Source organism: Alnus glutinosa, chromosome 2, assembly GCF_958979055.1.
Source record: "Alnus glutinosa chromosome 2, dhAlnGlut1.1, whole genome shotgun sequence".
Classification (NCBI taxonomy): Eukaryota; Viridiplantae; Streptophyta; class Magnoliopsida; order Fagales; family Betulaceae; genus Alnus; species Alnus glutinosa.
In genome coordinates this window covers 11,060,424-11,132,512 of record NC_084887.1, presented here as the reverse complement: position 1 = coordinate 11,132,512, position 72,089 = coordinate 11,060,424, and the positions used below count along the sequence as shown (strand labels likewise).

At 36.9% G+C, this 72,089-nt stretch overlaps 2 protein-coding genes across 2 annotated transcripts; both read left to right on the top strand.

Annotated features, from left to right (window-relative positions):
* Positions 1–5,450: 5,450 nt before the first annotated feature.
* On the top strand, positions 5,451–7,244 carry LOC133861483 (cyanidin 3-O-galactoside 2''-O-xylosyltransferase FGGT1-like). Its single transcript, XM_062297275.1, has one exon. The coding sequence runs from the start codon at positions 5,611–5,613 to the stop codon at positions 6,988–6,990; it is 1,380 nt and encodes a 459-aa protein (XP_062153259.1). The 5' UTR covers positions 5,451–5,610; the 3' UTR covers positions 6,991–7,244.
* Positions 7,245–40,621: 33,377 nt separating this feature from the next.
* On the top strand, positions 40,622–44,682 carry LOC133860277 (uncharacterized). Its single transcript, XM_062295913.1, has 2 exons — positions 40,622–41,992; positions 43,261–44,682. Exons 1-2 carry the CDS (start codon positions 40,622–40,624, stop codon positions 44,680–44,682), a joined length of 2,793 nt encoding a protein of 930 aa, XP_062151897.1.
* The last annotated feature ends 27,407 nt before the right edge of the window (positions 44,683–72,089 follow it).

Here is a 72,089-nt window from a genome sequence, read left to right as displayed (position 1 = left end):
TTGAAAATTTCCCATCCCTACTGCCAAGCCAAATTAACCGATCCATTCCTGGTTTAGTTCCATCAACCTGAGAGAAAATATCATCAGCAACCTCTTGACCCACAAGCTGAACAACCATGTCCACATCCCAACTATGCTCAACCATGCAGTCTTTTATTTTTAATAAAGGCAAATCAGATATCTGAACCTTCTGACATATAGGACCCGACTCCATCCACTTATCCCACCAAAAAGAAAGGTTCCCATCTTTGACACGCCAAACGGACTTGTCAATAACCAGGGGAACGGAATTAATAAGCATTTTCCAAAATCTAGAGCCTTTAGAGGAGTCCACAAGGAAAATATGTTGATGCTTCACGTATTTAGCTTTAAAGAAACGCGACCACAAGGTATCCTCCGAGAGGAATTTCCAGGCAAATTTGGATTGAAGGGAGCTGTAGACATCCATAATATTTCTGATCCCCACATCGCCTTCATCCACGGTCCTACAAACCGATTCCCAACTCACCCATTTCCTCTTTGGCCTTCCTTCTGACGAACCCCAGAAAAACGTACTAAAAAGTCTGTTGACCTTCCCAAATATTTGCTTGGGCACAGGTAAGACTGATAATAAATGCACCGGCAAACTTGAAAGAACGTGCTTAATCAGAAGTAATCCGGCACCAGCAGAAAGAAATCTCATCTTCCAACCCTCAATCTTTTTAGAAATTTTAACCAACAAATCATCAAAATACCAAGATTTAACCCTTCCAGGGAAAATGGGAACCCCCAAATAACGCGTCGGGAAATTCCCCATCGAAAAACCAGAAACACGAATCAGCTCCTGACGCCTAGAATCTGGAATACGGTTAGAAAAAAAAATTGAAGATTTCGAGGCGTTGACCACTTGACCAGACCACTGGGCATAGATATCAAGAACTTCTAAAATGCTCCTCACATCTTTCTTTCTACCAGTCGAAAAAATAACCATATCATCCGCATAAAGCAAATGGGATATTAAAGGGCCTTTTCTAGGCTGTAAATAGTAACCAATAGTCCCATCCTGAACTTTCTTCCGCAACAATCTAGAAAACACCTCCTCCACCAAAATAAATAAATAAGGGGATAAAGGATCCCCTGGCGAAGACCCCTACCAGCCTTTAAAAAACCTTTGGAAGTGCCATTCATCACCACAGAGAACCAAGAAGAAGAAACACAGTTGGAGATCAGCTTGCAAAACCCCAAGGAAAACCCAAACGCATTCAGCACTTGCAGTAAAAAATCCCAGTCTACTGTATCATAAGCCTTGGCCATATCAATTTTCATCATAATGTTACCCCCCCGAATTGGTTTGTTTATGTCTTGAACCAATTCCTGTGTAAGACTTATGTTCTCAAAAATACTTCTGCCAAGCAGAAAGGCTCCTTGCTCTTCAGAACCAAACGACACAAAATAGCAGATAATCGATTCACAATCAGCTTAGAACATATTTTATACACAACCGAGCAAAGGCTAATAGGCCTAAACTTATCAAAGGAACTTGGGTCCGGCACTTTCGGAATTAAAACAATAAAGGAAGCAGTGTAATACCTCGGAAGTGCCGTACCTGCAAAAAAGTCCTTGACAGCCTCGACCAAGTCTGTCTGAATAAAATCCCAACAATGTTGGAAGAAACCAGAAGTAAAACCATCTGGTCCAGGGCTGCTATTAATCGGAATATCAAACAAGGCATCTTTAATTTCCTGCTTCGTTGGGCTCCGACATAAATTCAAATTTTCAGCTTCCCTCACCTCTTCTTGGATAATATCTGATAAACTAAGTACCGACTCCAAAGCCTTGCGACTCAAAAACTCAGCAAAATGAACTACCGCTTCATTATGAATCTCTTCCGGCGTAGACAGCATTCTACCATCTGGGAGTTTCATCGAGTTAATAATATTCCTCTTCCTAGTCTGCAAAGTTGCAAAAAATGAAGCATTAACCTCCCCATGCCCTATCCACGTATTTTTAACTTTTTGAGCAATTCTGGTTTCCTCACGTTTCATCCAAGAGTTTAAATCCGCTTGAGCCTCAAGCATCTCCGCTTCCACTTCTTGTGAATAAGCCTCTTGCAATTGAGTTTCCTATTGATCAAATTTTTCCTCCAGACGTTTTAAGTGCATCGTAGTCCAACCGAAAACCTCACGATTCCATCTTCTAAGAGCATTTTTAACTTTTTTCAACTTATAAGTAAGTTTCCACAATCCAGTTCCATCCACTTCCTCATTCCAAATATTATGAACAAACTCCCCAAAACCTTCATGCAACGTCCACATCTGTTGGAATCTAAAAATGCTAGGACCATACCTTTTATCCGAACTCTCCAACCGAAGAGACATAGGAGCATGATCAGACGTTATCCGAGGTAAATAATTCAAAGAAACCATCGACCATCTATCCAAAAGTCTTGTATTACACAAAGCCCTATCCAACCGAGCCCAACTACGAGTCAAACCTCCACGCCCATTGCACCAAGACAGTTTATTTCCAGAATAAGGCACGTCGATCAACCCACCATTTTGAATAAAAGAGGAAAAATCTTCCATTGCCTTTGGCAGACGCGGACATCCTCCTCTTCGCTGCCCATCATGACGAATAGTATTAAAATCGCCAATGAGCATCCAAGGCATCTGTAATACTCCAAAAGACAAAAGACAATCCCAGAGCTGCCTTCTCTCCATGTAATTACATTTAGCATAGACAGCAGAAATGAGCAGAGAAGAATTAATTATTAAAGTAACCTGCTGATTTGACTCATGAAGGATATTAACTTGAACCTCCTCTTTCCAGAATATCCACAATTTACCGCCTGAATCACCATTGGAATAAGACACATCAAAATTCAACATACCTTGCCAACGTGCAAGTTTACAATCTTGACGAAAAGGCTCCGCAATAATTAAAATCTTTGGTTTTAACACTTTTAGCATAGCACGTAATCTAGTCTTCGAGGAACCGAGACCTCGACAATTCCAAAACAGCAAGTTGTCTAACATTGATCAATCCGTTCAGGCCTGCTAGGAGACTGTGAAGAGCTGCGAAGTTTCATACTAGATCTCAGTTTTGGTTTCAAAATTTCAGTATCCGAAACACCATCTTTTTCTTTCTCAAAGTGCGGTAACACACCTACTCCCTCTGAATCCGAAACAGACCCAGAAATCCTCATCACAGGTTTGGGTACTTTTTCGACTCTCCTCCACCCAAGATTTTCCTTGGCCAATTCCTCAACATTATCATCTAGTTTCTCCAATATAACACCATCCAGAGAGCCATTAATAGATATAGGCTCACACTCCTTTTCACCATTCAGTAGGCCAGCCCCTCCAGATTTGCCAGAATCCCCACCGATCGTACCAACCATGTTAGTATTAACCTCCAAAGCAGCTTCCTCTATGATCAATTCAGCACACCTCATCTCATTTGAATTTTTTTTTCATTTTTTTCCATTGACTCCAATAGGTCCTTGGATAGCCCTTCTTCACTTCTAATCAGCCCTTCCTCCCCTCCATACGGTTCAGTTTTTTCACTTTCCATGACAACAACTTCCTTATTCATCCCAGAATTTTTTGCCTCCAAATTATTTTCCTTGACAGTCAAATCATCTCCCACAGTTTCCCCCGAACCAGAGGGTCTATTTCCCCCCAAGACGACCCCCTTCTCTGTTTCTTTGGTTTTCTGCGGTTTCCATACAAGACCCAATTCCTTCTTTTTCCCTGATTCCTTCACCAACAGCTTGCAAGTACCAATATTATGCCCTTGTGTATTACATTTGGTGCAAAAGGCCGAAAGTGTTTCATAGTTGATTTCCTGACGCACACTGGAAGGCTGGCGAGGCATCCCAATCCACACATGATGCACTGGTGGTTGGGAAATATCCATTAGAACACAGACCCTAGCCCCATCAGTGTGTGTCGCACATTTGGTAGCATTGTCTCTCCGAGGGAGCATTCCAACTGGAGCTATAATATTCCGCAGGTATGATTCTTGATAGAAATTCGGACCAAGTCCCGGCAAATTAATCCAAACCGGTGCCATCACAGGTTCCACCTCTTCTGAGAAATCCACCGTCCACTGAAAATTGCAGTAATTAACCCCATCAATCTCGCTGCTTTCACGGGACATAGCCTTGATAAAATCTTCCTCCAAAGCAAATCGAATGAACATGTTTCTGGGCTTCTGCATCGCTGAGACCACCGGCTGAGAGACTAGGCCCGAACGCCCATGAATGAAAGCACGGATCCAATCAAGAGAGGGCCGTTGTTTCAGAAACTTCATCACCATAGCAAACCGAAACGGGACCGCCGATTTCTCAATTTCTTCCCTGGAAAACTGTACGCAAGCCTCCCCATCCACAATCTGGGGAGCTCGAAACGGAATCACAACCTCAGGGATGGGTTGAGGCGGTACCGACACCAACTCCGCGAAAGACCAAGTCCTCCCCGCCACCGTCGGAGGGCCCTTAGAGCCCCCGGCGGCCGCCATCTCCCCCTTGAGAACCCTAGCGCAATATCGGTTCTATTTTAGGAAAGTTATTCTCAATACCTTTGAAATTGAAGACATGGCTTCTCTTCAAACAGAGATATCAAAGCCTTGGGCATGGAGACTCTGAGAGTAGTACTTTTCTGAGGGCATCTGATCAAATTCAACGAGGAAGAGAGAAGGGATTTATGGGAATCAGTCAATGGGTTTTCAAGGTAAAAAATAAAAGATAAAGGGAAGAGATCGGGAGAAATCAAGATGCTTCTAGAATAAAGTTAAAAAAAAAAAAAAAAGAAAAAAAAAAAAAAGAAAAAGAGAGTAAAAGATAAAAAAAAATATTATTTTAATATATAGGGAAAGATAAAGGGAAGCTGTTGTGGGATGTTTTTGTGTAGGGAAAAAAAAAGTGGTTTTGTTCCCTAAATTTTTCCTAAAATAAGAAAAATAGTTAGAAATCTACTGCTAGTACTCTAACAAGTGAAGACTCTATAATGGCAAGTGAAAACTCTATGTCTGTAGACTCTATGATGAGTCACTGTCGATGACACATGACTCTAGAAGACTCTTTTACTTTGCATTTCTGATAGACATCAACTAAACTCACCCGTCCTCACAGTTTGCACAGCCGCAGCATTACGCCTCCATCAACAAACATGAGACAAAGAAGAAGAGGGGAGCTGCGGAAGAGCCAACTTTGTTTGCTTCAGATCAGTGTTACCGCCAGTTGTAGTTAGGTCAAAAAGTTTGGTCGGATAACTCGTGTCTAATTTGTGAGAGATCAGCCTAAATTTGAAAGTAACTTAATTTTTTAAAAAATTAGACCGCTTGATTGGGGTTAAATTTATATGCGAGAACGACTTGAAATAAGCGTATATATTTTTTAAAAAAAATATAAGGCCTGCCCCTGTTCGCCCTCCCTTAAATCTGGCCCTGACGACAGAGTAATTTTGTTGGCTACCAAAACCAGCTACCAGAAAAACCTACAGACATGCGCATTTAGTCTATGAGATGCATTAAAAGTCCCAAGTTTCATCAACGTATTTCAGAGTTTTTCAGTTGCCAGCGGCTTCAGCTCCTGCCTGAATCGTTCAACAGTATCTTTCCTCAGCGAATATGGGTTCATCATCTCTACACCTCGCGATGTACCCTTGGTTTGCTTTTGGCCACCTTACCCCATGGCTCTACCTTTCCAACAAACTAGCCCAGAAAGGCCATAGAATCTCCTTTTTCATCCCCACCAACACACAACCAAAGCTTGAGCCTTTGAATCTCTACCCGGATCACATTACCTTTGTCCCCGTCGCTGTTCCTCATGTTGATGGCCTCCCTTCCGACGCTGAGACCACTTCAGATGTGCCATCCACTTTATACCCACACCTTATGACTGCCATGGACCGGACTGAGAGTCTTATTGAACTTCTCCTCCGTGACCTTAAACCAGACATTGTCTTCTTTGATTTTGCTTTTTGGGTTCCAAAATTGACACGCAACTTAGGAATCAAGTCAATTCATTACTGCGTTACCAGTACTGCAGCAGTAGGTTACATTAGGTCCCCTGCAAGGCAACGCAGTGGTTATCATTCAGAAGCTGATCTTATGCAGCCCCCGCCTGGTTTCCCAGTACCCTCCTCCATCCTGCTCCATGTCCACGAAGCTCGACACTTTGCTGCAGTGGTAAACATGAAATTTGGCAGCGATGTCCCTTTTCTTGATCGCCTGCTTAAAAGCTCAGGTCAGTCTGATGCGCTGGGATACTGGGCATGCAGAGAAATTGAGGGGTCTTATATTGATTATCTTGTGAGCCAGTTTGAGAAGCCCGTGCTTATTTCAGGACCGATTCTAGTAGAGCCACAAGCCTCTACTTTAAATTTAGAAGAAAAATGGGTTCAATGGCTAGGATCTTTCAAGGCCGGCTCAGTAATTTACTGTGCACTGGGAAGTGAATGCAAGTTAACGAAAGACCAATTCAGGGAATTGATATTGGGTCTTGAGTTTAGCGGTTGGCCATTTCTTGCAGCACTTAAACCACCCTTCGGGGCTGAGTCTGTTGAAGCGGCGCTGCCGGAAGGGTTGGAAGAGCGGATTAAAGGAAAAGGAATCGTGCATGGTGGATGGGTTCAACAACGATTGATTTTAGGCCACCCATCAATTGGATGCTTTGTTACACACTGTGGCTCAAGTTCTTTGTTGGAAGCACTGAGGAGTCAGTGTCAGTTGGTAATGTTACCGCAGATGGTTGATCAAATTATTACTGCAAGGATGATGGGCAACAATTTGAAGGTTGGGGTAGAAGTCGAGAAAGGCGAAGAAGACGGCTTGTTCACCAAAGGAAGCGTCTCCAAGGCTGTGAGAACTGTGATGGAGGTCGATAGCGAGGTTGGGAGGCTGGTCAGAGCCAATCACACTAAACTAAGAGCGCTCTTGCTTAACGAAGATTTACAATCATCATATATTGATAGTTTCTGTGAGAAGCTTAAAGATTTGGTTGGATAATTTCTTAGCACGTATATGTAGATGCAAATCTTTATCCAACCAAATCTTGAGACCGAGGGAGAGCTGGGTTCAGCGGGTCAAGCCGATCGCTGGTGGGTCGACTCCGATGGAGCCTGAGACGCGACTTCCGGTGACCTGAGACACAATTTTCGGTAGTTGGAACTTGATTTATAATGTATATACAATGGGGGATTTTTTTCGGTGAAAATTGAGGTGATTTCTTGTGTTTTTATTGTGGATTATTGTTAATCTATTTTGCGTATTTTGTTTTGTTGATTCTTTGAGCTATTGGTTACTATGTATTGGTGAAGGATCCGGTTGTGATTGTGTGTGTGCGGGCAGTGGACATGGTTGTGGTGATTCCCTATTTCCAGTGATAGCCGAAGCGGCCGTTGATGTGAACGAGAGGCTACCGTTGGTGTTGAAGTGGGAGGAGAGGGTGAGAGAAAATATAATAAAAAATTAAATAACTGATGAACAGTGAATAGTTAGTAGTGCCTATTTGTTCATGAAATTAAAAAAAAAAACAGTTAAGAGTAACTACTCTGCTGAAGGAAGAAAAAGAGAAAAAAATAGTCAAATTTAAACTTTTGGTTAAAATAGCACTCCTGCCAGAGATGCTTTTAAGTCGACTTTAGCATTAAGAGATTTGTGTGGATGTGGTAAGACATATCGACTCAAGAAAAGCGTTAACTATATTTGTGCTATCACTCAAAATGATTAATTAATTTTGTACTTTTTTAAAATCACTTATATAGTTCAATTTTATTTAGTAAGTAAATAATGTGGGATTTAGCACCTATGAGTTTATTTATAAATTAACCATACACTTTATGTGAACGACTCACATTTCTAATATGGGAGCGGGATACTATAATCTTCCCCCTTAAACTCCTGATGTCTTTGTCAAGACTACATCATACAATGATCCTGTAACGCCCCCAAACCGCTAAGGGTTAGGTTCGTCCATTTTCATACACCAAACTGCAAAGATTCGTAAGGTCTGCCAACAACCTAGCTAATATGCTGAATTTAATAACAAAATAATAAAGATTTTAAAACTCAGAGCTTTAATAAATGTGGAAACAGTTATTTCGAAATGAACAATTATGTTTGATTCAATAATTGAAAATCTAAAGAAAAACTAAATTTATTGTGCAAGTGCACTTATTAAGGTAACTGAGATGCACTGTCCTAATGCTAGCCTAGATCCCATCCCGGCCGCCTAGGTCTCTCTGCTCATAACCTGAAAACAAAAACAAAATAAGGGGTGAGCGAAAAATGCTCAGCAAGGTAACCCTCAACCATAAAACAGTTGAGTTAACTTCATTTTCTTTAAAACAATTATTAAAATATACTTGTAATCTAAATTTCTAGAACACAAATCAAAATTTGGCATTTTACTTAACACATAAAATACTGGTTGATAAATAAATTCCTCATATGTAGGGCCCATGTACACTATTACGCCCTGTGTACTAGGGTTGCGTGGTCTACTGCGACCTCAGGCAGGTAAACTGTGGCCACAGGCCCTGCCCCGTCAGCTAATTAATTGAAGTGCACTTAGCATGACATAGGGATGGATCCGCTTTCTCTAAGTCTTTGAGCGGTTGCGCTTCCATCCAAACAACGGTACCGAGCTTAATCTCTGCAAATCTCTGTGAATATCTGGGGCCAAAATAATAGTCTCCTCCACACACGTGCCTCATTTATAAAAATCTCATTCTCACCAATTATTCTTATTCCTTTGATAACTCTTGAGGCAACGTGGGGGAAGGGTTTTTAATCTCCTTTCTCATTAATTTCAAAAAGCTGTAACTTCCCGTCTCGGGAACCAACTAAACAATTTACTAATAATTAAAAAAATCCTTTATAACCAAAGCTTCTCTTAAAACTGTGATTTCAAGAATAACATTTATAACGACAACTTTCATCTCAAAACTATTTTTAAAATAGTCCTTCATTTATCAATAAAATTTGAAATACAGAACGAGAACAATTAATTGCAAATATGCTATTAAAAGGATCAAGATTTAAGACATAAAACAATTTGAGAAGGGGTAGAGGATCCCTTACCTCTCTGATTGCAATAAGTCGCTGGACTAACTCAACTGCTAACTAGTCACCTGGTACAGGTTTAAATAAATCAATACCTCGTGCTAGCCACTAAACTACACACTAACACCACTAGGATTTGTCTTGCTAACCTACTGGGAATGGATTCCTTAGGAACATTTAACAACATTACTCGAACCATATTTAAATCATTAAATGAGTACTAATTCATTTTCTTTTACTTATATATATAAAAAAAATGCAGCTCAATAAAAGGCAATTGTCATAAGAAATATTCTCTATTATAGTCATAAAATTTGATAAATTCATGTATCACCAAGCCTTACATCTATTCAAAATAATTTATTAAAAAGGCCCCATTACTTTTAAAGCAATTAACAAGGACTTTTTTTTAAAAAAAAAAAAAAAAAAAAAAAAAAACACTTGAATAAAAACAAAAAACGTATTTATTTTTCTGTGGGGCAGAATTAGAATAACTAAAATCAAATACAGTTGTGCCAAGGGGGTTTATTAGAAGGTCATTAGGGTAGAGGAATAGAGGGAAAAAAATAATTGGAGTAATTTAGGACCTATACCGACAATAAGAGGAAAGAAAGGAAAGCAACTAAATCAATAATAAATATATATATATATATATATATATATATATATATATATATATATATATATTTCTGGAATAGCGTTTTGTGTTTGAGTACCCGACTTGACAACAAAAGAACAAAGAAACTTGATAGGTCATGAACGTTTTACCCAGGGGCTGTCTTCTCAGTGAATTGAAGTAGAAAATATATATATATAATAAAGATTAAGTTGTTAGGTGTATAAAGTAATATTTCTTGTGAAAAAAAAAAAGTAAGAGACAAGGACAAAGGTGGTATGGTCCCACCATGTCTCCTAGCAAAGAAAGAGAAGAGAGGAGATAAAACAAATAATGGGAAAGGGAAGAGCTGTACGTTTTCATATTCAAGAAGAAAGATTAAAAGTTCTACTTTATTGTTCTTTTGACATGAAATAGAATAAAACACATAAAAAAAATATATATATAAAAAGCAATTGGATGAAAGGCAATAGCACAAAATAAAATAAATCCCTTAGCATGTCAGTACATGCTATGATTCTACAGACAATGGAAGAACTAAAGAAGAAGAGAGACGGAAGAGACAAAACAGATCGTCCCTACCTTGGAATGAGGTGGCTGCGAGGATTTCTGGGGTGGAAGGGGAGAGTGACGGCTAATGGGTATATATAAGGGTTAGAGTTTTATTATTTGACTGCTAGGGTTTTATATAATAAAACATGTATTTTAATAAGAATAAAATTGCATAAAAATATAAAATCTGGTCCTCATATTTTTTTATAAATATAAAATTTAAAAGTGGAACTTAAATTGATATAAATTTATTAAATTTAAAAGTAGGTGTTTTAATAAAATATAGGAGTGGCTATTTAATATCAAGAAATATGAATTAATATCAAGAAATAAAAATTCATATGTAAAATCATGTGTTTATTATTCCCGTCTAGTTATCCATTCTCATAGGTGGTAAAGACTATTCTACCCTTGAAAAGGGGTTGGGGTTATTACAGATCCAGTAGCACATGGTGTTAATTACTAGATAACTCTGACACAATTAATGACTTAAAGAAAGCGTTAGCAATATCTGCACTATTATCCCAAAATGTGCTAACCAATTTTATTTTTTTGAATCAATAGTGTTGATTTCATTTATAATTGCATGCAACTCCACTTCCTCGATTGTGCACCTCTCGAATGGATCATACTCAATTAAAAAGGTGCTAATCAATTTGGAGCTTCCTTATAATCACTTATAAAGTTTAGTTTGACGTAATAAGTAAGTAATGTGAGATTTCATACCTATTAGTATCTTTATAAACTACTCACTTTATGTAGGCGACTAATCTTCCTAATATGAGATCGGTGTGTTACATAAGGTACTTTGGGAATGAAAATGGGGTCGCCTAACTAGCCTTGAAAAGTAAGCCTCCATTTGTTTCGACGTAAAAGGTTTTTAGTCGGAAAATGTTTTTCACTAAATCCCTGAAAATATTTCTTTTGCATTTGGCTTGTATAGAAAAATCAGTAATGGCGAATTCTGGCGCTAGCGGTGAACTCCAGCAACAGTAGAGAATGAATTGTGAGAGAGAGTACACGTGTAAGAGCTTAAACTTAGAATATGGTTACGCTTTTAAAAAAGAAAAAACATTTTATGAAAATTAAAGAAGATTTTCTTAATCAACTGAAAATGTTTTCGGTTTTACCATAATTTTTAGTTGTACCGACTATTGAAAATCCTAAAATAAGAAATATTTTAGAACGGATCACTCAGCATCACTCACCTGCAACTCCAAAGTTGATTATATATATATATATATATATATATATATATATATATATATTAGAACCGGGCCCTCACATCTCTACGCAGAAATAATTTCAAAGATCAACTGCATGTGCAAGATAATGAATGAGAAATGATTCCTACACTCATTTCTCATAACAGCCCCACAACAAGCTGACGTGGCTGGTAATATTTTATTATTTTTTTTGTTTTGTTTTCTTTTCTTTTTGTAAAAAAATAATAAAATATTACCAGCCACATCAATTTGTTGTGAGACTATTATGAAAAATAAGTGTATGGATAATTTCTCATAATGAATTGATGAGTGAGTGAATCAGCGTCATTTAGAGAACAAATCCGACAAAAATAAAATCTGTCTTTGGGAGCCCATTAACACGGGATTCTCATGCAGTTTCAGTTTTTATTTTCAAACTTCTCTCGCTCCTACCACTCACTCATACATCAAACGAAATGATGTATCGACAATAATTGCTGGCGTAAAAAGTTAACAATTATTGTCGATAGTCAGCAAAACAGCCAAGAAAGCAGTAGCTGTTATTGTCGATAACAATCCAGCAGAGAATCTAAAGTTGAAATAATAAAACTAAACAATGTCATCGGTGGTAAATTAAGCCAAGAATCTGTCTTACAAGGGGTGAAATTAAAATAATAAAATATAATGATGAATAATTTTTTTTTGTTCTTTTTATATATATATATATTTTTTTTTTTGAATAAAGAGCATATGCTATCATATATTACTAATAAAGTCTCAGGGCAAGGACACAAACAAGAGGTTCAAGACCCCCAATACCCTAAGCCAGATAATTCTGACTTGAAACAGCAACCTGAACAATACAAAATCGTTACAGGGACAACAATGAGCCACTCTTTACATTTAAGCACATATCACAAATAGAAGATGGCAGATCTAGCACTTAGGTCAACAAATAGTCCAGTAACTTTTAAGCATCACAGAGGCAAATTGTGAAAAGAACACTAAAAAACGAAATAAAACACCCTAAAACAGAAACACAAATCGGGACCGGCGTCGGGTGGCGCCGTCGCCGGCGGTACACGCTCCGCCACCGGAGACCTTTTCAGCATCAGAAATCTACCAGAAGACCTCGGATCCACTGAAAAACCCCCAACCTTGCCTTGGAAGACAAGCCGTGACCCACACACGCCAGACCAGGGAGAGACCTCCCTATCGCATGTAGGCCATGCGCCGAGCGTGAAGGACCGACATGGCTGTGGCTGGAGGCTGCTGGACTGGAAGAAGCCGGCGACCACTGTGGTGAGGCGCATGTCTTGGAAGAATCCGTCGAAGTGAACAGATCTGACACCAAAGAAAGAAACCCAAACAAATAAAGATCAGGTCAGAGACTCCATTGAAAAAACACACCAGAAAATCGCTTCCCAATCCAAATCCTGTTTAGTCTTCTGTCGGGGAAAAACAACTACTACCGGATCTAATCCGGGGGAACAAAAAACTCCAAAGCCCTAATGGCTGGAAGAAACAAACACTCCACTGGCACTAGCCAGGGAGGAACAAAAAACGATCCCCAACTAGATGGGTGAGTGGGGAGGGGGAAAACACCACGGGGGAGGGAGGCGTGGAACCTCCCTCCCCCACGAACAAAACTCTCAACAGACTCTCTAGGGCCGGCTATTATATTTTTATTATAATATATAAAAGTATGGTAATTAGAATTCATAATATAAATTATAACATAATATATGTATCACAAAAAATGTATCTATAACTTCATAAATATATATCAAATTGATATATCAGTTAACTTGTAGGCACTAATACCAAAAAAAAAAAAAAAAAATACAAGGTGTTTAAAATTGCATCCTACGCGCCCTTAGAGAAACAAAATCATCAAATATCAAATCTGAATTGAAGCTTTCGGAAATTTCCCTTTCAGTGTAGACTTTTCACACTAAACAACTAATGGCCTAATGGCACATACTCTAGTGATATTCTAATAAAATTTTTACCATATTCCGATAGCTATTAATCTAACAAATCAACAAACAATGTCTTAATAAAAAGAACAAACAATAACAAATAGCGTACCTGAGAGTGACAAAAATTCTACTGAAACTTGTCACTTGACCAGTTGGCCCACTCCCAAAGTATAAAGAAAACCTTATAAAAAAAAAATGACAATGTTATTCTTATTAGAATAATAAATAAAAAAAACTATAATAAAAAAGAAGAGTCAATAAAATTATTTATAATTACATTGATGTCAAAAGAATAAATAAATAAACTGAATTCGACTATGGAAGTTTGAACAAAAGTAATAAAGAGGAATAAACAAAAGCAAAACAAAGAAAATTAACCTAAAAAAAAATGTGGTTGTGGCCTATGTTGACAAGTCACATTGGAATTTGCAATGACTGAAATTCTGAAAAGTATCTAAAAAAAAAAAAAAAAATTCCTGAAAAGGAAAACAAAGACAACCTATCAACCACAGATAAATCCTTATCCTGAAAACTGAAAAGCAAATGAAGAAAGAGAACAACTCAACAACCATTGGCCTTGTTTGACAAAGGCTTGTACAGAATAGAGTAGTAGGTTGTTAATTTTGGAATTAATAAAAAGTGATGATGTGATATAAAGTAAAAATAATTTGTATACAAAGGTGAAAAAGTTTTGTATTATAGTGAATTTTTTTATTTGAATAGTAATAAAAAATTATTGATGTGATATAAAAAGTGAAAAAAGTAGTAATATTTTAATGTTGGTTGTTATTGGAAAATATGAAAAAGTGAGAAAAAAAAATACATGAATAGTATTTAAGCACTACTCTGTTCATGGAATGCCTTTACCAAACAAGGCAATTGTCTCACACGGTAACACTCTCAGCTTAGTAATAGAAAAGAAAAAAAAAAGTAGAAGGCTTATGGTGCTAGAGATTGCAAAGGAAGAGGCGGAGATGCTGGAGGCCAAAGAACAAGATTTGTGTTTTTTTAAAAGATTTGTTTTCTTGGCTTTTGATGGTTGGTTTTTCTATGTAGGAGTTCTAAAGTTTCCCAAGTCAAAAAATTGTTCCGTTCCTCTTCCTGAGAATTTAATAATTGTTGTTGTTTTTTTTTTTTTTTATAAAATTTTCTTTGACGGTTGGTTTTTCCATGTAATTTTTTTTTCTTCGATTATCAACAGGGGACGGGCATTAGCATCATCATTTTTTTTTTCTTCTTTTTAATGATTTTTTTTTTTTTTTCAGATATCTGTAAAAAAAAAAAAAAAAAAAAAAAAAAAAAAAAAAAAAAAAAAAAAAAAAAAAAAAAATCTTCAAACATTTAGGGGGGTGGGCAGGGATCTCCGCCACTGAATGTCATTGTTGAAGCTTGATCGAGAAAAGGAGATTATCTTATAACCTAATATTTTATTTAGCCCATATGTGGACCACATTTGGCTAGAAGACACTTTGGATATATATGGGCTAAAGACACTACAAAAAACAATGGATTTTGCCACGTGTACGGACACTGTACACGTGTCAAACAGTTTGCCACGTGCAATTTGCCACGCGTGCGACGTGTGTCCGATGTGGATGTCACTAACTGTGCATTTTGACACGTGTATTCATATACACGTGTCCAGTTTGATACGTGTATTGAAATACACGTGTCAAACAGTTGGACACGTGTATTTCAATACTCGTGTCTAATTGGACACGTGTATTTAATACACGTGCCCAATTATATTGACACGTATATTTTAATACACGTGTCAAAATGTTTGACACGTGTATTGAAATACAAGTGACAAACATTTTATTTATTTTAAAAAAAAATTTCAAATTGTATTTTTTAATTTAATTTAATTTTTTATTTAATTCTTTAATTATATTTTTAATTTAAATTAAAAATACAATTAAATAATTAAACAAAAAATTTAATTAAATTAAAAAATACAGTTTGAAAATTTTTTTTAATTTAGTTTTGATTATTGTTTTTTTAAATTTGTTTGGGTTAATTAATTTTCTTTTTTTTTTTTTTTTTTTAAAATGAATTTCTTATTTCCGACCACAAACAACTCAATGTTTATTTTACCCAAAAATAAAACAAAATCAAATTAAACAAACCAATAATTAATAACGTATTTGTTAAATATGCAAAACATTACAAACAAAAAATAATTACACAAAATATCTACAAATCCGAAAGGCGTCCCTGCGAAGCGCGAGGTACCGTCCTAGGCGTGTTATCGCCAACCGGCGATTGCTGCGCAAGGGATGGTGTAGCGGGCGAAGGTGAAGCGACAGGAGAGTGCTGGCTCAGCCGTCGTCCAATAGGCGACAACGTACCCACCGTTGTCGAATTACCTGTAAATAATATAGACAATTAAAGTATATAATATTACTTGCAAAATTAAAGGGGTAATGAAAACAATTTGAAAGTAATTTTGTCCTATACACAATATAAATCATACCTGCAGATGCACTACTAACAGTCGACGTACTACTTACGTGTGCAGGTGAAGACTGAGCACCAAGACATGGTTGTGATACTCCCATGGAGGATATGAAGACCTCAAACTGTCGCATGCGCTGCTCCATGGCGTCGAACTATTGCATGCGTTGCTCCAACGCGTCATTCCTCTCTCGCTCAGCCCGAAACTCTGCTTGGATTTCTTCCATCTTCCAGGCGTGTTCGGCCCAATCCCGAGACGTGCCCTCAGATGGTCCCCCCTGTGAGCGAGGCCTGTATGAGAAACATGTCCCTCGAACAGGTGTAACGTTCGGCCCAACCTACCGAACCCTCCCCACGTACTCAGGCCTCCCAACCGCCTGTTCGTACGTGTCGTTCGGTGCCCACCGCACCGTGTCCGCTGAGACGCTCTGAGTGGCGGCTGGATCACTGGATAAACTCTGCGTCATCCTCTCCTGTACGTCGTCAACATGAAAAACTCATATACTGAATAATGACATATCACACATAATTTTGAAATATTAGTAAATTAGATCAGTAGCATACGCATAGGACCCGTGTACGTTCATTCACGTAAGTGTCATCCTTCCTTGTGTGGGTCTTCACGAACGACGCGGTGCGAGTGGGGGGCGTGCCAGATGTACATGTTTGTCGTCATCCAGTTGAAATATATAACAAACAGAGAGCGAGAAAATAGTGCAAAGAAAAAGAAATACAATTACCACCAAATATTAAAAACATAAACATATATTTTTTTACACCTCCTCGTGATTAAATCTGGCATAACTTTTGGATCCCGTACAATGGGGAAGGTCATTCTGCTCCCGCAGCCTCTTCATCCGTTCAGAGGTCGCCTACAAATTGAACATGAAAATAAAAATGTAAGCATTGACACACTTAAAGTAGTAATAAAATTATATGGTTAGTTATTAAAAAACCACAACATTTTTTTGTCATACAATTAAAAGCCTACATACCCTTTTATGCTCAGTGCACCAATCGCTCAGCAGGAACTCTACATCTGCTGCGTCATACTTCGCAAAAAAATTATCCGGCACTCTTGCACGGATAATCTCGGGCGTGTCACCGTCTTGAATATTTAGCTTCGTTTTGAACCTCGACTTCCACGAGCGGTGCTTCCGACATATATCATTCCACGCTTCCTGTTGTGCCTTGCGCGTGTCTATTGATACAGGTAGATAGAACTCCTCCTGGATATTCAATTTAAGCATTATAGGTTTAAAAACTTCAAGAAAAACTTAATTTTAAGTTTAATTCAAATAAACAAATAAAATATATTTTTAAAATATACCATCAGCGCGTCCCACATAGCCTGCTTAATCTGCTTGGCTACCCTCGCCCATTCATCCCGCATATGTATGTAGGACCCGCTCTTGATAAGTCTGCCCTCAGCCTGCCTAAAACGATTGCAGGCTCGTCCCACAGGTTGTAGAGCAGCATATGTATGCGAGCCCTAGTGCATGATCGCCTAAGCGTGTCCTTATGCATCCTACATTCATCGGGAATATAAATTTTTGTAATAATTGTTATTAATTATTTTATTCGAATTCTGTTCAATATATAAAACACTACTTACATCCGCAAATTGTGAAACTCTTCAGAGTTGAACACAATATAACGATGAATCTGGTGCATTGTCAACCGGTTCAGGGTAACGCGCGTACCCGCCCCCTTAGATCCATCAGGATTTCTCTGAGGTCTGTTGTGGAATGTTGGTGTGTTATTCAAATACTTTGAACAGAACGTTACCAGCTCGGTCGCTATGTACCCCTCTGCAATGCACCCCTCAGGAGCCGCTTTGTTGCGCACATTAGACTTGAAACTCCCAAGACTCCTGGTGTACCCACATACACGACATTTGGATTGTCGTCAATTAGGGTTACATTAAAATCAAAATATATATGTACATATTAAATGCCGAATTTTACCTCTCAGCCGGGTACATCCACCTATACTGCACGGGTCCGCCGAGTCTACACTTACGCACAAGATGCACGACCAAGTGGACCATGCTGGTAAAAAACCCTGGAGGAAATACCTGTTCTAGCTTGCACAAAGTTATACAAATGTCACCCTGCAGTCGGTCCATATCTTCTTGTGATAGCTTGGTTGAGCATATGCCTCTAAAAAATGCTGAAATCTCCACAAGAGGTCTAACAACTTTATCTGGCAACGACTTACGCAATGCAATTGGGAGAAGCTGTTGTATCAGTATGTGGCTATCATGGCTCTTCAACCAGGAAATTGTACGGTCCTTGAGCCGAACACATCGTGAAATGTTCGAGGCGTATCCGTCCGGGACCCTTACATTTCGAAGAACCTTCAGAAAATTTTCTTTGTCCTCCCTAGACATCGTGTGACAGGCAGCGGGAATATACGTCTTACCATTTGCGGCCGTGAACGGATGCAACTTAGGTCTCAACCCCATTTCCTGTAAGTCCAGCCGAGCTGCCAAGTTGTCCTTTGTTTTCCCTTTGATATCTAAAATAGTGCCAAGTATATTGTCCATGACATTTTTCTCTATGTGCATAGCATCAAGATTGTGCCGAAGCAAATTGTTTTTCCAATACGGCAATCTGAAAAAAATACTTTTCTTCTTCCATATAACATCGGAACTCCCTGCACCCTTCTTCTGCTTCTTCCGTTTCTTCTTCTTACCCGCGATCTCATCGTAATGTCTCATCGCAAGGAGGCAACAACTGATTGATAAACTCGAGAATGTCAGAAAAAATCTTATTACTAATACCTCCAACGCACTTCAAATTGTACATGCGTACAGTAGCACTCAATTTACTATGCTTGGTACCAGGGTGGAGGGGCTTCTCGGCAGTCTTTAACAACTCTTGGTACTTCAATGCGTCTCCGCAAGAGGTTCCTTCGTCAACTTGTTGCGGATCCTTACTGACGGCTTCAGGAACATCGTGCATGCCAAATGCGTCACGCAACATGGTGTGCATGTCATCATCCTGTTCCATGGCCACACCCCCCTGTTCTGTGGATTCACCATGTTCAGTGCTACAGGCAGCGGAATCTGTGCCACTGTGATGACTCGAACACTGACCATGAACAGCGGACCCGGTCATTGTCTCACCGTGCATATTCCACAAATTGTATCTCGGATTCATCCCCCTACCTCCTGTCAGGTGGGCAAGAACGTAATCTGGAGTGTGACGCTGGTTATTTCGACAATACTTGCATGGGCAGTAAATTTTTCCATCGACGGCCGTACAGTTACTAACGGCAAATGCCACAAACGCCCTACATCCGTCGTTATACTGTGTCGTACCCCTACGCACTGACATCCAAGACTTGTTCATATTTCTCTGTATAGGGTTAAGAGACCGAGACAAATCATACTTCTTACAGTATAAACTTGTAAAAAAATAAAGAACATGGGTTACAATTTTGCGGTTATGATTTTATGGTTTACGGTTTAGGGTTTAGGGTTTTTGTAATTTTTTTTTTTTTTAAGGGTTTAGGGTTTAAGGTTTATGGTTAGGGTTTTCTAATTTTTCTTAAGGGTTTAGGTGTTATTTTTTTACTTATATGTTTTGAAGGATGTAGGGTTTTTTTTTTTTTAAGGGTTTAGGGTTATGGTTTACATGTTTATTTCTTTGAGGGTTTAGGGTTAGGATTTTCGTTTGTGTTTTAAGGGTTTTTTTTTTTACTAAGGGTTTACGTGTTTCTTTCTTTAAGGGTTTAGGGTTATGATTTTTTTTTTTTTTTTTTTTTTTTTTTTTTTTTTTTGTGTTTTAAGGGTTTGGGTGTTAATTTTTAACTTATATGTTTTGAAGGATGTAGGGTTTTTTTTTTTTTTTAAGGGTTTAGGGTTATGGTTTACGTGTTTATTTCTTTGAGGGTTTAGGGTTAGGATTTTCGTTTGTGTTTTAAGGGTTTTTTTTTTTTACTAAGGGTTTAGGGTTAGGGTTAACGTGTTTCTTTCTTTAAGGGTTTAGGGTTAGGTTTTTTTTTTTTTTTTTTTTTTTTTTTTTTTTTTTTTTTTTTTTTTTGTGTTTTAAGGGTTTAGGTGTTAATTTTTAACTTATATGTTTTGAAGGATGTAGGGTTTTTTTTTTTTAAGGGTTTAGGGTTATGGCTTACGTGTTTATTTCTTTGAGGGTTTAGGGTTAGGATTTTCGTTTGTGTTTTAACGGTTTTTTTTTACTAAGGGTTTAGGGTTAGGGTTTACGTGTTTCTTTCTTTAAGGGTTTAGGGTTAGGATTTTTTTTTTTTTTTTTTTTTTTTTTTTTTTTTTTTTTTTGTGTTTTAAGGGTTTAGGTGTTAATTTTTAACTTATATGTTTTGAAGGATGTAGGGTTTTTTTTTTTTTTTTTTAGGGTTTAGGGTTAGGGTTTAGGTGTTTCTTTCTTTAAGGGTTTAGGGTTAGGATTTTTGTTTGTGTTTTAAGGGTTTTTTTTTATTAAGAGTTTAGGGTTAGGGTTTACGTGTTTCTTTCTTTAAGGGTTTAGGGTTAGATTTTTTTATTTTTTTTATTTTTTTTATTTTTTTTATTTTTTTTGTGTTTTAATGGTTTAGGTGTTATTTTTTAACTTATATGTTTTGAAGGATGTAGGGTTTTTTTTTTTTTTTTTTTTTTTTTTTTTTTTTTTTTTTTAAGGGTTTAGGGTTATGGGTTTAGGATTTGTGTTGGTTTAGAGTTTAGGGTTTATGGTTTTAGTTTTTTTTTAGAAAGTGTTGGATTTTTTTTTTTTTTAGGGTTTAGGGTTTAGGGTTTGTTAGGGTTTGGGGTTTGTGTTGGTTTAGGGTTTAGGGTTTAGGGTTTAGGAGTTTTTGGTTTTTTTTTTTGGGTGTTTAGGGTTTAGGGTTAGGGTGTTTGTTTTTTCCTTATAGGTTTAGGGTTTACGGTTTACGGTTTAAGGTTTAGGGTTAGGGTTTTAGTTTTTTTCTTAAGGGTTTAGAGTTTTTTTCTTTTTTTTAGGGTTAGGGTTTTTGTTTTGTTTTAAGAGTTTAAGGTTCTTTTAAAAAACAAAAAAACACAAATATGGGTTTACGGTGTTTTTTTTTTTTTAAAAAAAGAGTTTATTGTTACGTGTTTAGGGTTTAAGGCTTAGGGTTAGGGTGTTAGGGTTTTTTTTTAAAAAAAAGGGTTTAGGGTTCGGGTTAGAGTTTTTGTTTTGTTATAGGGTTTGGGCTTTAGGGTTAGGGTTTTGCTTTTTGTAAAGGGTTTAGGATTTAGGGTTTATGGTTAGGGTGTTTGTTTTTTTTAGGGGTTTAGGGTTAAAGTTTTTGTTTTTGTTTTTAAAGGGTTTTTGTTCATAAATTATTTATTTAAGGTCATTTTATGTTTCTCAAATTGTGTTTGTAAGAAAATACCAAAAAGGAATAGTACGATATACTTCGTTTCAATTTTATTTTAAACAATTCCATAATTTTATTTTTAAAAAGTGATTTTGTATATGAAGACCATTTTGTTGAGTCATTTTGCCATATTTCGGTTTTTTAGAATTCCCAAAAACCAAAAATATGATAATTGTCGAAAATGATAATAACAACACAAATTTGTAAATGGTAAAATATATCACCAAAAAACATACAACTGTACGCATGCATATTTTCCATGCATAATAACCAACCACAGAAAAACCAAAAAAATGACACAACAATATATAGTAATACTGGAATGATAAACTATTAAGAAAAATATATAAACAAATACAGTGAAATATATGAAATTTATTATAGCCAAAAAATGAAGGAAACAAATTTTGAAAATTACTCACAATCCTGTACTCTGTGCTGTAATATATATGATTCTTGTATTTTTTGTACTTGCATTTTTTGGGAGGAACAAATTAATACTATCAGCAAAAATAAAAAACACAAAAATACAAAAAACAAATGTTACATTATTACACAGAGAGAGAGAGAGAGAGAGAGAGAGAGAGAGAGAGAGAGAGAGAGAGAGAGAGAGAGAGAGAGACGTAGAGATACAGAGAGAGAGGGAGGCAGAGAGAGATAGAGGTAGAGAGAGAGCAAGAGAGAGAGAGAGAGAAAGAGAGAGTATACTGAGAGAGAGGCAGAGAGAGATAGGGAGAGATACACAGAGAGAGAGAGAGAGAGAGAGGTAGAGAGAGAGAGAGAGAAAGAGATAGAGAGGAAGAGAGAGATAGAGAGAGAAAGGTAGAGAGAGAGGGAGAGATGGAGCGAGATATTAGAGAGAGAGAGAGAGACCGAGAACCGAGCAGAGAGAGGTGGAGAGAGGGCGTCTCACCGGCGGGAAAGGCGGGTGCGCGGTGGCCGGGAGCTGGCCGATGCGGCTGTGATGGAGAGTGAGAGAGAGAGAGAGAGAGGGAGAGAGAATACTGATCAGAAATGGGTAGCTTCCTTTGGAAGCTACCCATTTCCGATATATATATATGTTTAATCTAATCTAATATTATTATATTATTTGAATTTTAAAAATGTTATATATATATATAAAGCCAGCATTTGGCCAGGTGGCGCGCGGGAGAACTCCCGCGCAGCTGTCCTGGCCAAACAATTGGGCACGTGTACCGAGTACACGTGTTCAATCCGGGACCTGTATTTAAATACACGTCCCCAATGGGCGACGTGTATTTAAAATACACGTCGTCCATTGTAGAAATTGTATTTAATTAAAAAAAAATTATATATATATTTATATAATTTAACCACATAAAAAAAAATACAAACCCATGCAGCCCTAAATGTATGTACCGTACATATAGCTAAACCCTAAGCGCTAAAACTAAACCCTAACCCTAAAATTAAACTCTAACACTAAGTATATATACTATATTAAACCCTAAATAAAAAATAAAAACTAAAACCTAACCATAAAATTAAACTCTAACCCTAAGTGCATAGACTATATATAGCTATAAACTATAATCCTAAGGGTACGTACTATATATAGTCATAAACCATAACCCTAAACCTCTGTCCAAAAATATATACTATATATATATATATATATATAGCTATAAACCATAACCCTAAGTATATGTACTATATATATAGCTATAAATCATAATCCTAAGTATATGTATTATATATATCGGAACAATCTAATTTTGAACTGCTCATGATTTAATATATATATTTAAAAGTGTACAATAATGACACGTGAAAAATATATTGACATTATTATTCATAAAATGTAAAATCAATTAAATTATAACCTATAGCCCTAAGTGTATATATTATATATACCTATAAACCCTAAAACCCTAACCCTAAGTGTATATACTATATATAGCGATAAACCCTAACCCTAAGTGTATATACAATATATAGCTATAAACCCTAACCCTAAGTGTATATACTATATATATCGATAAACCCTAACCCTAAGTATATATACTATATATAGCTATAAATCCTAAGTTTAAGTGTATATACTATATATAGCCATAAACCCTAACCCTAAGTGTAAGAGAATGAAATTAAACATTTCTCTTTAAACATTTAGCTTTTTCATTTTTCATTTTTTAATTGTTTAATTGTTTGAGGAGATTCTCTCTTTAACTTGATTGAATAAAATTCGACTTAAACACCGTAAAAAAACTATAAGATATACGCTATAGTTTTATTCATTTTTCCAACTGTTTAGATTTAATATCACAATCTTACTCATACAAAATTAGAGTAAATATTCTGTAGTGTTTGTACACTATATATATCGATAAACCCTAACCCTAAGTATATATACTATATATAGTTATAAATCCTAACCCTAAGTGTATATACTATATATAGCCATAAACCCTGACCCTAAGTGTATGTACTATATATATAGCTATAAACCTAATTAAGTGTATATATTATATATAGCTATAAATCTTAAGTGTAAATATTATATATAGTTCCTAAACCGTTTACATGCATGCATATCTATATATATAGTATTAATTATAGGTTTTTTAACTTTGTTATGTTTTAAATTTTTTTTTTTTTTGTTTCTAAACGTAGATGATGTACAAAACTAAATCCTAATTTGAACTATTTGGTTTAATTATATATATATATATAACACCAAATTTGATTTAATTATGCATATAGTACAATATGTAAATTAGGTTAGGGTTTACGTACTTATCAGTATACCATATATATATAAATAAGGAACTTAAAAAACATAAACTCTAAGTATAGAATTTACATATAGCATATAGCTTTAAAACCTAACCTTATGTGTATATGCTATGTACACCATAATTTCACAATTTTATATAGTTAATAAGATAAGGAGTTTTTTTTTTTTTTTTTTTTTTTTTTTTTTTTTTTTTTTAAATAAAAAAAAAATGAACAAAAAACAAATTTTGTTTTTTTAATATATATTTGGGAAAAAAAATAAAAGTTGGACACGTGTATTTAATACACGTGTCCAACTGGACTCGTGTATATAATACACGTGTCCAAATTGGACACGTGTATTACTACACGCGTCCAGTTGGACACGTGTATTAAATACACGTGTCTATCTGGACACTTGTATTAATACTCGTGTCCAACTGGACACGTGTATTAATACATGTGTCCATCTAGACACATGTATTTAATACACGTGTCTACTTGAACGCGTGTATTTAATACACGTGTCTAAGTGGGGTTTGACTACAATTAGCCACGATGTCCATAAGACACGTGGCTAATTGGACGCGTGTCTACACGTGGCAATACTCCTTCTTCTAGTGTGGAGACGATGGATCCATTATCCAACATCAACCTAATACATCTCATTACATATGCATAATATATAAAAAATAAACACATTGCAGCGGAAACTAAATTCATTATCTAAAAAGTGTAATTACAACATCAGAGCCATGCATTTGTCTATCTGTTTAAGGCTTATTCAAAATATTATTTACGTCAAAGAATGGCTTTACAAAAAGAGGTGTCACATGCAACGCAAGCAATATATAAAAAGTCTCTAAAAAGGATGCATTATCCATAGTCCGACCCACATACGACTAATGTGATGAGCCTAAGTCGTAGTATCCCAAATATAACACCATAGGGTCCTCGTCGACATTTGATGTACCTGCAACCAAAGAATTAACATCTGTACGATTGTGGTGGTAGTCACGTTCGGATAGGTGGAAGTATGAGTCCACAAACTTAGTAGTATTAAACTAATTATGTTTTCACAATTAGCCAACTCTCTTCTGTTCTTCTACCTTACGTTTATCATAATAGGTACGATTTGTGAGAATCTTTCTTTTCAAATATTTCGTAACTAATATGGTAAACACAGGCGCTTGTATCAAAAGAGACTTTACTACTTTATACATACATTATACACATATCAAATGGCTAAGCCATACTGTTATACAAGTTTTCCAAACTTACAGGGAAATTCAAGCATACAGGTACGTTTAAGCAGAAAATGAGCAGCATCATAACCTAATTATGTAGAGATACGAGCATTTCCAAAATTTTGGGAAATAAATGTATCTAAGCACAATTAAGCTCAGTGCCATATAAAACATCATATGAACTCGAGCCGTAACTATATACATATGCTATGTTCCATTCAAACTCATATGCATATTGGTACGTCTAACATGAAATTTCATATAAATCATCTATGCAAAATAGCTGTAACTGTATATATATTTTTGGTTGCATTCAAACTCATAGGCATATTGATACATCTAGTCATGAAACATCATAAAACATAAATCATGTCACACATCATAGGTTTTTCGGAAAAATGAGAGGAGATGGGAGAAAATGAGCTGAAAAACTTGCTTAGCCAATTTCTACATAGGCCTGTTCGGACATGCGCTGAAATATGGACTTTTGGCCAAGGCCATCCGGACACAGATTTGACTCGTTCGGACATGAGATGAAGTTTGAACCTACTGATTAATCCGTCCGCAAGCTGTCCGGACACGGTAGCAAACATGACTCTATTGACTGACCTGTGCGGACACATAATTGGTCCATCCGAACGCACAACTCAAAAACTCAATTCTAAATATTTTCTAAGTGTTCTTTTTCCTCATTTTACCAAATTACTCACTTAACTAGTCTAATTTTTGCTTTTAACACCTAATTAATATCTTGGACGTTACAGTGATGCCCATATAAAAATCAATATTTTTATTATAAAAGATTAATCCAATCACACAACAATCAGAAAACAGTTTTCTACAAAATAAATAGAATATATTTAATTCATTTTCCTCCACGAAAGTTCTCCATTTTCCTAGAATGTTACTTATACCTTTGACAAACTTTTTTCACCCTTTCAGGAATGATCACGAGAAACCCTAGTTGACGTGGCTAGTCAATCCTTATCTCTTCGCGAATGTTTGTGGTTCCCACCACGAACGATCAATGATGTATTGTACAGTTTGTCGGAAAGTACATCTCACGCCTTCAGCATATGTGTTAGACCGTACTACGACCGATAGTTGTCATACCTTGAGCGATCATTTAACCCAAAATTTTACACGAACGTTCGTTACTTACTTGAGGAACATTTGCCTAATGACCAAATAAGTTGATCTTTATCATCTGCATTCCTTGCTTATAAATACCCATTACTCTACGCCTCTCAACATCATTTCTATTGCAATACACCAATTCTATCATACTTCTTGGTTAGAGGAAAGTTTTAGAGTGAGAAGAAGAGTTTTGTTGATAATCCACCTTCATTGAGGTAACCCTTGTTGCCTAACCTTTCTTTCACAATTATTAATGTTCTACCCTTGTTAGTTATTTATTCATTTTACACAATGCTTTACATGCAAGCTTTATGGATTAATTTCCCTTTTCCAAAGAAAGTGACTTTTTTCAAACTATAAAGCTTTCAACCACTCTTGATTTTCATAAATGGTCAGTGTGACATGTTTTATTATACCCTAGTTATGCTATTAGGAACTTTGTTTAAGAGTTAGCACATTAGCTTTAGATTATTTTTAGGTTTGCATGCATACTGGTAATGTTGAACATTCCCTAAGCCTTACACGAACGTTCATTACTCATGAGACGAACGATCATCCTTGTTGCTGAATGATCGAGGCATGTCAGAAATGCTTGAAAATAGGGTTTAGTTAGAGATTAAAGTGTGTTATTAATCTTAAATTATGTTTTGCAGTAGCAGGAATCCAAGATGTCCTAGTTTATGGATGAGCAGACAAGGTAAGTAAACACATACAAAACTGAGTTCAGAATGGATGTGATATGTTAGTTGACTGAACATGATTTACTTTCCTAAAACGATATGTTATAAGCCTGTTAAATTTTCATAAGTGTTTGGTAACTGTTCCAAGATGAATATTACTATTTTAATGATAAATAAACCATATTATTGCATTGTAAGACATGGTACACAGTATGTATGGTAGAACGGCCATGGGATTACTATTATATGGGTTGTTCTGTATGGTTAAAAGTTTATAATGTGTTATGGTGGGCCTTGGATCCAATGGTTGTTTTGTGACCGGTGCACCATGCTTGAATGGAGGTCACGATTACGACTTTATTAGTAGCGTTGGCCACCCGAAGTCGGACTCAGTCGGACTGTTAGTATATGCGTACATATTCGGGGCACCGATGTTGTATTACAGGTCTCATGGGACAGCACAAACCCTGCTGGGAAGGGATTAATACCCTACGTAGACCATATGAGATGAACTATGACATATATGTATACAAAATATATTTTTGCATGATTTCCCCTACAATAAACTCAAGGTATTGTCATTAGAACTATGCCTCTATAAATATTTCAAAACAAACCCTAACCTTTGATGAGAGTGTAATCAACCTTGTAATTATTTGTTTACTAAGTCATAGACTTAGTGCTCTCCTCTGTCTCAAACCCCTTTGTATGCCGATATTATCAGGTTGACTTTGGTTAGAGTGAGGAAGTTCACAAGGATGAAGACGCCAAGTGAACGATCCCTTATTATCAGGTTTGTTTAGATTGGAATAAGTTTTTGGATGAATCTCAGTCTATATTTGATGATAGCATTATTTGTGGTTAAATTACTTTTAGATTCTCAGATTTCATATTCTTCTGTTTTTTGCTTTTCTTTCACTCAGATTAGTTTATAGAGGATGGTTCCACTAGGCAATTACCAGTTAATTGTTCTAGAGGTACTGCAAGTAACTCTCTAAGTTAAGTAAAATTATTACCTAATTTTGGGAGCGTTACACTAACCAAACGATTTGACTCTATTGGCATCAATGATCTCTATGGCTATCTCCTATCTCATGAGCTGCGACTTGAACAACATCAAACTTTCGTTGAAGTTGCCATTCCCACTCCAAATGTCGCACAACACCAATCATTTTCTCAGCACCGAAAAAATTGTGGCACTCCTAACAACTATTGTAGTGCCCCAGAAAATTATCGAGGGTAATTAGAAAATTGGGATCTTTGTACATTTTGAGTTAACCGAACTAGGAACGATCGTGGTCCCCACCATGAAAGATCGTTGACGTGTTATACTGTGTGTCGGAAAGTACAAACCACAGCTTTAGTATGTGTGCCAGATCGTATCACAAACAACCTCGGCCGTACGCCAAAAGATCACCTAACCCTAGGTTTTACATGAACGTTCGCGATACACTTAGCAAACGTTCACAAAAAGCTAGATTTATTGATTCTTATCCACTTCAATTTCTTCTCTTATAAATACCCCCCACTCCTACGCCTTCGGATCATTTCCACCCATTTCCACTCCCTCTTGGTCAATGTGTTCCTTGTGTGTGTGTGTGTGTGTGAGTGTTTTGAAGGATGAAGGATCCATTTTTCATCCCAAAGAGGTAACCAGTATCAAGCGCGCATTTCTTTATAATTACCTATTTTTGTTGTATGGGGCCTGCCTCTGTATTTTCCATGAATAAAAAGAGATTCTTTCTTTGGATTATTGATGACTTCTCTAAATATGCTTGGATGTTTTCTTTAGCTCAAAAATCAAAAGTTTATGCAATCTTTTTACGCTTCAAAACACTTGCTGAAAATTATTTTGGCCATCATAAAAAATTTGTGCAAAAGTGACAATAAAGGGTAATTTCGTCCTTTTAAAACCCATCTACCCACATTAGGAATCTCCTATTGATTGAGTTGCCCACACACTCATCATCAAAGGGGCTCTGTTAATAGAAAACATAGACATATTGTTGAAACTAGTCTCTCCCTTGGTGCTACTACCAACGTCCCTCTTCACTTGTGGGATGAAGCTTTCACCTCGGCTACATAACTCATCAGTAGACTATCCTCCAAAATCACCAGCAACAAGTCCCCTTATGAACTCCTCTTCAAACTCACTTTTGACTACAAATTTCTTAAAGTCTTTGGATGTGAATGTTGGCCCTTCCTTCGCCCATATAATCAACACAAATTAGATTTTCGATCAAACCATGTGTCTTTCTGAGCTATTGTAAAGATCATCATGGGTAAAAATGCCTTCACATCCCATTAGGAAAAATTTTCCTTGCACGCCACGTTGTCTTCATTGAAACCTCATTTCTCTTCTAGAACTGCCACCTACTGCTCCAGTGGTTGTCTCCCCCTTTTGACTCAACCATCCTCTTTCCAACTCATCCCATGCCTCCCTTCCCACTGATTCTGCAGAAAATCCTGCTGCTACCTAACGTTCCCTTACTATAGCCCCAAATATCACACTTTCTGCACCCAAGGTTCCCCATTGTCGTAGGCCCCCCCATTCACACCTTCTACAACCAGTGATTCTTCCACCTCATCACTGCCTTTGATGATGAACCTTTGTCAGCTCCTTTACCACGTACGCATCAGATGACAACTTGGTCTCAGAATTAAATCTTCAGGCCAAAGCCTCTAACTGCTGACATGATCAACTATCCATTGAGAGCACTCACTACCTCATTATGTCTTGCTGTCACAAAACTAATCTGTTACACTAAAGCAGCCAAACATCCCAAATGGTATCATTGTTATGAATAAGGAGTTTAATGCTCTTTTCAAAAATGTTACATTGTCCTTAATTCCACCATCTCCTTCAATGAATGTTGTTGGCTCCAGGTATTTCAGAAAAGTTGATGGAAGACACAAGGCTCGACTTGTGGCAAAAAGATTCCACCAACAGCCCGGGGTTGATTCTAATGAAACATACAGTCCTGTAGTGAAACCTATCACCATCTGCATTGTCCTTACTATTGTTGTGACTCAACACTGGGTTATACATCAATTTGATGTTAGCAATGCATTCCTACATGGTGTCATCAAAGAAGATGCCTACATGCTTCAACCTCTCGATTTCACACATCCCAACTTTCCAAATGCACTTTGCAAAGTGGACAAAGCCTTATATGGCTTAAAACAGGTGCCAAGAGCCTGGTTTAATCGTCTATGCTCAGATCTCATGGAGTTACATTTCAAAGATTCAAAGTCAGACTCATCCATATTTATTTACAAATGCAATGGTGTTTCTATTTTTTGTGTTAATATATGTTGATGACATCATCATTACAAGCTCCCATTAAGAGGCAATTCCATGGCTCATTGCTGATCTACAACTATCCTTTGTCGTCAAAGATCTTGGACCTTGACATTTGAAAATTAAATATTGACTTCTAACAACCAAGTGTGTGTGTGTGCAACAAAATATCTTAAATACAAAATATAAAGAAGGCAAGATATTTGTTACGAAGTGGAAACTCTGTGAAGAGAAAAACCACTCTGGGGCAACCAAACCCAGGATATCCACTATACTGAAAACAAAGCTAGTTACAAGACACTCGTACTCACATACCTTTATGCAGTAGTCATACCTTTAACTCTGACACAAAGCCCATCATGAACGCTTCCCAACCAAGTCTCCTACTTGAAGGGGTCTTCAATAGATTCCTTTACCTTAAGGCCGATCTTTAAGATAGACTTCACACGAACTGTTGAGCACACACTGGCAACGGCTTGAGAGCTAGCGGATCTTCGATTCTCCCTAAACACCCTCTCTAAGCACTATGGTATTCGATACAGAATTCATACAATTTACAAGTCTAGAGCCATTTATTTATAGGCTTAAAGAAAACCTAAATCTTTTGAAAATCGGACTCTGGCTGTCGAGCGTCCAGACGGAAGTTAGCCACGTTCGGACGGTCTTTTGCGATTGCCTTTCAGAAACAGCGCAATTTTATCCTTATTAGTTCCATGTCCGGACGGCTTGGCCGAGCGTCCGGACGGTCTTCGCTATAACTCCTTTATGAGTTCGAACGGAACACTGGAATATTCTGAAATACTGGACAGCGTCCGGACGTGTTGCTACGTTGTCCGGACGACTTGCAGAGACTTGCCTAACAATGTCGACTTCTAAAATCCAACTTAGTGTAGAATTATGATTGACCTAGTGTCTGGACGGTGTTGCTCTGTCGCCTGAACGTCTTCAACTCAATCTGTTGGACACTGCGGGGCGTCTGGACGCCTTCAAAGGCTCGTCTGGACGGTTGCACAGGAACCAGTTGATTTGGCTTGGAATTTGTAAGGAATCTTCATGGATATCTTTTCTAAAAGCTTGTGATCAGTCAAATGCTTTGAAATGGACACTGTCTGAATACATGAAGACTCTGAATAATAACCGATCATCCTGTTAATTTGCAACCATTACATAAAGTGTTTTTTGCCATCCAAAATGTAGCCAACATAAAATACTAACAACATTTTTTCTTAGGTATTGAAGCTATCTTGACCAAAGATCCACTTCAACTATCACAATAAAGGTACATCCATGATTTGCTGTCCAAGACCAACATGACATTTGCCAAACCTATCTCCTCTCCAATGTCGGCTTTATCTCCTTTGATGAGGGCTTAAATCACTAGTCCGACACTATATGTAACGCCCCAGGGGCACTATACTATATGGTAGCACAATGGGCTTTCCCCATCACTTGGTCAAACTTATCTGTTGTGGTAAACAAAGTTTCATAATTTATGCAAGAGCATCGTGGAATCTCATTGGACAACAGTCAAACGCATCTTGTGTTATCTAAAATTTACAAACGGCCATAAATTTTCCATCTATTGTTCCTCCCTTGTAACACACCACTTTTACAAAAAAAACGTAAGTAAAAATTTCGATTTTCCCGTGATATTACGATGTCATCAGAGTTAAATAATTGGTAGTGAAAATATATTTTTTTCTTTACAATGACACATCAGAGCTGACTAAATAACCTCAATATATAAAATAATAACTTTTTGTTCTGATACAATAATTACATTGAAAAATGATAACATACGTGCCACAGGCAGCACTAATATTACACAACCATATAATATTCTAATACAAACTAAAGGTCTCTTATTTAATTAACCTATCAGCTGTTTCCTTCATTTCTGCAAAAACTTGCATGTGATTGTGGTTAACACCACAATCTCATGCTGTGGTCTAGTGAGTCAACGGTCTTCAACCACATAGTGATACATTGATTTATCTAACAATATACAAGGCATCCAAATGATAACAGTTATATACACATACACACAATCATACCCACATACAATCATGCTCGTTCTTTTATGTTAACTCTTTACTACTCAAAGCCATATCTCTACTTATCTCATTATTTGTGCAACATGTTACCACTAATTACTGAGTTATACCTCTTTTACTGGAGCCATACCTCCATTGCTGGAGCTATAATCCCATTACGAGAACCATACTTCCAATGCCAGAGCCATAACTCTTCTTACTTACCTTATCTCACTATTACTCCTTCAACCTTTGGTTTATCAGTCGATCTTATTAATGTATTGATGCCTTGGTACCTAAACTTTTTGTTTATCCATTGGTCTAGCCAACCTCTTGACGCCTTGTTACATAAATCTCAGTTCATCTGTTGGTCTACTCAATCCACTGACTCCTCGGTACCTAAACCTCCAGTCTTTTTATTAACAGACTCATATCATACCACAATATATTCGTGCAAACAACATCATATACATAATTTCAACTAAAACATGTTAAACATATTAAATGCCAAACATCACGCATACAATTAAATAAAACAACAATCACTACATTGCTAAAGACTAAACCACACGTATCATCCTCAGTGAGTAAGAAATACTCACAATAATTCTTCTGGCTTTAGGAAAGCGTTTACAGATAAAATTACTGCAATATATATACAATATAAGCAAATAGTGAATTAGTATAATTAACTAAACATACAATTTAACCCTATATTCATTTCTGATTTCTTAATCCCATTATTATTTTGATATAACAATGGCATATAAAATGAGTTAAGTATAATGTCACATTTTTCATATGGGCATTATAACAATATTTATTAAAATTACCAAAATACCCTTTTCCATAAATATTACCAAAATACCATTTTTACTAAAAATGATTCTTTTTACTTTAAATCATAACAATATAATATTCCTTTATAGACATAAAAATTAGTATAACTAATTATCATAGTTATAAAATAATCTTTTAAAAGTATTTGTGTAGCGCAACGACACTTTTATAAAATATCTTCTTTTTACTTGGGCATCATAACAGCTTGTTTTATAAATCTTTTGCGCCACTTGAAGAGCCATATTTTAAAAACAACTTTTAAAACATTAGAATACTAATAACCTTATAACAATTAAGATTTAAAACTAATAGAATTCTTTCCAAAATATCTTCTTTTTTTTTTCTCTTTTTTTTTTTTCTTCGATATTTTGTAAAACAACACTAAAACCGATTTGAGAGATATTCCTTTTCTTTTACCACAGTCTCATTTGAAAAAAAAAAAACAAAACTATAACTTTAAAGGTTTAGAAACTTATCCAAAATATATCACAAAGTTGATATATTTTGTAAGAGAACTTATTTGAAAAGAGATGAGACTTCTCTTTATTCTTTTTCCCTTTTTCTTCTTATCTCTTTTCTTTTCTTACACCAGCCGATCGATAGAGTGAGAGTTTGAGAAGGAGAGAGTAAAGGAAAGAGAGCTTACCGTGAGAGAGAAAACTCCTGTTTCTCTGCTGCACCTAAATCAGAAAAGGAGAGGGAATCAGAGAGATGTTAAGGGAGAGAGAGAACTCTTTCTTATACAAGCCGAATAGAAAGGATCCAGAATTTTCCTTCCCTTTTGATGCAACCTAAAAGGCAGAGATCAAAACGAGAGATAGAGATTTATTGAGATATATATATATACATATGAAAAAGAAGAGGAAGAGAGTTCTTCCTTCTGCTGTACTGTGAAGTAGAGAGGGAGATAAGATGATATTTAACTTACCAAATCAAGAGAATGAAAGCTCCTGATGCAACCTCAAACCAGGGACTAAGAGCTTTTATTTTCAGTGATGAAACTCAAGAAAAACGTTGCTGTACATGAGGGAAAAATAGTGAGCTTCATGCTCTATTTTTCGTGATAAAAACATAGGAAGAAATGGCTTTATTGTCCAAACAAAAACCAAGGAATAAAAGAGTGTTTGAGAGCTTTTCTGTAGAGTTTCTTCTTCATGGAATCACAACTAAACAAAGAGAAACAACAAGAGAATTCTTGCTGCAATAAAAACAAAGGAAGAAGAGAGCATCCAAGAGAGAGCATCCAAGAGAGAGTTTGAGAAAATTGTGTGAAAATTAAACGGAGGGGGACCATCCTTTTATACAAAAATAAACAGTCCAAATCAATCTATTTTGATCTAATCTAAAGGCTAGAAATCACCTTGGAGAGCAAGTTTGATGAGTCATCAAAACAATCATCATTCTTAAAAATATCTTTTATCTTAAGTTTGAACTAACAGTTGGAAGAGATTTTTGGGCAACAAGTTGATGAGTCATGGAAGTGAGGTGTTGTTGTAATGATGAACTCCATGAGCTGTGCAATGAATCATCACATGTGATGATGATTTGGTAAAAATCGGAGGACAGGTGTTTGGTGCATGAATCTGTTTTCTGCAGAAAATCGATTGATCACATTCAAGGATATTTTTACACTGTAGAATAATCGATCGATCACATTTCGCTCAATCTATTTTATAATCGATCGATCGATTATACTTAGTCAAAATTCCATTAGTTTCAGCACCTATATAATTAAATCGCTTGATCGATTTAGACTTAGTCTTATTTCTAATCCATTTTAACTCCCATCCATTTATACATATATTTCCAATAAATATTTAATCTCTTAAATATTTATACCTAAATTGATGAATATTTATTAAATAAACATTCATATGTATGTTATTCCTATTATTAGGCCTTAAATTATATTTTAAAATATTTTATTTAATATATTAAAATACGGGGTATTACATCCCCACTCCAACTCACAACATATTCAAACTCCGACTTGGTAGGATGCCCCTATGACAGAAGCTCAACGCTTGGATATTGTACCTTTCTTGGACAAAATCTACTTTCATGGAGTTCGAAAAAGCAGCCAACAGTCTCAAGGTGCAGCATATAATTTGAGTATAAAGCTTGACCAAATGCATCAACAGAATTGATATGGATTTAATTCCTTCTATGTGAACTTGGTATCCAATTGCCTCATGCCCTATTTCTGCACTGTGACAATATAGAAGCCACATATCTCACCTCAAATCCCATTTTCCATGCACGCACAAAGCATATTGCAATTGATTATCATTTTGTTCGAGATATGGTGGCCACCAATTGGGAGCTTGATGTTCAGTTCAATAGTTCATATCAGGAAAAGAACAACTCGCTGACATCCTTACGAAAGCTCTTGTATCTCAAAAATTCTTGTTGCTCAAATCCAACCTCAACTTGAGCTTACACACGTCAAGTTTAATGGGGTGTACTAGATTAGATAGCAACCAAGAACAAGAGTTGTAGCGAAACACCTCTTAAGATAATTGTATCTCAATAGGTTTTTATTAGATATTTATGAAGTGAAACTTGTAATACATAACTATCTCTTTATCATTGTATAAACAGATATTGCCTTACGTTTGATGTAGGTAGAACAAAATGAACAAATATATCTTAGGCATGGCCTATCAAACCTTATAGATTTGTGTCCATTAAAATTGTTGTAAAACTATCATCATTATAATCACATAAAATATGAATGTTGAATTCTATAAAGATGAACAACTTCCTAAGACAAAATCAGATGTTTATGAAAATTGAATATAAACATTAAAACATAATCTCAAGGTTAAACAACCATCATTCATTTGCATAAAATTTTCAAAGAAAAATATGGTTACACCATCATTACTTAGAAAGAGTTACATCAATACCCTATGGTTGAGTTAGCCGCTCATGAAATTGCTGTAAATCGTCTTTGTTAGAGAGAAATTCATCCCAAGAAACTAATGGAAATTTGGACGAGTATGTGGTGTATTAATCGAGTACAAGTAAAATCTTATATGGATCTATGCCTTTCAGAACATCTAATCTAAGTAGAAGTCGTAAAACTCTTTCCTTATCTGGTTTCTATCTTGTTGTTTGTACTGCCGCCATGAATGCGCTCGGGCCCTTTGTTGGTGCGTTCAAGCTCACTATGCTGGTGGGTTCCTGCACTCGCTCGCATGGATGTGAATTCAAGCCCTCAGGCGCATGAACCTTTCTAATGTGTGCTTGAGCTCACTATGATGGTGGGTTCTTGCGCTCGCTCGCATGGATGTGAACTCAAGCTCTTAGGCGCTTGAACCTTTTTGAGGTGCGCTCGAGCATTTTGCCTTGTAGAATGCTAGATTTGCTTTTAAAGCTTAAAACCAAAGGATTTACTTGTGTTTTTCCTTAGACACCCAAGAATACTTAAAACATAAAAACAATACAAAACATTATATTACAATGAAATTAATGGACTAACGTATGCAAGTTAAGGGGCTTGAATGTGCAACATTCATCGCTTATCATCATCCACCACAAAATTCCTTTTCCTTGAATCACATTTGTAGGCATTACAAGGGAGGATCCTTCCCACTTTGGATCCGAAAGGAAGGAGTGGACGATCCAAAAAACGAAAAAGGGGTGGGCTCCTCAACTACAATAGACACAAAACAAACTAAAATAATGCTGAATTAATTACAAAAGATAGGAAATGGGTCAAACAAGTGCCGCGGTTCTCTCAAAAGGCCGCATAAGGCAGTTACAAAAGCTAAAGGGGAACAGATTAAGGATATCCTATTTGAACCCTCCCTTGGTAACAGCGACAACCAACCTAAAGGAGGTTGTAGAGGTAGCCAAATTTAGGAGTGCAGAAGAGAGAGGCACCAACAGAAATCTAGATACAAAAAGTCTTTCCTATAGGGAGACAATAACCCATGTAACATAAAATATCATAAACAAAAATGAAAAGCTAAAAAATCCAAAAAAATCAACTTCGGCCTCTGGAGGAGCGGAGGAGAGCTGCAAGTGAGTTGGCGCATGGAAAGCATAAGGAGAAACGGTCGGTGGCTATGGGGAGCTGGAGTGCCGATGGATGCGGTGGAGTGACACGTGGGAGGCAGGGACCGTTGGAAGAATGTAGATGTAGCTTTTAAAAAACTAGATGTAAAAACTTTGGCAAAATTAGCTACCGAGACGAAGGAGAAGGCAGAGAATGTGGTGGAGAAAGAGTCCAGCACGGTGGAGGAGCCATGAACACTGAGGTTATGATTTTTGGCAGAATAAGTCATACTGGATGACGGATAAAATGTCATGAGAGGTAAAAAGGGCTAGAGAAACTTCTAGCCAAACAACAAGAAAAGGAAAAAGATAAATGAAGGTTAAAGGTTGAGGAGAGGAGGGAAGATATAAGATCCTTCCCTCCTCCTTGTGTTAATTAGAATGAGAGGAAAAACATAGAGGCTTTTCAAATGAGAGAGAACATAACTCTTTTTTTTTTTTAAGTAGGCATTGTCTTCTTTGATTTGGCATATTGGGTGCCAAAATTGATACCACTACATATAAAAAAAAAACAAAAAAAAAGGAGATTGTACAGTGTCGTTTATACAAAATAGCGCTAAATAGCTTCGATTGAACAGTAAACGACATTAAAAAATTTGAAGTTAGTGTCATTTAAATGGTAAACAATGCTAAATATAACGGCGTTTATTGTTCAAAAGACACTAAATTCAAATTTTTTAGTGTCATTTACTATTCAAACAACACTAAAATCATTTGTATTTATATATTATCAATATCATCCCCTCCCCCCTCTCGCTCTCTCAAATATCCCTATATTTATACTTATTAATTAACTATTAGAATTATAATTGCGTCAATCGTGTTAGGATAAGAATTTCAATCAATTGCTGCAGAGTTTAAGAGAGATTTGTTTGTACTTGTTGCCGGTCTTTATAAATGGTTTTGCAATTTGCAGTAAGGATGTATCTAGTACCCAAATTTCTAAGGTAATTACTTACAGAGTGAAATTTTATGATTCATACATCTACATTATTATTATTCTCTCCTCTGCGAAATTGCAAAATTGTTACGTGCCACCAATTTTTTTTTACCCATAAAGGAAATTGTCACAAGAAAGTTTGGAAATATATATATATATATATATATATATATTGGAGTTAGTGTTGTTTAGCGTTGAACAATAGCGATTCTAATTAGTGTTGCTTGAACAGTAAAACGACTTTAACATAGAGTTTTGACTTTATGTTTAGCAATGCTTCAAAAGCGACACTAAAAAAATAATATAGTTTTTTTTTTTTTTTTTTCAAAAATAACACTATTCAAATGACACTAATTAAACATTAATGCTCCGTTTGTTTCGGCGTAAAATGATTTTCGGAAAATGATTTCGGTATTTTACGGTGTTTGGTAGGGGCGAAAATAACAGTCAACGAAAATCATTTTCGATTTGACTGTAAAACCTTCTTTAATTTTTGGAAAACGATTTACGGTTTTTAAAACCGTAAATCGTTTTCCAAAATTATATTCTTCGTCCTTACACGCACGTTTGATATCTGATTGTCCAAATCCTACAATAGTCGGTCGTTCGAAAATAGGCAGCACCGGTATCCGGCATCATCAAGTCACTGGAATAATGCCGGCGTCGGAATCCGACCACCGGAATCCGGCCACCGGAATACTGCCAGCCGTCGGAATTCGGTTGCCGGAACACCGCCGGCCGCCGGAATCCGGCCACTGACCCCGACATGGCCGGATCCGGCGGGATCTGACCGGATCCGGCTACTGATCCGGCCGGATCTGGCCCAAATGGCCGGAATCCGGCGGGATCTGACCGGATCCGGCCACTGATCCTGCCGAGATCCGGCCAAAATGACCGGATCAGGCCGGATCTGACCGGGCCAGGAGGTTTCCTGCCGGAATCCGGCAATTTTGGCCGGATCCGGCCAAACATGTTCGCCGGATTCCGGCGACGGCGACAGTTGTATTTTCCCCTTTCGTAATTTTTCCGTGCGAACCAAACGCCGAAAAATATTTTCGAGAAAATAATTTCTTTTGAAATTGATTTCGTCGAAAATATTTTACGACGGAAACCATTTTACGTCGAAACAAACGGAGCATAAATTAATATATATTTTTAGTGCACGAAACTTAGGAATCAAGTCAATTCATTATTGCGTTATCAGTAGAGCTACAACCTGCAACTTTTCAGAGGCTGATTATGAAGCCCCCGTCTGGTTTCCTAGCATCCTCCATATATAGTGCTCCACGTCGACCACGAAGCTTTGACTCTTTGCTGCAGTGCCCAACATGAAGTTTCTCTCTATTTTTAAATTTGTCTGAGAGTGTGTATTTACTCCCCTAATATTTTTTAATGTGGGGAAATAAATGCACCCTTGACAAAAATAGAAAAATAGTTGAAAATTAAACAAATTAATAACGTATTCATATCTATGGATGGAGTAATAAACCTCATTAAATTGAATACCAAATTCATATATAGCTCAACAACCTTAAAAAGCGGACTTAATTATTTGAGAACAAAGATTCGGTCAGAATTTAAAATTAGTTTATTTAACGGTGTACATTATTTAAAATTATTTAACTTTTCAAAGACTTCTTAAATTTGATGTAATAAATGTAAAAATAAATAAATAAATAAATAATAAGAAACTAGCCCGAAGAGCTTCCAAAATAGATTAATCCATTTTTTCTTATGAAATTTTGATTTTTGATTTTGATTTTGATTTTTTCATGAGCGAGAAACGCACGCATGCTCATATTGCTTATATATAACTTGAGGGAGGTTTTTTAAAAAAGAAAAAAATGTTACTCTATATTGTTTTATTTTGTTTCTATCATTCTCCGTTGATGTGGTATTAACAATTCATAATTGGATTTTTTTTTTTATCTATATAATTAAGATTGATCTAAGAGAAATGATTATTTTCTTCTTCATCTCTTTTTCTTATCCTCAACTTTTAAAAATCATCATTGGATCTTTGAGGTTCAGATAGGTCCCTGATCATATGAGTCTCACAGATTTAATGGTATTTTTAAAAGTAGAAGGATGGGAGAAGAACAATAGAAGGATGTATATATAGCACATTGATCTCTTGATCTAAAGGTATAAATTGAGAATATATTAAAAAAAAATTAAAAAGAAAAAAAGATAGAGCAGAACAAGTATATAGCATATCTCTAAAAAGATCGAAGATCATAAGTACTGATACGGTGGAACCACGTAAGGAAACTTCATCAATCTCACCAACCTCTTAATAATACAAGGGATTCCCACCACCTACAATTAACTTTGTAAATCACGGGATTTTGTTGTATAAATACCCTCGTATAGTAGAAGCACAATAGATACACAAACAAAAGACCACTTTCCACAAGAGAAGCCAATATGGGTTCAACATCGCTACACCTCGCAATGTACCCTTGGTTTGCTATTGGCCACCTTACCCCATTTCTATACCTTTCCAACAAACTAGCCCAGAAAGGCCATAGAATCTCCTTTTTCATCCCCACCAACACACAACCAAAGCTTGAGCCTTTGAATCTCTACCCGGATCACATTACCTTTGTCCCCATCGCTCTTCCTCATGTTGACGGCCTCCCTTCCGACGCTGAGACTACTTCAGATGTGCCATCCACTTTATTCCCACACCTTGTGATTGCCATGGACCGGACTGAGAGTCTTATTGAACTTCTCCTCCGTGACCTTAAACCAGACATTATCTTCTTTGATATTGCTTTTTGGGTTCCAAAATTGGCACGAAACTTAGGTATCAAGTCAATTCTTTACAGCGTTGTGAGTGCAGCTTCAGTATGTTACTGTATGGTCCCTGCAAGGCAACGCAGTGGTTACCATTCCGAGAATGACTTTATGCAGCCCCCGTCTGGTTTCCCACTATCCTCCTCCATCGTGCTCCATGTCCACGAAGCTCGACTCTTTGCTGCAGTGTCAACCATGAAGTTTGGCAGCGACGTTGTTTTTCTTGAGCGCCAATTTACAAGCTTAGATCAATCTGATGCGCTAGGGTTCTGGGCATGTAGAGAAATTGAGGGGCCTTATGTTGACTATCTTGTGAGCCAGTTTGAGAAGCCCGTGCTTATTTCAGGACCAATTCTAGTAGAGCCACCAGCCTCTACTTTATATTTAGAAGAAAAATGGGTTGAATGGCTAGGATCTTTCAAGGCCGGCTCAGTAATTTACTGTGCACTGGGAAGTGAATGCAAGTTAACGAAAGACCAATTCCAGGAATTGATATTGGGTCTTGAGCTTTGCGGTTGGCCATTTCTTGCAGCACTTAAACCACCCTTCGGGGCTGAGTCTGTTGAAGCGGCGCTGCCGGAAGGGTTCAAAGAACGGATTATAGGAAAAGGAATCGTGCATGGTGGATGGGTTCAACAACGATTGATTTTAGGCCACCCATCAATTGGTTGCTTTGTCACACACTGTGGCGCAGGTTCTTTGTTGGAAGCACTGAGTAGTCAGTGTCAATTGGTAATGTTACCGCAGATAGGTGATCAAATTATTAATGCAAGGATGATGGGAAACAATTTGATGGTTGGGGTAGAAGTCGAGAAAGGCGAAGAAGACGGCTTGTTCACCAAGGGAAGCGTCTCCAAGGCTGTGAGAACTGTGATGGAGGTTGATAGCGAGGTTGGGAGGCTGGTCAGAGCCAATCACATTAAATTCAGAGACCTCTTGCTCAACGAAGATTTACAATTATCATATATTGACAGTTTCTGTCAGAAGCTTAAAGATTTGGTTGGATAATTTCTCAGTACGTATGTATGGCTATGTAGAGGCAAACATCAATTATTTGCTTTAAGCCTCTTAGTGTCCTTAGCCTTGTTTAATGTAGTGCTATTGTAATTGCAATATATGAACCTTGACCTTATCCTACCCCCAATATCCCCTCATTGTTAACAAATGTTTTTTATCATGCTAAGTGGACTTTAGCATTAAGAGATTTGTGTGGAGGTGGTAAGTTATAATGACGGAGGGAAAATGCTAGTCACATTTGCTCTATCACCAAAAAAAAAATAGTTAATTTAAAACTTTCCTAAAATCATTTATATAGTTCAATTTTATTTAGTAAGTAAATAATGTGGGACTTAGTACTTATGAATGTTTTTATAAACCGCACACTCTATGTGGACGAATTATTTTGCTAATATAGAACCGGGGTGTCACAATCCCTTAAACCCCTAATGTCTTTGTCAAGACTACTTCATATAATTATCCAGTAGCACATGATGTTACTAGATAACTCTGATATCATTTATAATGACCTAAGGAAAGCGTTAGCCATATCTGCACTATTATTCTAAAAGGTGCTAATCAATTTAGAACTTCATTATATTCACTTATAAAGTTCAGTTTCACTTAGTAAGTAAGTAATGTGGGGCTTAATACCTATTAGTGTCTTTAAAAACTATCCACTTTATGTGGGCGACTAATCTTCCTTATATGAGACTGATGTGTTACATAAGGTACTTTGGGAATGAAAATGGGGGCGCCTAACTGGCATTCAAAAGTAAGCCTATGTTTGTTTCGACGTAAAAAGTTTTTCGTCGAAAAGTATTTTCTACAAAATTCTGGAAAATTTTTTATTGGCGTTTGGCTTGTACAAAAAATCAGTAATGGTGAATTCTGGTGCTAGCGGCGAACTCCAGCAACAGTAGAGAATGTACTGCGAGAAAGAGTATGCGTGTAAACAATGTGGACCACATTTGGCAAGAACACACTTGGATATGTATGGGCTAAAGAGTCCTGATATTTAAACGCAAAATTAAGTAAGCTTAAATGAGTGTTTTAATTAAAGGGGTATGAATGAAAGTAAATAGCATATCTCTCAAAAGAAAAAAGTGCTGATATATACGGTGGAACCACGTAAGGAAATTAACTTCATCAATCTCACCATGATAATACATGGAAACCTTATCAACCTCATAACAAAAAAGGAATTCCCACCACGCACCTACAACTTTGTAAATCACGGGATTTTGCTGTATAAATACGTACCCTTGTAGAAGGACAATAGATACACAAACAAAATACGACTTTCCACAAGAGAAGCCAATATGGGTTCAACATCGCTACACCTCGCAATGTACCCTTGGTTTGCCATTGGCCACCTTACCCCATTTCTCTACCTTTCCAACAAACTAGCCCAGAAAGGCCATAGAATCTCCTTTTTCATCCCCACCAACACACAACCAAAGCTTGAGCCTTTGAATCTCTACCCGGATCACATTACCTTTGTCCCCATCGCTGTTCCTCATGTTGATGGCCTCCCTTCCGACGCTGAGACCACTTCAGATGTGCCATCCACTTTATACCCACACCTTATGACTGCCATGGACCGGACTGAGAGTCTTATTGAACTTCTCCTCCGTGACCTTAAACCAGACATTGTCTTCTTTGATTTTGCTTTTTGGGTTCCAAAATTGGCACGAAAATTGGGTATCAAGTCAATTCTTTACAGCGTTGTGAGTGCAGCTTCAGTAGGTTACAGTATGGTCCCTGCAAGGCAACGCAGTGGTTACCATTCCGAGAATGACTTTATGCAGCCCCCGTCTGGTTTCCCAGTATCCTCCGTCGCGCTCCATGTACATGAAGCTCCACACTTTGTTGCAATGTCAAACGCCAAGTTTGGAGGCGATGTCCTTTTTCTTGATCGCCTATTGACAAGCTTAGGCCAGTCTGATGCGCTAGGATTCTGGGCATCTAGAGAAATTGAGGGGCCTTGTATTGACTATCTTGTGAGCCAGTTTGAGAAGCCCGTGCTTATTTCAGGACCAATTCTGGTAGAGCCACCGGCCTCTACTTTAGAAGAAAAATGGGTTCAATGGCTTGGATCTTTCAAGGCCGGCTCAGTAATTTACTGTGCATTGGGAAGTGAATGGAAGTTAACGAAAGACCAATTCCAGGAATTGATATTGGGTCTTGAGCTTTGCGGTATGCCATTTCTTGTAGCACTTAAACCACCCTTCGGGACTGAGTCTGTTGAAGCGGCACTGCCAGAAGGGTTCGAAGAACGGATTCAAGGAAAAGGAATCGTGCATGGTGGATGGGTTCAACAACGATTGATTTTAGGTCACCCTTCAATTGGGTGCTTTGTCACACACTGCGGCTCAGGTTCTTTGTTGGAAGCACTGAGGAGTCAGTGTCAGCTAGTAATGTTACCGCAGATACCTGATCAAATTATCAATGCAAGGATGATGAGCAACGATTTGAAGGTTGGGGTAGAAGTCGAGAAAGGCGAAGAAGACGGCTTGTTCACCAAGAGAAGCGTTTGCAAGGCTGTGAGGAATGTGATGGAGGTGGATGGTGAAGTTGGGAGGCTGGTGAGAGCCAATCATGCTAAACTAAGAGACCTCTTGCTCAGCGAAGATTTACAGTCATCATACATTGACAATTTCTGCGATAAGCTTCGAGATTTGGTTGGATAATTTCTCAGTACGTATGTATGGGCCATGGCTATGGCTATTTAGAGGCAAACATAAATTATTTTCTCCAATAAGCCTCTTAGTGTCCTTAGCCTTGTTTAATGTACTGCTTTTGTAAGCCTTAACTAAAAAACAAAATGCTATTTTTAAGAAATTTTGAGTGTGTTTGTTTGATAAAATTTTATAGGTGGATTTTTTTTAATATGATAATTGTTGTGATATAAAGTTGGCCGGGTTAAATACTTTTTTGGTACCTGTGGTTTGAAAGCTTTATTTTTTGGTATCTCAATTTCATTTTCTTCACAGATGGTACCTGGGTTTTGGAAAAAGACGAAATTGGTACCTCCATCTATTTTCCCATCGAATAAAAGCTTTAAAAATTAATAAAAAAAAAATTAAAATTAATAAAACTTTTTAAAAAATAATATTAAAAACTTTAAAAACAATTATAAAAAGAAAAGAAAAAGAAAAAGAAAGAAGGGGTGTCTTTGGGCAAAATGGGGGAGGCTCAGCCACCCCTTTGGCCTACTTGTGGTAGGGGTAGTTCGGCCACCTCTTATTTATTTATTTATTATTTATTTTAATTTTATTAAAGTTTTTAATATTTTAATTTTTTAAGTTTTATTAATTTTAATTTATTAATTAATTTTTAAAGTTTTTTATTTTTTATTTTTTATTTTATCTTGTACCACGTGTCAATCATGGCAGACCGTTAAATATTGGACGGAAAAATAGACGGAGGTATTAATTTCGTCTTTTCCCAAAACCCAGGTGCCATCTGAGAAGAAAAATGAAACTGAGATATCAAAAAAATAAAGTTTTCAAACCACAAGTACCAAAATAGTATTTAACCCTATAAAGTATAACTAAGTGATCACCCGCATCGCCAAGGATGCAGGGGTGCTCCCCTAGGGAGAAACTACCTTATCTCCAAGTAGGATCTTCAACGGTAGATTCTTCAGTATCATCGTTGTGCATCTCTAGCAACCAGCAGAGACTGTGCCAGCTTAGGTGTAACGCCCCAAATTTGAGTCAGCAAATTCGTAAGCAGAAACCTCTAGTTCCCACGTGACATTACTACATCAGAAATAAACTTTCAAAGCATAATATATATTTTTTTTCTAACGTCTTAAGAATTGATAGCATAACACATTGGAGCTGACTGAAATACCTCAATGCATTTATTAAAAGTTACTTAGGTTTATCTTTACATGCTATATGCACACTAGGTGCATCAAAATTAGTGTCATAAAAGTTACTTAGGTTTATCTTTACATGCTATATGCACACTAGTTGCATCAAAATTAGTGTCATAGATGGCACATGGGCATACAACATATATAAAACATGCCAAACATAACATCGACATAAATATTTACATGCCATAAAATAAAATACACATAAATACAACTATCTATTTCTAAGCTAGCACATAATAGTTCGATAATGGTTTCAAAAACCATCAAAACTGGCATATATGTTCATGCCTTCATCCTCCATATTTGCATTAGTAACTATACAAATATGACGTCATCATATTTACATAGACAAACAAGTGAGTCATCCATTTCATAACTAAGTTACTATCAGATTAATAACAGTTCATAAAGAATACAAATGCAAAGGTTGTATGAATATGCATCGTAGTAACCATTTAATTTGTGTCTTATGATCATCTTACTTCAGACTTCTCGTTTTTAGTTTATCTGAACCCGTTCATGTCCATTAAAACTCCCACTTTAAAGTCTTACCTGTTTTTACTTGAATCCTACTGATTCCAGCATTAGTTATATATTAAGACTTTGGACCCCTTGTTTGTCCACTGATTAGCCTTCCTTCTCCTTGCTATTACATTAGTTTTGTTGATAGCTATCTTCTCAACCATTTTATTATTTGAACACAACATGAAATTCATGAACAATTATCTAAGCAATAAACAAATATAATACAATCCTAATGAAAAATAAAATCACCCTCAGTAAGTACATCCACACTTACATTCCTCTCCGTGTAGTTCCTTAGACTTCTTTTCTACATATAAATCCATCCATACAATAATATACATATCAATTATCTATCAAACAAATCAAATCATTGTTTATAGACCCTCATCTCTTTATATTTATTATTATCCATTACTTCATTATGTTGAGACGATCACTTATAACAATCTTAAAACCTTGGTTCATGATTTGATGACGAGGCTATATGACCAATACCACTAAATATGAACTTAAAGGATTAAAATATATCACAAGGACAATAAGAGTAAATACGATCAACTCATGAAAGTCATAAGATCAAGCATAAGGACAACGAAATATAAATACGATCAACTCATGAAAGTCATAAGATCAGTCATGAAGACAATGAAATGTAAATACGAAATATAAATACGATCAACTCATGAAAGTCTAAAAGGAAATATAAATACGATTAACTCATGAAAGTCACGAGGACAATGAAATGTAAAAGGATATATAAATACAATCGACTCATGAAAGTCATGAGGACAATGAAATATAAAGGGAAATATAAATACATTCAACTCATGAAAGTCATGAGGACAATCAAATATAAAAGCAGTTTACATTACTTTTTACTTTAATTCTTTTATCTCTTAAGCTTATTGGGTCTTTAAACAACTCATAAAAGTTACTTAGGTTTATCTCCACAATTCGGTGGGCCCAATTAGCGAGTTACCAGGATTATGTGACCGAGTTCAAACAATGAACAAGCGCTTGGATCTCGGCATTTGATGATGGTTCGTGTACACGTGGATCTTATAGGTAACAAGAGTCCCCGGAACCTCCGGGGAATCTCGGAATCCCCAAAGGGCGAGGAGTCACAAAGTCGGCAACTGGGGGGAACCCTGGAACTTCCTGAGATGGGGGTATGTCGAGGGCATCTCTATGATAGCGGCCGGGCTAATAAAGGAGCATTAATTACACAAGATTCACCTCATTTATTAGTATCTAAACATTTAATGAACCGTGTACTTGGACTGGTCAAGTCTGATCGTCCGAACTGACAAGTTGTCACCATCAAATACCAAAAGTTCCCTGTAGACCATACCGGGAAAATTTGGCGACGTCCAATCATAGCCCACGAGGTAACCCACACGTCTGAGTCATTAATGCAGGGAATCTTTATGATCAAAACAGTAAGTTAAGAGAAAACACATGGAATATGTAAGGATAATTTTCTTACAATTAAGGTAATGAATTCTCTCAACAATTCATTGACCCCACTTTCCTCTCATAAAAGCCTTTGCTGACTTAACCATCGGAGGAGGCACTGCCAGCCAACCCCCGGCTAGCCTTTATTATTTTGCAGATACCAACTTTCTTCCAGTTGAAGACCCAATTGGAGCTTGACACGTCACTGTTCGAAAATTGTCCTTAACACCTCTCATCCGCCTCTCAGCCACCGGTAACCTGAGTTCACGGTTGTAATACCCTGTATTTTAAGATATTGAATAAAACATCTTAAAATATGATTTAAAGCCTAATAATAGGAATAATACATATATTCATCTATTTAGGTATAAATATTTAAAAGATTATATATTTATTGGAAATATATGTATAAGTGTATGGGAGTTAAAGCGGATTAGAAATTAAACTAAGTCTAAATTGATCGATCGAGCGATTGTTTAGTGTCCCAAAATCAATTGTGCGTGGTTGGAATTGATCAAATTGATAGAATGGGAAATCGATCGAGCGATTTAATTATATAGGTGCTGAATTGGATGACATTCTGACTAAGTATAATCGATCGATCGATTATAAAATAGATTGAGTGAAATGCGATCGATCGATTATTCTATGTTGTAAAAATATCCTCGAATGCGATCGATCGATTTTCTAAAGAAAACAGATTCATGCACCGAAAACTTGTCCTCTGATTTTTATCAAATCATCATCACATGTGATGATTCATTGCACAGCTCATGGAGTTCATCATTACAGTAACACCTCACTTCCATGACTCATCAACTTGTTGCCTGTTGTGAGTTTAAAATGTACTCGCAAGTGCACGAATCGTTTGCAATATAACGTTTTGCAAGTGCGAGGTCGATCCCACAGGGAATTGTGTTAAGAAAATTAATCTCTATTCAAACTAATCCTATTTTAATCTAGTTCCAAATTTAGGGATTTTTAACAAAAGAAAACATAAACAAAATTAATGAAAATAAAAGGGTCTAGGGTTTTGGAATCCACACCCACCAAATTACAACATCATAGTCTCATGCTCATCACACATATTTCGAATTCTCTCATAGAAATCTTAGGTATGCTCTACTTTGCTTCAAAAGTTGTTTAAATCATTTGATGAATCCATACTTGCACAAATCACAAAAGATATCTAGTTTTGACTAAATCATCAAATGTATCCATGGAATGAAACACAACGAATATCCAACATTTTGATAAATGAAAACCCAAGCCATCAATTTAATGAAACTATATCAAATCATCACTTGTATCCGGAAATCACAAGAGATATCCAACAATAATCTCAATAATTGAAGTAGAACAATGAGAAATCAAAACCAATAAACTCAAATAGCATAAACAAGTAAGGAAACTCAGTTTCTCTTCAATGGTGAGGTTTCATCATCAACCCTAGATGAAGTTTCAGCTACACATAACTAAAAAAAGCATATAAAACAACAAGAATGCATTAAAAGTCAAAGAAACGTACAAAGAATTGAAGTTCTAGGTTAAAATCAACTCAAAAGCCCTAAACTACAGTGAGAACGGTGCCTAAGGCACTCCCAAGCGGCCTCTCCTTCTAAAAATGAGAAAAGAATGGTATTTATAGAGTTAGCTAGGGTTTCTGAAATTCCAGCTCCGTATAAATTCGATCGATCGATTTTATAATCGATCAATCGACTTCGGACAATTTTCGAACGATCGACTTGGAATTCGATCGATCGACTTCCTAGCAATTCCTAATTTCCAGCTTTTTATGTATTTTCACTTGAAAATTACCATTTTTCTCTTAATGTCCTGCACAAAACGCAAAAACACCAAAACTAACCAAAACATCAGAAAATAACAAAGCTAAAGGTTTAACTAATGTAAATTAAGGGGTCCAAATATACACTTTTTGGCACTCATCAAATACCCACAAACTTACATTTTGCTAGTCCCTTAGCAAAACAAAATGAAAAATAAAATCAAAGCATGAAACATAAATCCTCTTTCGTGAGAAAGACGATTGCATTTAGCGTATGCAACAAGCCTTTTAAACCCCTAGGACTCCTTAGTGGACGAGTGAAGTCTCGTGAGATTTGTCAGAATTGATACCACAAACATTGAAACACTATGTTGTCAATAAGAAAGAATTTTTACGCAAACCATGGTTCATACGTCATTGGCTTGCTTAAAAAGACAAACCCCATCGTCAACATCAACAAGGGATCCAACATCAAATCACTCATAAATGGACAATTAAGACATCAAATTTTCTCAAAAGTGTATAGTGAAATTAACATGCAATCATGAGGTTTCATTTTAATCTCAAGATAAATACCTCAAAAATCGTTGGACTCCCTATCAAATGAAACAACCAAGGCAAGATATGCAAATTATTTTATTTATATATATTTTTTTGTCTTTTTTTTTTTAATTTTTTTTTTTGTGTGTAGGCTGTGCAATGCTCGGCTCCCTTAAGCTTTCTAATTGACCCATGTAACGAGTGTTGGGCCAGTGACTCTCAAACCAGATGGTCTTAGGGCACTTGATGTAGAAACATCCCTAAGTGCTTAATTACTCAAGTCAAAAAGGCTACGAAGCCAAACTAGCCATACAATTAACCAAATTGAAATTCCCACCTTTTGACGCGAACACTTAATGCTTAGTGAGGCAAGAGGCCCGGTTACTCAGTGAAAAACTCAAAATGATCTTATTTTATTTATTTTTCTTTTTATTTTATTTTATTTTATTTTATATATATATATCTTGCAAGCCAAGGTTATTTATCAATAGGTTATCCAACAACTCTCAAAATACACAATTAAGCACAAATTCATACCCCACAGATTACATGCTAATGTGCTCGTGATAATTCAACTCAAAATAAGTGAAAGTCTCTCTAGCCCAAAAATAAGTCAAAAGACTCAGATTCTTAATGACATGATGTGTTTAAAACTTTAAGCAAGCCAATGAAATGTAAACCACAGCTACAGCTTAACTCAAACTTGACAACAAATATGTATATTTTTTTAGAACAAAAAGACAACTAAAAATAACTAAACAAACAGAAAAAATAAATAAACAAACAAACAGACAGAGTGTTTTTCCATACCCCCAAATTTGAATTACACATTGTCCACAATGTGTAGTGTAGAAATACATTACCAGAAGTAAGGAAACATCAAGGTGTGAAAAAGGTCAAGGCGTCCCCCAAACTTAAACACCAAAACACCTGCCGACAAAAACTAACAACAATATTTTCTCACAAGAAACACACATCAAAAGGTTAATTGCTGTCAGAAATAAAAATAAAATGACAAGAAATTCAATGAAAAATGAAAGAAATTAAATGTACAGAAAGTAAAAAGGGAAAAGAAAATTTACAGTCCTTCCCCGATCATGTGGATGTCCAACCAATCCCTTCCACCCTTTCCTTTTGAAAATTTGGTATCCCTCTGGTGGACTATTTCGCCATTTTATGTAGCCAACTTGCTTGCTTCGAAGTATCTTCTTAGGACGATGGTGCCTAGATTTGCGCGGTTGTGTGCACAGATCCTTGACAGTTTGGGCATAAGATGGCTTTTTGAGACATTTAAGAATTGAAGCTTGGGGCTCATGAAATGTCTCAAGAGGGATGGTGATCAAGGAATGAGCTTCAGTATTCATTTCCTTGTCGTTGAACGGCTTTGGATTAGACGGGGGTGCTGCTTGCTCTAGGTGCTCCTCTTTTTCTTCCTCTTGGTTGCTATCCACAATTTCCTCACTCTCAAATATGGTGATGGCGGGGACATGCTCATGATAAGAATTGCTGAAATCATCCTCATCAATTATGTAGTGCCCTGTAGCCATCAGCAGACTTTGAAACTCCCCTTCCTCTCTTCTTGTGACTTCAGCAACCAGATATTCAAACTGTCCTTCTATCCTGGCAATCGCATGAGTGTTTTCCATAACAGCATTCTTCACGTCACTAATAGCTTGGCCTGTGAGCTCCATGAAGACCTTGAGAGTGTCTTCCATAGTGGACTGTGAAGAAGAAGCTAGATAATTGTAGGATGAAGGATGGGAAGATTGGTTGTCGAACTGCAGATAATTAGGATGGTGCAGTTATTGAAATTGGGGAGCACAATTTCCCATGGCTTGAGCTTGCCACGAGAAATCGGGATGGTCGCTCAAGTCCGGGTTGTAAAAATTGGAATTTGAATCAAATCCCGGACTGGAGAAATTGGTGTTCATTTGCTCATAAGAAAGATTGCAAAATTGTCCCCACGATGGACAATTACTAGCACTATGATAAGGATCAGAGCAATATGAACATGGTTCATATGAGTAGAAATTGTGAGGGTAGTTGGTTGGAGCGGGTGTCCTACCACTAGGCGAAGCATGTTGTGCAGAAAAATCACTATAATTATCAAAATAAAAATCCATGCTTCACTTGTACCCTATAACATGCTTATATCCCACAAAAGAAATGAACCAAGCATTTTTATTTTATTTTATTTTATTTTTGAAAATTAAAATAAACTAACAAAGAAAAACAAACAATAAAATAAGGTAAACATAAACAAAATATTAACAAAATAAACTAAAAACAAACTGATTTTTTTTTTTTTTTTTTCACTTAGCAGCTTCCGGTTTCCTGCTGACTTCAGACATTCGCTCGATCTAAATTAAGTTCGATCGATCGATCGACTGTTAACTCGATCGATCTATTTCCGATCGATCGACTTTTGGTTAGATCGATCGATTTTACAGGGCACTCAGAAAGTGCAGTAGCTGCAGAAACAGAACCGGAAACACAAACAATTTTCTATTTTTTTTTTTTTTTTGGGTTAGAACATAAAACAGAAACAAAACATCAAATTTACAAAACAAAAATCTAACAAAACTAGTAGAAAAATAAAACCAATTCAAACAAAAATCAATTTCCACAAACAAAACAATTCCCCGACAACGGCGCCAAAAACTTGTTATGCAAATTATAATACTCGCAAGTGCACGAATCGTTTGCAATATAGCGTTTTGCAAGTGCGAGGTCGATCCCATAGGGAATTGTGTTGCAAAAATTAATCTCTATTCAAACTAATCCTATTTTAACCTAGTTCCAAATTTAAGGATTTTTAACAAAAGAAAACATAAACAAAATTAATAAAAATAAAGGGGTCTAGGGTTTTGAAATCCACACCCACCAAATCACAACAACATAGTCTCATGCTCATGACACATATTTTGAATTCTCTCATACAAATCTTAGGTTTGCTCTACTTTGCTTCAAAAGTTGTTTAAATCATTCGATGAATCCATACTTGCACAAATAACAAAAAATATCTAGTTTTGACTAAATCATCAAATGTTTTCATGAAATAAAACACAACGAATATCCAACATTTTGATAAATGAAAACCCAAGCCATCAATTTAATGAAACTATATCAAATCATCACTTGTATCCGGAAATCACAAGAGATATCCAACAATAATCTCAATAATTAAAGTAGAACAATGAGAAATCAAAACCCATAAACTCAAATAGCATAAACAAGAATGGAAACTCAGTTTCTCTTCAATGGTGAGGTTTCATCCTCAACCCTAGATGAAGTTTCAGCTACACATAACTAAAGAAAGCATAAATAAACAACAAGAATGCATTAAAAATCAAAGAAACTTACAAAGAATTAAAGTTCTAGGTCAAAATCAACTCAAAAGCCCTAAACTAATGTGAGAACGGCGCCTAGGGCACTCCCAAGCGGCCTCTCCTTCTAAAAATAAGAAAAGAATGGTATTTATAGAGTTAGCTAGGGTTTCTGAGATTCCAGCTCCGCATAAATTCGATCGATCGATTTTATAATCGATCAATCGACTTCGGGTAATTTTCGATCGATCGACTTGAGATTCGATCGATCGACTTCCCAGCAATTCCGAATTTCCAGCTTTTTATGTATTTTCACTTGAAAATTACCATTTTTCTCTTAATGTCCTGTAAAAACGCAAAAACGCCAAAACTAACTAAAACATCAAAAATTAACAAAGCTAAAGGTTTAACTAATGTAAATTAAGGGGTCCAAATATACACTTTTTGGCACTCATCATTGCCCAAGAATCTCTTTCAATATTATATCAAACTTAAGATAAAAGATATTTTTTTGAGAATGGTGATTGTTTTTGATGACTCATCAAACTTGCTCTCCGAGGTGATTTCTAGCCTTTAGATCAGATCAAAAGAGATTGATCTGGACCGTTTATATTTGTATAAAAGGATGGTCCACCTACATTTAATTCTCACCCAATTCTCTCAAACTCTCTCTTGGATGCTCTCTTCTTCCTTTGTTTTTGTTGAAGCAAGAATCCTCTTGTTGTTTCTCTTTGTTCAGTTGTGATTCCAAGAAGAATAAACTTTATAGAAAAGATCTCAAAAACTCTTTTATTCCTTGGTTTTTGTTTGGACAGTAAAGCCATTTCTTCCTCTGTTTTTATCACGAAAAACAGAGCATGAAGCTCACTGTTTTCACTCATGTTCAACAACATTTTTCTTGAGTTTCATCACTGAAAACAGAAAGCTCTTAGTCCCTGGTTTGAGGTTGCATCAGGAGCAATCATTCTCTTCATTTGGTAAGTTAAATGATGAGTGCCAAATATTGTATATTTGAACCCTTTAATTTACACTAGTTAGACCTTTGGCGTTATTATTTTCTGATGTTTTGGTTAGTTTTGGTGTTTTTGCGTTTTTGCAGGACATTAAGAGAAAAATGGTAATTTTCAAGTGAAAATACATAAAAAGCTGGAAATTCGGAATTGCTAGGAAGTCGATCGATCGAAAATTGCCCGATGTCGATCAATCGATTATAAAATCAATCGATTGAATTTATGCGGAGCTGGAATTTCAAAAACCCTAGCTAACTCTATAAATACTATTATTTTCTCATTTTTAAAAGGAGAGGCCGCTTAGGAGCGCCCTAGGCGCTGTTCTCATTGTAGTTTAGGGTTTTTGGTTTGATTTTGACCTAGAACTTCAATCCTTTGTAAGTTTATTTGATTTTAATGCATTCTTGTTGTTTATTTATGCTTTCTTTAGTTATGTGTAGTTGAAATTTTGTCTAGGGTTGAGGATGAAACCTCACCATTGAAGAGAAACTGAGTTTCCATGCTTGTTTATGCTATTTGAGTTTATGAGTTTTGATTTCTCATTGTTCTACTTCAATTATTGAGATTATTGTTGGATATCTCTTGTGATTTCCGGATACAAGTGATGATTTGATATAGTTTCATTAAATTGATGGCTTGGGTTTTCATTTATCAAAATGTTGGATATTCGTTGTGTTTCATTCCATGGATACATTTGATGATTTAGTCAAAACTATATATCTTTTGTGATTTGTGCAAGTCTGGATTCAGCGAATGATTTAAACAACTTTTGAAGCAAAGTAGAGCATAACTAAGTTTTGCATGTGAAAACTTCAAATATGTGTGATGAGCATGAGAATAGGTTGCTACGATTTGGTGAGTGTGGATTCTAGAACCCTAGACCCCTTTATTTTCATTATTTTTGTTTATGTTTTCTTTTGTTAAAAATCACTAAATTTGGAACTAGGTTAAAATATGATTAGTTTGAATAGAGATTAATTTTTGCAACACAATTCCCTGTGGGATCGACCTCGCACTGGCAAAACGCTATATTGCAAACGATTCGTGCACTTGCGAGTATTATAACAAGTTTTTGGCGCCGTTGCCGGGGAATTGTTTTGTTTGTAGAAATTGATTTTTGTTTGAATTGATTTTATTTTTCTACTAGTTTAGTTAGATTTTTTGTTTCATATAATTGTTGTTTTGTTTATGTTTTTGATCTAAAAAAAAAAAAGAAAACTGTTTGGTTTTTCCGGTTCTATTTCTGCAGTTACTGCACTTTCTGAGTGCCCTGTAAAGTCGATCGATCGAGTTAACATTCGCTCGATTGAAAGTCGATCGATCGAACTTAATTTCAATCGAGCGAATTTTCTGAAGGCAGCAACAAGAACCCATATAAGTTGTTTTTGTTTTGTTTCCAGTACTGTTTCTGGATTAATTTGTTAATGTTTTGTTTCTGTTTTTCCTTATTTTATTGTTTGTTTTTCTTTGTTAGTTTATTTTAATTTCCAAAAAAAAAAAAAAAACTTTGTTTAGTTCTTTTGTGGGATATTTGCATGCTATAGGGTGCAAATGAAGCATGGATTATTATTTTGATAATTATTTTGATTTTTCTGCACATCATGTTTCGCCTAGTAGTAGGACACCCGCTCCAACCAACTACCTTCACAATTTCTACCCACATGAACCATGTTCATATTGCTCCGATCCTCATCATAGTGCTAGTAATTGTCCTTCTTGGGGACAATTCTGCAATCTTTCTTATGAGCAAATGAACACCAATTTCTCTAGCCCGGGATTTGATTCAAATTCCAATTTTTACAACCTGGACTGGAGCAACCGTCCTGATTTCTCATGGCAAGCTCAAGCCATGGGAAATTGTGCTCTCCAATTTCAAGAACTGCACCATCCTGATTATTCGCAGTTCGATAACCAATCTTCTCATCCTTCATCCTACAATTATCTAGCCTCTTCTTCATAGTCCACTTTGGGAGACACTCTCAAGGTCTTCATGGAGCTCACAGGCCAAACTATTAGTGACGTGAAGAATGCTACTGTGGAAAACACTCAGGCGATTGCCAGGATAGAAGGACAGTTCGAATATGTAGTTGCTGAAGTCACCAGAATAGAGGAAGAAGAGTTTCAAAGTCAGCTGATGGCTACAGGGCACTACATGATTGATGAGAATGATTTCAGCAATTCTTATCATGAGCATGTCCCCGCCATCACCATATTTGAGAGTGAGGAAATTGTGGATAGCAATGAAGAGGAAGAAAAAGATGAGCACCTGGAGCACACAACGCCCCTGTCAAATCCAAAGTCGTCCAACGACAAGGAAATGATTACTGAAGCTCATTCCTTCATCACCATCCCTCTTGAGACATTTCATGAGCCCCAAGTTTTAATTCTTAAATGTCTCAAAGAGCCATCTTATGCCAAAACTATCAAGGATCTTTGCACACAACCGCGCAAATCTAGGAACCATCGTCCTAAGAAGATCCTTCGAAGCAAGCAAGTGGGCTACATAAGATGGCGAAACATTCCACCAAAGGGATATCAAATTCTAAAGAAGAAAGGGTGGAAGGGATTGGTCGGACATCCATGTGATCGGGGAAGGCGCTGTAAATTTTCTTTTTCCCTTTTACTTTCTGCACATTTAATTTCTTTCATTTTTCATTTCATTTTTTGTTATTTTTGTTTCTGACAGCAATTAACCTTTTGATGTTTGTTTCTATGAGAAGATGTTGCTGTTAGTTTTGTTGACAGATGTTTGGTGTTTAAGTTTGGGGGACGCCTTGACCTTTTTCACACCTTGATGTTTCCTTACTTCTGGTAATGTATTTCTACACTACACATTGAGGACAATGTGTAATTCAAGTTTGGGGGTATGGAAAAACACTCTGTCTGTTTGTTTGTTTATTTATTTTTTTTGTTTGTTTAGTTATTTTTAGTTATTTTTTCTGAGGTCTTTTCCAAAGGTTTTTGTAGTTTAGGGGGTCGGAGTCTGAGTGTTGGCAGTTTGTGGGGCTAGTTGCAAAACGGGTGGTAATTTGAGGGGCTAAAATGTATAAGGGGAAAAAAAATAAAGAGAAGTCTCATCTCTTTTCAAATAAGTTCTCTTACAAAATATATCAATTTTGTGATATATTTTGGGTAAGTTTCTAAACCTTTAAAGTTATAGTTTTATGTTTTTAAATGAGATTATTGTGAAAGAAAAGGGATATTGTTTTAGTGTGTTTTACAAAATATCTCAAAAAGATATTTTGAGATCATTTACAAAATATCCTAGAAAGATATTTTGAGATCTTTAAAAAATATCTTAAAGATATTTTGAAAAGATTTCTATTAGTTTTAAATCTTATATTATTATAAGGTTATTAGTATTCGAATATTTTTTAAATGATGTTTTAAAACAGGGCTTTTCATATGGCGTAAAAAGTTTATAAATCATATCGTTGTTACGCCCGAATGAAAATAAAATATTTTATTAATAAGCAGTTATGCTGCTCGAATGATTTTAAAATGTTATTAGGCATTTAATATATATATATATATATATATATATATATATATATTTATATATGCCATTACTTTGCTCAATTAGACTTATTTTATAAGTATAACAATGAGTTATACTAATTGTTATATCTGCTATGATATATTATGAAAAATAATATGGACTTCTAATTTTAACAAGTGTGTGTGAAGAGTGTGCAACAAAATATTAAATGAGGAATTAAAGGAGACAAATATTTTGTTGACGAAGTGGAAACTCAATTAAGAGAAAAACCACTCCGGGGCAGACAAACCCAGGATATCCACCATTCAGAAGACAAAACTAGATACAAGACAGTAACACTCACATGCACCCGATGTAGTGGTAGTACCTTGATCTCTAACGTGTAACCCAACACGAACACTTCCCAACCAGGTCTCCTACCTGAAGGGGTCTTCAATGGAATCCTTTACCTTATGGCCAACCCCTAAGATAGACTTCACAGCTAATCAAATCACACACTTGGCAAAGCTAGAGAGCTAGCAGATCTTCAATATCTCCCTAAACACCCTCTCTAAGCTGTGGAGAATTCACCACCGAATTCTGTGTTGAAAGCATGCATCAAGCCTCTTATTTATAGGCTTTGGAAACCCAAAATCGAGTCAAAACGGATTCTGAGGCACGCGCGTCCGGACGGGCCAAGTTTTTCTTGTCCGGAAAGTAATTCTGGAATTTTTTGCAGGGCCGTCCGGAAGGGAAACTATTTCCGTCCGGACGGGGTCTGTTTGGACGCTATTAATTTCCGTCCTGACTCTCAAATTACATAACTTTTTCTTAGCTTTCCAACGACGCCGATTTCGTCCCAATCTGATATTTGAGTAAAAAGTTATGACCAAAATATCCGAGGGTGTCCGGACGGCTTGACAGAGGGTCCGGACGGTCAACTGCAACCGCCTCTCCAAGATAGAGCTGAAAGCTTCCATAACAAGGCCGCGTCTAGACGGTGTAGCCCTAGGGTCTAGACGGTTGCACTTTGGCTGTACCTAATTACCATAATAAGGCTTGGAGTGTCCGGACCCTGAAGACAGCTGTCCGGACGGTTGAACTTTGTATGCACGTCTTGCCTTATAGAGAACATCGTCCGGACGAGATCACACATCGTCCGGACGGTAGCAGCCGTCTTCCCATAAATGTGTCTTGAGGCAGAAACCCTAATACTTGTCAAACACTGAATGGTGTCCGGACGGTATAACCACGTCCGGACGGATGCACTGGAACACTGGGATCTTCTCGAACTCTGAAGAGCGTCCGGACGATTTGCCATTACATCCGGACGGATGCAACCTTGAACTGTTCGAAGCTTCTAGACACTGATGGGCATCCGAACGGAAAGATGTCATCGTCCTTACGGATGTTACTGACTGATGAGCGTCCGGACGGAATACCTCGTCGTCCGGACGGCTGACAGGGAATCGAAATAAATCCTTGAAAACTTCACAGAATCTTCTCGAAGAACATAGCTGAAGAGTAGACTCTGGATAAAGCAGCATCCCTTTGAAAGCAGCAACATTACATAGAAGTGATTTTGTCCAACATAATGCAGCCAACACAAAAACTAACAAACTCCCCCTTTGGTCATTCTGGGACAAAAATACATGACCGGTTAAAAATATAAACCCGGTCCAAATAAAAAATTACTCCGCCTTTTTGTCACAAAGGGACAAAGGGCAAAACAGAGTAATGAGAAAAACCACACAACAATTATTCCCCCTAACGGTCTCAGAAGGACCAAGGTAAACAGAGTAATAATATCCACAGACATAAACTTTCTAAAATCCAAAACAATAGAAAAATAGAGAAAAGTCTGGAAGTGGCCCAAAATAGAGGAATAGAAATCCTCCAAGTACCAAATCCTGCTGATCAAGTATCGGAGAGAAATCTGTAAAGGCTGGATTTGTACTACTTCGGCTTCTAGCTCCAGAAGCCGGGAACCATGGACTGAAAAATCTTCAATCTCTTGATTTTGCAAGGCCTGAAACTGGTTATCCGCAGATACATCCTCTAAGCATTTGGTCTGCAAGATAATGAGGAGATTCACCACTGAACCTTTGACTGATGCAGATCTGAGGGAATGCTACGGAAAGCTTTGCATGAGCTGGGGAAAATGCTCATCTCAAAACCCAAGACCTTTGGAAATTTTGAACATCCGACTTTAACCACTGTCAGTTTTCCAAAGGATCCATCTGTCATATATTGAGCTGAGAGTTGCTGGACAACGTATTCCTGAAAGGATTTAACAGAAATCTATCCAAACATAACACCACAAGGAAATATTAGTTCTTGTTAGTTCCAAAAAGAATGTGGTATTATGACAACTTGCAATTTGGATGCGCATGAATTACACAAGCAAATATAGCAATCCAAATAGCACAGATATAACAATATCCACCCAACACATAGACAGAATAGAATTTCCATGCACTCTATCTCAAGAAAATATCCCAACAAATATTCCAATATTCTAAAAGCACAAAAACTTAAAAGAATAATGGCAAAAACAATGAAGATCATGGGATGAGAAGAGATGTGCAAAGAATGACAAAATCTCAGGAGAAATCCACAAGAAAAACACACAACATGCCATGATAAATCAATAAAAATGAAAAGATGTTTGTATGGCAGAAAAAGAGACGCAAGTCTTAAACATGTAGAGATCCTGTCCGGATGTGTCACTTAACCATCCGGATGACAACTGCTAGATCAGCATATGGCAAGACTGCGCTCGTCCGGATGTAAGAGTAGGTCCATCCGGACGCTTCACACTGAAAATCTGAAACTGGAGAAAAATTTGCAGAAAAATATTTTTCTCAAAAGTTAGCTTCAGAACACGCATGTATAATCAACTGATAAAACAGTCAAATAGCATTGCAAAAATATGCAAAGATATAAATGAGAGTTAAGTATTCAATAAGCACAAATTTCCCTGCAGATAGAAATTTTAAATAGATTACTCAACTCATGCAATGCGTGTGTACACTGAAGACTTTTCCCAAAAGGTATGAATTCAACTGATATAACAAAAAGCAACCAGATTTTCCAAACAAGAGAGAAAATCAATGAAAAATCAGCCAAAAGTCAAACCTTATCTTACTAGGGCCTAGCCACCCTCATCTGATACACCCCCCCTAAGATGTAACATCTAATTGTTTTACTTGTACCATGAAGGACAAGGTAAAATTTTACTTGCACATGAAGAGCAAGGCATATTTTAGCACATAAGCAGAAAATATACATATATCGCGCAGAATTCATAAAGGTAACTGCTTGATTCTTTTGATGCTGCAACCTAGAGAGAATGCCAGAATTTTTAGGTTCTAGGTTCAACTAGCATTTGGTCAATTTGGCCATCTTACCGAAAACCTCTTCTCTTATCCAGAATTTCTAGAAACAAAAAGTCAGAGAAGGAAAAGATGTACCTTAGGGGAGTCTTAGAAAGTGCACATTTTCATTGCATGAGGAAAGTAACTATCTATCATCAAGATGCAATAGGAAAACTTAGTAGATATCATGCATAAACTCTTAATCATATATAAGCATATTTAATAAATGCACAATGAACTGAGTTATCAGGCAAAAACACATGCAATATCTAAAAAGCTATCAAAAGAAAGAAATAAAGTTCCGCATCTTCTCCACAATTTTTTGTCGTTGTTGAAAACCGATAAATAGAAAAACAACAAACACATGCTCAGAAAAGGAAATGACATCTAATCCCAGCATGTGAGGTAAAACCAAACCTGTCCTCACGGAGAGAGGTTTAGAAATACCAAGACAGAAAAGCAGCCGCCCGACGTGCTTTAACTGTCATCCCCAAAAATATCTGCAGATGTTTCTCAAGACAACAAGAGAAAATATGGGGACAAAATAAACGGTTCCTCAAACAGAATGCAAGACATGAATAATATATGACAAGATAAACAGTGAAATGCAAACATACCTGATATGCACTAGGATATAGGAACCAAAATCCTAGGCATGGGAAACATCACCTACTAGGTGAGTCAACTTTTCCTCAAGGGGTGAATGGTCTCATCCTTCCTGACCCATACCTGCTTAACCTATGGCGGTAGCTTGTAGGTTTTGCCCATGTTGTCCATTCTCCTTAGCATACCTTGCATCAGGCTCAGAAATCCTTCATAGTCATGGTAGCTAATGGGCTTCTGCGGCTTTTTCTTGTAGCACCTTGATTTGTTCTTCTTTGATTTGCCACTCTGATAGGCAAGAACAAACTGCTGCTGATGCCGTGGAGCCTGAAGCGCCATAGGAGGTAGAGTGCCTGATGTAGCTCTAGTTGGCAGCTTCCTCTGAACCTTCAGCTTCTGGAGTTGTGGGCATTTGGATCGGATGTGACCGGTGATGCCGCAGTGATGACAGGTAGGCAAGCTTCTTTTTGTTTTAATGCTTCTTTGTATTCTCTACAAAATTATGATTAGCATTCTTACAAATAACATTGCCCTTACCTTCTATATGTCTCCTATGAAGAGTGACATATTTAGATGAGGAAGAATCTTCAGCTTCAGCATCCTGCTTAATCTAAGGCCTGTGGGATCTCAACAAATAACAATTTGGCCTAATATGACCAATCTTCCCACAATTATGACAAGTAGGGACAAACTTACCATGAACTTGTGTACCTGTGTCTTTGGATTTTGGCATCACATGATTATTCAAGCAAGAATTATCCAAACAAGCAGTGTCTACTATCACAGGCTTAATAATAGTGGAATCTAATTCAGAATCAGAAGCATGTGAAGTAGAAGCTCTCAAATCATTAACAATTAAACCAGAACTGTTAGGAACATCTGAATGAATACAAAGCATGCTTTTCAAATTAACACTTGAGAAATTTTTCAAGAGATCATCAGATTCTTTTAATTTATTCTCTAGTATATCAATAATGTTAAACAGCATGGTATTTTTAGATCTCAAAGAGTCAATCAAAGCATGTGATTCAGACAATTGTACAATCAATGACTCTTTTTCTTGCTTCACCTTTTTAAGCTATTTAGAATGTTGAGCATTCTTCAATTTATTAAAAACCTTAAAGAGCTTAATATCAGAATCTTCATTAGAAAACTGAGAAGAATTCATGATAAAAGGTGTAATAAAAAAATAGAAGTCACAAGAGATAAGGATCACACTCAGGAAATAAATCCTAAATAGAGTGTACCTGCTCTGATACCAATTGAAAAATAATATGGACTTCTAATTTTAACAAGTGTGTGCGAACAGTGTGCAACAAAATATTAAATGCGGAATTAAATGAGACAAATATTTTGTTGACGAAGTGGAAACTCAATTAAGAGAAAAACCGCTCCGGGGCAGCCAAACCCAGGATATCCACTATTCAGAAGACAAAGCTAGATACAAGACAGTAACACTCACATATACCCGATGCAGTGATCGTACCTTGATCTCTAACGTGTAACCCAACACGAACGCTTCCCAACCAAGTCTCCTACCTGAAGGGGTCTTCAATGGAATCCTTTGCCTTAGGGCCAACCCCTAAGATAAACTTGACAGCTAATCAAATCACACACTTGGCAAAGCTAGAGAGCTAGCAGATCTTCAATATCTCCCTAAACACCCTCTCTAAGCTGTGGAGAATTCACCACCGAATTCTATGTTGAAAGCATGCCTCAAGCCTCTTATTTATAGGCTTTGGAAACCTAAAATCGAGTCAAAAACGGATTCTGAGGCACGCGCGTCCGGACGGGAGCCAAGGCCGTCCGGACGGGCCAAGTTTTTCTTGTCCGGAAAGTAATTCTGGAATTTTCTGCAGGGCCGTCCGGACGGGCAAATATTTCCGTCCGGACGCTACTAATGGCCGTCCGGACTCTTAAATTACAAAACTTTTTATTAGCTTTCCAACGACGTTGATTTTGTCCCAATCCGATATTTGAGTAAAACGTTATGACCAAAATACCCGAGGGTGTCCGGACGATTTGACCGAGCGTCCGGACAGTCAACTGCAACCGCCTCTCCAAGATAGCGCTAAAAGCTTCCATAAGAAGGCCATGTCCGGACGGTGTAGCCCTAGCGTCCGGACGGTTGCACTTCGGCTGTACGTAATTACCATAATAAGGCTTGGAGCGTCCAAACCCTGAAGGCTGACGTCCGGACGGTTGAACTGGTGAACGCAATTTCCAAATATGAAGCTTGATCGTCCGAACCATGAAGACTGCCATCCGGAGGGTTGAACTTTGTATGCACGTCTTGCCTTATAGAGAACATCGTCCGGAAGAGATCACACATCGTCTGGACGGTAGCAGCCGTCTTCCCATAAATGTGTCTTGAGGCAGAAACCCTAATACTTGTCAAACACTGAATGGCATCCGGACGGTATAACCACGTCGTCCGGACGGATGCACTGGAACACTGGGATCTTCTCGAAATCTGAAGAGCATCCGGACGATTTGCCATTACGTCTGGACAGATGCAACCTTGAACTGTTCGAAGCTTCTAGACACTGATGGGCGTCCGGACGGAAAGATCTCGTCGTCCGAACGGAAAGATCTCGTCGTCCGGACGGATGTTGCTGACTGATGAGCGTCCGGACGGCTGACAGGGAACCGAAATAAATCCTTGAAAACTTCACAGAATCTTCTCAAAGAACATAACTGAAGAGTAGACTCCGGATAAAGCAGCATCCCTGTGAAAGAAGCAACATTACATAGAAGTGATTTTGTCCAACAGAATGCAGCCAACACAAAAACTAACATATTATGTTTTAAAAGTGAAAAGAAGCATTTTTATGGAAAAAAATGTATTTTGGTAATTTAATAAACATAGTTATAATGCCCACATGAAATATGTGGCATTATAATTAAAGGATTTTATACGCCGTTATTATGTTGAAATAATAAATAGGAAATTCAGTTAAGATTAAGAAATTAGAAATGAGTATAGGGTTAAATTGTATGTTTAGTGAATTTTATTAATTTACTATTGCTTGTATTATATATGTATATACTACAATGATTATATCTGTTAACGTTTTCCTGAAGCCAGAAGAATTACTGGAAGTATTTCTTACTCACTGAGAATGATACGTGTGGTTTAGTCTTTAGCAATGTAGTGATTGCGGTTTTATTTAATTATATGGGTGATGTTTGGCATTTAATATGTCTAACATGTTTTGGTTGAAATTATGTATATGATGTTTGCATGAATATACTGTGGTATGATATGAGTCTGTTAATAAAAAGACTGGAGGTTTTGGTACCAAGGCGTCAGAGGATTGAGTAGACCAACAGATGAACTGAGCTTTATGTACCAATACGTCAAGAGGTTGGCTAGACCGATGGATAAACTGGAAGTTTATGTACCAAGGTATCAATACACTGATTAGACCAACGAATAAACCAAAGGTTGAAGGAGTAATAGTGAGATAAGATAAGTAAGTAGAGTTATGGCTCTGGCATTGGAAGTATGGTTCCGGTAATGGGGCTATGGCTCCAGTAATGGAGGTATGGCTCCAGTATGAGAAGTATGGTTCCAATAAAGGAGGTATGGCTTAGTAATTAGTGGTAACATATAGCACAAATAATGTGATAAGTAGAGATATAGTTCTGAGTAGTAAAGAGTAAAAATAAAAGAACGAGCATGATTGTATGTGGATATGATTGTATGTATGTGGATATAACTATCATCATTTAGACGCATTGTATATTGTTAGATAAATCAGTGTGTCACAATGTGGTTGAGGACCGTTAACTCACTCGACCACAGCATGAGATTGTGGTATTAATTACAATCACATGGGAGTTTTGCAGGAATGAAGGGAGCAGCTGCTAGGTTGATTAAGGAATAGAAGAATAATATATGGTTATGTAATATTAGTGCCGCCTGTGGCACGTATGTTATCATTTTTTAATGTAATTATCGTATCAGAACAAAAGGTTATTATTTTATATATTGAGGTTATTCAGTTAGCTCTGATGTGTCATTGTAAAGAAAAAATATATTTCCGCTACCAATTATTTAACTTTGATGACGTTGTAAGGATACGTGGAAATCGAAATTTTCATTTACGCTTTTTGTAAAAAGCGGGTCGTTACAGAATGATATCAGAGCAGTTTGCTCTGGTGACCACTAGAACTGACCATTGAAAATCTAGAAATGACACAAAGCTATAGGTAAAATAAACAACTTTTTATAAAAGCTTTTGTGCGTAATGTTATAGTTGATGAGATTAATAACTGCTGTCTACAGTTAGGATTTCTTAAATATGGTCATCTATGCTTGCATTGTGTAATTCTAATGATTATATGTTTCTGTGATAATTATAAAGATTTATGCATGATTTGACTTTGATGTTTATGTGTTATCTTTCTAAACGTGATCATATATGCATTGTATGATCTTTATAGATATATGTTCCTTGCTAATCATGTTAATAAGCATTTCAATATCATTTGTGTGTTAGAGAATATGCTGATATGATTTACAAGTTAGTAGCTCATAGATTTGATTGGCAGATTAGATATATATGTATCTACATGATTGCTTGCTCAATAAAGGGTTTGCAATTGAAACTGTTTTGGTTTTGGACCTAAGAAAATGTTTTTAAGTATATTGAGTATATCTTTTAACATTGTTGCTTTTGATTGTGAAATGATTTTTTTACGCGAAGAAAAGATGTTTAGAAGCGATAAAGATGTTGTTAAAACAAAAGTTTTATGAAAATAATATATCTATATTATAGACATATTTTTGTTTTATACATGCCTCTAATAGCAACTGAGACACTCCATTAAATAAGAAGGAGGAAATTCTTATTTCTCCTCTGAACGCAGGGAGTAAAACTTTTGTTCCTCCTCTGAATGCAATGAGTAAAACTTTTATTCCAGGATGGGAATGTCCATTCATGTATAACAATCCATTAAATAAGAGGGAGTTAAACTCTTATTTCTCCCAATGAATAGATGGAGATAAACTCTTATTCCGGAATGAGACTACTCATTCTTGTATTATTATTGTATGTTTTCAAAAGGTTTTGGAAACAAGAAATCTTTTTTTTTTTTACAAAAAATTGAGAATGGGTGCTATGCATGTGTATGTACACTATGCACATAACGCTACTTTAGGTTATATGCTTAGTGTTGTGATTTGTCAATGATTGTAGAAAAATAAAAGTGACTTCTAAATTACGGTGTGTGTGTGTGTGTGTGTGCAATGTATAACAAAATATCAAAAGTGCAGAATTTAAATGAAACAGATATTTTGTTAACGAAGTGGAAACTCAATTAAGAGAAAAACCACTCTTGGGTAGCCAAACCCAGAAATTCCACTATTCATGAGACAAAGCTAGTAACAAGATAGTAACACTCACATACCCATATGCAGTGATAGTATCTTGCACTCTGACATGTAACCCAACGTGAACGCCTCTCAACCAAGTCACCTACTTGAAGGGGTCTTCAATGGATTCCTTTACCTTAAGGCTTCTCCCTAAGATAGACTCCAACACGAGCAAAGTAACAGCACACTGGCAACCCTTGGAGAGCTAGCAGATCTTCACAATTTCTACCTAAACACCCTCTTTAAGTACAGAAGAATTTAATACCGAATTCATGATTATTACATGCCTAGAGACCTCTATTTATGGGCTTTAGAAGAACTTTTATAATTCTGATTTGGAGTTCTTTGGGCAGCGTCCGGACGGTCGCTAGCTATTTCAGTTTCTAAATAGGAATTCCAAAATTTCTCGAACTCTGGCGAGCGTCCGTATGCACTCACTTTCCGTCCAGATGGTAGGCCGTCGGAATGTTTCTCTTGGCTGTCTGGACATTCAAGTTGTAGCATCTTTTGTTAGCTTTCCAATGACACTAATTTCATCTTAATTCAATAGTTGAGCAGAAAGTTATGATAAAAATACTGAGACGTGTGTAAAATTTTCCTGGAAATCGAAAATTGCCTTCTTGATGTTTGTAACATTGAAACTTGTCATATTAAGGCCCTTTCCATATTGGAGAAATAATCTCTGAATATTTTGAAGACTCTGAAGAATACGACAACCCTGTATAAAGCAGCAACCTTACCTGGCAGTGATTTTTGTCAACAGAATGTAGCTAATAAAACTAACAAACTCTCCCTTTGGCCATTCTGGGATAAAAATCACTTGACCGATTGAAAATACAAATTCAGTCCAAAAATAATACCCTTTTTGTCTCAAAAGGACAAAGGGTAAACAGAGTAGTAAAAACCACAAACAAAAAGTACTAAAATCCAAAACAACAAGGATAATGAAAGTGTCTCAACATAAGCTCAAATAACCATGGGAGGAAAGCAAAAACCTTAATGCTTCAAATCTCACTAGTCCTCTGGCATATAGTGTTCCGCACATTGATCTGAATTTGAGCCCGAAAATTCATAGACGGAAAACCTTTAGTCACTTGAGTCTGGAAAGCCTGAAGCTGATCATCCGCAGATTGAAATCCTCTAGTCAACTGGTCTGCAAGACTGGTGCAGATCTGAAGAAGACACTACTGAAGGCTCTGCATGAGCTTAGGCCTGGGGGAAACAAGCTCATCTTAAATCTTGAGACCTTTGGAAATTTTGAACATATGATTTCAAACAAAATTAATTTTCCAAAGGATCCATCTGTCGGACACTGTGCTGGGAGCCCCTGGATGACATATTCTTGAAACAAAATTAAACAGAAATATCAACAAAAATACCACTACCAAGAAGAATCAGATCTTGTTAGTTCCAAAAACAATGTGGTATTATGACAGCTGTCAATTTGGATGCCCAAGAATTAAAAAAGCAAATATAGTAATCCAAATAGCACGGATATATCAATATCTACCCAACACATAGACATAAAAGGATTTTCATGCACAATATCTCAAGAAAATATTCCAATCTAAAAATAAAATATGACTTCTAATCAATCGTGTGTGTGAACAGTGTGCAGTAAAATATTAAATGCGGAATTTAAATGAGACAAATATTTTGTTGACGAAGTAGAAACTCAATTAAGAGAAAAACAACTTCGGGGCAGCCAAACCCAGGATTTCCACTATTCAGAAGACAAAGCTAATTACAAAACAGTAGCACTCACATACCCTGATGTAGTGGTCGTACCTTGAACTTTGACGTGTACCAATACATGAACTCCTCCCAACCAAGTCTCCTACCTGAAGGGGTCTTCAATTGAATCTTTTACCTTAGGGCTCCTCCCTAAGATAGACTTCACAACTAATCAAATCACACACTAGCAACAGCTAGAGAGCTAACAGATCTTCAAATCTCCCTAAACACTCTCTCTAAGCTATAGAGAATTCAATATCGAATTCTATAAATAATACATGCCTATAGCCTCCTATTTATAGGCTTTTCAAAACCTACTACAATTAAATTTCGGACTCTGAGCATGCGCGTTCGGACGGAAGTATGGTAGCGTCTGGACTGTCTTCTGGAACCGCCTTTCCAAAACAGAGCAATTCTTCCTTTAATAAGGTCGCGTCTAGACGTATTGCCTTGGCGTCCGGGCGGTTGCCAGTAGTTTTCCTTATTCGAGACTAAATAGGAGTTTGAATTCTACTGGAACACTGGATGGGGTCCGGATGGTGTTGCCTTAGTGTCCGAACAGACGAACTGAGTGTGTTGTTCAGAATCTTCTCGAATACAAGAGGTCGTCCAGACGTGTCTGAAGGTTTTCCGGACAATTGCTATTCCCAAACTGTGTCTGACTGGGAAATCCAATATCTATTCAGACTCCAACTGGAGTCCGGATGGTAATGAACCTGTCATCCAGACGAATGTACTAAACTGTCGAGAATCTACTAGACACTGGGGAGCATCTCGACGGTATCAAGTGCCCGTTAGGACGATTGCAAGGGATCTGTCTTGGAAACTGTGCAAAATCTTCCGAAACTCTAGATGCTTTGAAAAACTAGAAGACTCTGGAATAACGCAGATTCCCCGTTACCGTCCGGACGCCTCTCAGTAATCGATCAAGCTTCCGATTCTTTCCAAATGCAAATATGGGAAGATTGCTTCAACCGTCCGGACAACATGGTTTCCCGTCCTGACTCGCTCATTTATAAGGCAAGAATCGCAATTCAAATTCAAACTTCTGGATGTCTGTCAACATGGTCCGGACGCACGTTCAACAGATATGGAAATTGCGTATTCAACTTCAATCGTCCGGAAGCTTGCCTCTCATGGTCAGAACGTGCGCTTATCAGATGTGGAAATTGCGTGTTGAAGATTAACCGTCCGGACGACAATCCTCCATGGTCCGGACACTCAAAGCCTTATATGGAAGTTACTTGCAGCGGAGGTGCGACCGTCCGGACGACAATGCCTCACCGTCTGGACTTGGCTCTCAAGCAGGAAAGATTTTCAGCGAAAATCTCAGAAATTCTGGTCACACAGTTGTCCGTCTGGATGGCCCATGTGCACCGTCCGGACGGCACCCGCATATTTCACTGCAGTCACCCATTTGAACCTCAGCCTATAAATAGAGGCCCCTAGTCATTGAGAACTACAAGAATTCGGTATTGAATTCCACTAAAGCTTAGAGAGTATTTTGCGAGATTATTGGAGCTGATTTGTCCTCTCTTAAGCTATTGCAAGTGTGATGTTGCTGCGCTACAACTGAAGTCTATCTTAGGGGTCGGCCCTAAGGTAAAGGAGTCCATTGAAGACCCCTTCAGGTAAGAGACCTAGTTGGGAAGCGTTTGTGTTGGGTTACACGTTAGAGAGCAAGGTCCGACCACTGCATCAGGGTTATATGAGTGTTACTATCTTGTATCTAGCTTTGTCTTCTTAATAGTGGATATCCTGGGTTTGACTGCCCCGGAGTGATTTTTCTCTTAATTGAGTTTCCACTTCGTCAACAAAATATATGTCTCTTTTAATTCCGCATTGTGATATTTTGTTGTACACTATTGCACACACTTGTTTTTATTTTAGAAGTCAATTTCAATTTTCACAGAGTACAAGAGAAAAACACAATAACAACCATAAAGGAATGATGTCTCAAAATAGTGACCCCAATAAAAACAGAAGTTTGAAACAACCAAACAACAACTGAAGCAAAAAGGAGTGATGCAGCACTCAAAGGTCATCATCATCATCCTCTGGAAATAAATGATTGACATGTCGCTTGATGTCAATCTATGCCAGCTTGACTCGAATGCTCATAGCACTAACCTCACACCTGAGAGCATGAACATCATCTACAAGTTCAAGCAAAAGTCCCTCAGTGGTAGACTGATCATGAGGGGATGAAGCAGCTTGAGGATCTGGCTGAGCAAGAGGAGGAACACCAGCAGCTACCTAACCAGCAAATCGAATTTAAGTAGCAGACTTCGTCAAGGTGTGTCTATGAAAAGTATCCGGATCTCGTTCCCTAGGCTCTGAGTCTGGAATATAAAAAACAAACTGTAAGCATATCTTTGTAAAGAGGTACCCAAAAGGAAGTCCAATACTGTGATCCTTCTGCGTCTTAATCATGGTGAGCATCAAATGTTTGCACAAGCAAAACAGAATCCCATTCAGCAAGGCATATAATAGTCGAGCCCTCTTCAGAATTAGCTCACTCCGACTAGCTAAGGGCCACAGATTATAGAGGATAATCTTTGCAAGAAGGCAATGTGGCATAGACAAGAGACCAATCTTGAAGGCATTTGAAATCCTTTCCGGATGCTGAGGAATGAAGAAATCCTGAAGTTCCTCCATGGAAGGGGGATCCACAGAATCTTGGAAAGGAATTACCTCATACTGTGTGGGTTGCACCCCAATAATTTGGCCAATCAACTCTGGATCAATAGTGATAGGGATGCCTTGCACAGTAGTCTGCAAACTGAGGGTATTTTGGTCATCATGGACCACCCTCATATAACCATAGAAATCCCAAACCAGTCTGGGATACACAACACCAAAGCAGGAGTTAAGATATGTCCAGTGGTTAAGCTGGATCATGCGGTCAATAAAATCAAAAGGAGGGACCATCACATCTGCTCCCACCACATTCCTCTCAATCAACACCTGTCTGTTTTCCACCCTGGTCCTTGACTG

Coding starts and splice junctions, on each gene's coding strand:
- LOC133861483 (XM_062297275.1), top strand. CDS start 5,611: ATGGGTTCATCATCTCTACACCTCGCGATGTACCCTTGGTTTGCTTTT.
- LOC133860277 (XM_062295913.1), top strand. CDS start 40,622: ATGGGTTCAACATCGCTACACCTCGCAATGTACCCTTGGTTTGCTATT. Junction 41,993..43,260: donor GTCAGAAGCTTAAAGATTTG/GTTGGATAATTT, acceptor GTACCCTTGTAG/AAGGACAATAGATACACAAA.